The 72089-nt window shown below is 36.0% G+C and overlaps 2 pseudogenes; one reads left to right on the top strand and one right to left on the bottom strand.

Moving 5' to 3' along the window:
* Window positions 1-35950: 35950 nt before the first annotated feature.
* LOC122490503 lies at window positions 35951-45903 on the bottom strand (annotated as a pseudogene).
* A 10818-nt stretch (window positions 45904-56721) lies between these two features.
* On the top strand, window positions 56722-56836 carry LOC122490632 (annotated as a pseudogene).
* Window positions 56837-72089: the final 15253 nt, after the last annotated feature.

Raw genomic sequence — 72089 nt, 5'->3', positions numbered from 1 at the left:
GAGTGTTATTTTGAAAAACTTCCAGAAGGACCAAGAAGAAAGAAAAGCAGTTTAACCAATTTTTGGTTGTTGAGACATCCAATCAAGACTCATCAATGAGTAATAATTACAATGAGGTAAATATCAATCTGCTAGGTGTTGTTTTAGTTTCCTGTGACTGCTGTGTCAATGACCAACAACTTGGTGACTTGAAATAAAATAATTTTATTCTCTCACATTTCTGGAGGCCAGAGCTCCTAAGTCAGTATCCCTGGCCACAATTCAAGATGTTGGGTAGGCCTTCATTCTCGAGGACCTGGGAGGAGAATCCATTCCTTGCCTCTGCCAGGTTTAGTGGATTCCCGCATTTCCTGGCTTATGGTCCCATTACTCTAATCTCTACCCTTGTAGTGCAATATCTTTTCTTGCCCATCATATGTCAAATTGCTCTCTGGCTCTCTCATATAAGAACACATGTGATCGCATTTAGGGCCTCTTTGGGATAATCTCCCCATGTCAAAATTATCAACTTAATCATATCTACAAAGTCATTTTTTGTCCCATAAGGTAACACTCATAAACTCCAAGGATTAGGGTGTGGATATCTTTCAGGGCCATTATGCCTACCGTAGGTAGGCATTTGGGTACTTAGTATTTCTATTTGTCCATCATCTCTTTATGCTTTCTTCTTGTTATGGTCACCTTCATTTCATAAAGTTCTTCTTCTCTCCTGCTCCATATAAATTTGATGGAGGGAGTCCAATCATAGTTCTCCATTTCTCCTTAGACACAGGATTACACACAAGAGACTTAGGCTTGTATTACATTGATATGGTAGGTTATTTCATGAGTCCAGACTGCATTTCATGACCCATGTCTGACTATTTGGACCTCACTGCCTGCTGTTTTATATATGGAGACAGAGAGAAAAGCCCTCTTTTTCTGAAATCTGGAGCTAAACTGATTAAACCTTAAAGTTGGCAGTAGCACAGGGAGAAAGCATATTTAGAAGAGAAAAAAATGAGACAAGCACTCGGAGAATCTGAACAAGGAATGCTTTTGATTTCCATTCCTGCATTGGCCCAGCTCCATTCCTGACTTTCTTGGTTCTGTGAGCTGATCAAAACCCCTGTATTGGCCTCAGCTAGCCTGCACTGGGTATCTGCCTAACGTCTCTCATGGACAGCATTGACAATCCTGCAGTAGAAGGAATTCCCCACGAATAAATAATTGGATGGGAACATCTGTGTTCCCTCCAAACTCTACAATCTCTTCTTTCCAAGTACAATCAATCAATCAAGCTAGAAAAATAAAAATAGATCATTAAGTATTGGCAATGATAGCCTAACGCTGTACTTTAAGCGCATATAAATTTTCTGAAACAGTTTAGATATAACACAATTATGTTACCCAATCATGAAGAAATAGATACAATGTCAAATAGAGAGGAATCCAAGCTTATTTTGCTGCCGAAAATATTACAATGATCAATACAAGTTATCAAAATAAACACTCATGAACCAACTTCCAAACAAACAACCAAGTAAATATTCAAACAAAATCCAGCAGTCGTCCTTAATATTCCTAAAAATAGCTTAAAGCTTCCTGTTAGAATTGTTTCAAAGGAGCCATTACATCCTATGTTCCTGATTAATGTTTTTTTCTACTTTTAATTTCCTAAAGTAAAAAAAAAAATCTAGAATCCTATCAGAATTTATGAAATTCTATGTACTTGAGCACAATGTTGCCCAATTCAGCAAACCCACTGAAAAACACACTACTTATCTTAGAAATATATTTTTATTTGACTTAAATATTGATAAAATGGTTTGTTTGTAGCCATTTTTAAAACAAAATAAAAATAAAAATGCACAGACCTTTGATCTGCAATATAACAAGATAACTTCCCCTTACAAAATTATTTCTATGGGATCATTATATCTGATATCCCTCACTTGAGCATACGCTGATTTTCCAAGAATGCAAACCTCAGAATATTTGAAGCATGATTATAAAATATTACTTTTAAAACACAGTTTTAGAAAGTATGTGTAAGCGCATTCTGATTGCAATGATTAGAACCACCATCCCTGTGAATAAATTAGACAAATAATCAATAGATCTTAATAACCTAAATGTTGTCCTTAATCATCTAATGGATCACCTCTGAGATAATTAGTCCCAGGGTTTAAATAGGATGTTAAGAATCATGATATTTAACTAGATATGTACTTGTAAGATTTGTAAAGGGGAAAAAGTTCTCCTGATGTGAAAAGTTACATGATGTAGAATAAAACTGTTCTTGATCATAAAAAAAAAAAAAATACACGGGACAAACGTTATGTTTCAAAAAAGGTGAGCAAGTTGATCACTTACACAGTTTCTTCCCTTTAGTAATAAATATTGCAATCTGGTTAAGACATCTAAGTTTTAGCTATAGCTAAGCTTTGGGTATAACCAACCATACGCCTAATTCCTGAGTTAGGCTTAAATTAATCAATGTATTTTATTCCCATGACTAGCATCAGGGTATATGTGATCTGAACATTCCGGTTGTAGTAAATCTTAAGACTTTTCCTGGCATTATTAGGACAAAAGCATTCATCTCTTTCTTTGCATGCTGAAGAATGCCAGTGGGAAAGCTGGCACTACCTTAAGAAATGCTGCCTGAGGTTGGAGCCAACACGTACAATTAGGATAACACACACACACACACACACACACACACGTGGAAACAGGAAACTGAAATCAAATGGCCCTGAAATTTATCCTAACTTTAGACAAAAATAAATTTTTTGATTGTTGGAGCCAGTTTTAATCAGTTTGCACGACATGTAGCTAAAGTCATTTTATCAGATACAATCACCAACAGTAAATTAAGCATGTTATGTTGTTAGCTTTATCTTCAGTGTATAAAGAATATAACCTAAATGGATGATGAATCATGGGTATCTAAAAAAAGGTTAAGTCACATGAACTATAAAGAAGGGGAGTGAAATACAGAGAGAATTTATTTTGTAAAATATTAGCCTTATGAATGTGTTCACAATAATATAGGCTTATTTCTCAATAAAATCTCTATGCTAAATCTCCAGAAAATGCCCTACATTCAAATAAAAAGAAGAGCTTTGTTTAACTAATCATGAAGATGTTCTAATTTAAGGACTGCTCAATAAGATCTAAGGACATTCACAAGTTTTGCTGTAATGGAACTCCTTAGGCTATTCTCAAGGAAAGAATTGTCAGGTCTTAGAATAAAAGAAGAAATTTATGGATTCACTTAAAACAGTAGTCTCTTAGAGTTTCAGGAACAGCAATCTATTAAAATAGTATAGAGACTGAAATTGTGCTGAAAACATTAATATTGGTATGAGACAGAAGGTCGAAGTAGAATTATCACAGGTATGTAGAAGAATCATGCATTTTCAAACCTCAGAGGAATATTTGTTAACATCACCTTTGGTATAAATATTCTCTTGATCACTAAGAAACTGTACATATATCTTATTTCCCAACTGTGAACAGGTAGCATGGTGTAGAAGGACATGTCCTTTTTTATCTTCTGCATTCTTTCTTTGGTCCAGGAGAAAGAAATTTCTCTCAATAACCTCTGCTGTTCCAGGGGCATGTGGATAAAATATTTCCACTTTCCCTCCAGCTCTTATAAGCTTTAACCCTTCCTCATGGTAGCAGTAGTGACTTATCTCATTCTCCAATCCAAAAAAGAAGTTGATATTTGGGGCCATTTCTGAAGCTATATTTACTTCTAAATTTGTTCAGAATTATTTTTTTAAGTTTATTATTTTGAGAGAGAGAGAGAGAGAGAGAGAGAGAGAATACCTAGCACCCCAATCCCACAGACCATTGAGATCACAACCTGAGCCGAAATCAAGGGTTGGATGTTCAACTGACTGAGCTCCCCAAGCCCCACAAGTTGTTCAGAATTTTCTTTGAGAGAGAGAAAGAGAGAGAGAAAAAGAAAGAGGGCATGCACACGTGGGGAAAGGACAGAGGGTGAGAGAGAATCCTAAGCAGGCACTGTACTATCAGCACAGAGCTGGACACAGGGCTCAAACCTATGAACCCAACCATGAGATCATGACCTGAGCTGAAACCAAGAGTTGGACACTTAAATGACTGAGCCACCCAGGTGCTTCTTTGTTCAGAATTCTTAAAGACCAACTCACATCTTCAAGTCACAACAGAGAACTTATATATACTATGAATCACATAAACTTAGCATTTAAACGCTTATTTTCTGCATATTGAAGGACTGTTTGTAGAGAATAATAGTTGGCTGGAGAAAAAAGAGATATATCAAGAAAGAGTATTGATATTGATATAAGGAATGAAGGATAAAGGTGAAATAACATCTAAAGAGAGGAGTAAAAAGGTATCATATTTACAATGTAGTGATACTACATGATGCTGTTTCCCATGTTTGACAGGCCATTAACAGTGTTAAATTGCTATGAATATACCTTGGTATCAGACTGTTACTTAGATTATTGCAGCTGCTCCTACTCAGGTTCACACATTTAAATCTATTTTAATATTGGGGCACCTGGGTGGCTCAGTTGGTTAAACATCTGACTCTTGATTTAGGCTCAGGTCATGATCTCTCGGTTAGTGGGATGGAGCCCCATATCAGGTTCCGTGCTGACAGCACAGAGCCTTCTTGGGATTCTCTCTCTGCCCCTTCCTGCTCTCTCTCTCTCTTTTTCAAAATAAATAAATAAACTTAAAAAAATAGACCTATTGCAATATCTCATTTAATTCTTACTATAACCCTACAGGAAGATATCACTAACTACTTTTGAAAAATAAAAATGCGGAAGATAGCTTTTTAAAATGTGCGAGTTCTAAGGAGCTAGTGGGAGAACAAGGTAAGAATTATTTTTCGATGATAAGCTATAACAATAAATTACATATTGTATTATTACATGAACTTCCAATCTATGGGAAAAAAATATCAGGGTTTTGAGTGATTCCTAGGAAAAATAGTCAAATGTATCCTTGGTACTTCAAATTAAAATGTGTGTCTTTAATGAAAAAAATTACTTAATAGAATTTTTGTCAGACTTTAATTACAATATTTGAAAAACAATGAACATCGAGTTTAGTAAAACCATTTACTATGCTACTGCCAAGAAGCAGCAAACAATTCATCGTTTGTCTTTGTGTTTGTTTCAGTGTTTGGATGGTACTTATGAAAATAGATAATATTGAGTCACAAAAATGACACTCACATCTTCCTGAGTCATTAAAAATTCAGTTAGATTAACAAAGAAATGAAACATCTTTTTTCAAATTCACCAGACTTGTTCAGAATAATTTTCCAGTCCTAATTCCACAAAACACAACAACTTCCTCCATAAAATCAGAGTGGAGAGGATATGTTCCCCTTTCCCTTCTCCAAAGATTTCTTGTAAACTTATAGCAATTCTAGCCTCTGGTCTTTAGTAGCCTAATCTTTAATTCATCACACTCTATTTATAATATTCCTCCATTGTGCTTGTATCTCCCTTTTCTTCTCCATTTATCCTAAACTGACCTATTTGTCAAGGTCATTACACACCCTGCCTGGAAAATGTCCTTAATAACACTTACTCCAAACTATTCTTTCACATAGTTTATACCAGAAACATTACCACGTAACAGCATTGCTCACAAATTTATGTGTATCTTATTATCATAAATACTTTAAGTTCTATGAGGGTACTGACTTTGTATTAATCTCCCCCCAAAACTTAGTATTCTTAAGCTATAAAGGTATATATTTGTTAAGTTGAATTAAATACCTTTATGAGACAGGTGGGTCCAACCAGAGAGGATCCATTGGAAACCTCTTTAAAATGTATGGAATTTCTTTCATCATATTTCTGTAGGAAGACAGATGTAAATGTAAATCTGTTCTCCCCTCTTTTGCTACATTCAAGGAGCTTCTTGTGGCAGATCCATGGATCAAATAATAGAGCAGATTCTATCACTGCTGCGATTACAAATTGGCTATTTTATGGACGCGTGGGTGGCTCAGTTGGTTAAGTGTCTGACTTCAGCTCAGGTCATGATCTCACAGTTTGGGAGTTCAAGCCCCGCATTGGACTCTGTGCTGACAGTGCTGCGCCTGGAGTCTGCTTCAGATTCTGTCTCCCTCTCTTTCTCTGTCCCTCCCCTGCTTGTTATCTCTCTCTCTCTCTCTCTCTCTCTCAAAAGTAAATAAATAAACATAAAACAACCAAATTGGCTAGTTTATCTAAACATTTTGTTATACCTTGATGAAAGTCTGAGGCATTTCATATAATATTAATAAAATAATGTATTAAGGGAAGCCTCTTTTTCCAAAAAGCTGATTATAAAACATAGAAGATAAGATTTTTTTAACTGTTATAATTTATTATAAAATATCAGCTGAATTCACACACATGCAGACCTAATCGTTTTACTTTTCTAAATTAGAATCATTGCTGAAAACTGGCTCAGTTTGCTGAGGGACTTGACAATGCTTGAGTTGACAGAATGTCTTGAAGTTGTGATCACTATTTCCCAGCCCACAACCTCTTCTGAAAGAATCTTTCTGACCAACAGTTATGGTTTTCCCATTTAGAATATGAGACATATACCCTCACTCCCACCTAAGAGCATCTGAATGGATGGGGAAGACTCCTACTCCAAAGAACAATCCATCAACCGGACTGATTCAATCAGAAACTCTCTCCTGATAAATCTGAGACAAAGATGTTGAGGACATAAGATGATAAAAAACCAAGAGAGAAAAGAAACTAAAAGCAATCTCCTATTAACAAGTTATGACTGCCTAAATTTCCTCTCTTTCTGAGGCTTTGATCAGCACTCTTTTTCATTAATAGCTGTATAATAAATCTCCTTTTCTTGATCAAACTTAAGTAGGCTTCTGTTCCCTGCAATTAAATAAGGCTCAATATTGGTATTTATTCTTTGAGTGGAATTGCAAGCAATGAGATCCTTAAATAAAAACGTGGAGTACATAGAATTGCTATTGGACCAAGTTGTAGTGCCCTAAATTGAAAAAATAACATACTGTGGAACATAGATCTTCATCTGCAGTGACTCAACACAGGTTGACTAAGGGCGTAATATGGGGAAACAGATACTTTCTGCCATAGAATATTCTAAATAGATTGATAATACAGAGATAAATGGATTAGATGATTATTTCTGAATACATTAAGTCAGATTTTTGAGGAAAAGATTAACATACATACTGAAGTGCCAGTATTAATACACAAAGAGAAACTTACCCCCATTCTACTGTAAGAATCCTTTTCTGTCTCTAGTCAGCATGATAAGGCATCTAAAAAACAACTTCAGAAATATTTTTAGAACATTCTACATATTTTTATAATATGCTTAATTATGAGAGCCTTAAACATACAGAAATCTTAAAACAATTGTACTATAACACCCATATACCTAACTCCTAGAATTAGCAATGATAAATTTTTTGCTGTAAAACTATATGTGTATAAAAAACAAAATTTATTTCCTGAAATAGTGATAAAAGGTTTCAATTTCAGATGACTTCTGCCTTAAATTATTCATTCTGCATCTTCTAAATATAATAATTTATATTTAGAAGCCTAGATAAATATGCCATTTTCATACCTAGAAAATCAGTAATAATTTCTTAAAATCATCTAATAACTAGTTCTTATCCAAAATTGTTTATACTTAACAATTGAAAATAAAATGGATGGATCTTTTTTAAAAAAGAGATACAAGTAAATCCACAATCCTGGTAGTAATTGTAGCATACTGTTTTCAGGAAGAAAAAAGAAAGCCAAAATCAGTATGAGTTTAGAATATTTGAGCAGAATGATGAACAAATTTGACCGAATGATACACGTAAGAAACTGCAGCCAACAATGATTATTGCACATACTTTTCAAATACTCATGAAAACAGAAAAAAAAAAATGAATCATATGCTGGGGGAAAAAATAACTCAAAAGGTTGTTGTTGATAATAATAGAATTATAGAGAAATAATAAAAATGTATTGATAATCTCCATACATTTTGAAATAAAGAGACTCCCATAAGTAGCTTATTTTTCAAATAATAGATCACATTGCAAAGTAGAAAATATTTGAAATCATATATGTTAGGGAAAGTTAAAAGTCAATTACTTAGAAATGATTGAAAGTCAATTATTTAAGAATTTCTGTAAAATGTTGAAACAGGTAATTAATTACTGCTCCAAAAAGCTGAATGAAGGGAATAATAAGATAAAAACAGAAATTAATGAAATAAAAAAGAGAAAGAAAAAAATCAGCAAAGCCAAATTTTGATTTTTTTTGAAAAGATTAATAATTGAGAAACCTATACAGATTAACCAAGAAACAGAACAAAGAGGAACAATTAATATCAAAAATGAAAAAAAAGTGAAAATACTACAGTGGTAAAGGCAATGAAAAAAAAATAGGAGAGTAACAGATTGATTGTAAAAATGGCTTCTATTTCCATTTTTCCCTCTATCTTTTCTTTTTTAAATCTGACTTTTCAGCTCCTCCTATAGACAGGTTGAATATATTTCAGCCTTCTTTTTTAAATTTTTATTTATTTTTAAATTTATTTTTATGGAGAGAGTGCAAGAGAGCACAGGAGGAGCAGAGATAGAGGAAAAGAGGAGAATTATAACAGACTCCATACTGTTAGCCCGGAGCCTGATGTGGGGCTTGAACTCATGAACTGTAAGATCATGACCTGAGCCACAATCAAGATCAGATGCTTAACCAACTGAGCCACCCAGTTGGTTACATTCTTTGAACCGGGTCTTATTATTTTCTTAGCTAATAAAATGTGGTAGAAAATCATAGCATGTGAGTTCTTTTTTTTTTTTTTAATGTTTTATTATTTATTTTTGAGAGAGAAACAGAGTGTGAGTGGGGGAGGGGCAGAGAGAGGGAGACACAGAAGCTGAAGCAGGGTCTAGACTCTGATTGTCAGCACAAACCTGTTGTGGGGCTTGAACTCACAAGCTGTGAGATCATGACTTGGACCGAAGTTGGATGCTTAACCCACTGAGCCACCCAGGCATCCCAATAGCATGTGAGTTCTAAGCCTATATTTCAAGATGCCTTCTGTGATTCCACTCTTTCTTTTGGACCCTTATGTCCTCCTTATAAACAAGCCCAAGCTAGTTTGAACAGATGGGAGACCATGTGGAGCAAAGCTGAATAAGCACAAAAGACAAAGCTGAGGCTCCAGATATGTTGAGAGGGACCCAGCCAAAACCAGCACAACTGCCCAGCTTAACACAGCTGGCGATGAAGGATGTGATCCCTTCAAGTACAGCTTAGACTGTAAGAACTATGCCAAGTTGACAAGCAGAAAGAACAAAGCCAATATAGATGATAGATATATGATGATAGGTAGATAGATAGATGATAGAAAGAGAGATAGATAGATAGATAGATAGATGATAGATAGTGTAAATAGTGTAGGTAGATAACAGATGTGTAAGATTGGAGAGGTAGAAAAAAAATTCTTGTTATTTGTAGATAACATGTTATTACAAAGATAATACAAACAAATTCTATTTAAGCCACTAAAATTAATGAATTCATGTAGTTCATTGGACACCTAGTCAATGCACAAAAGGCAATGAATTTTTTTTAGGCCAATTATCCTTAAGGTAATTTGTTTCATAGAGCTACTGTGGAGCCAAAAAAGAAAAGGATATTTAAGCTGCTTTTATGCCAATAAATATGAAAATGTAAATGAAATTCCTAGAAAAATTTAGCTTTCTCAAAATTGAAAGAAGAAATAAAAATCCAATTAGGGTTTATAATTGATTTTAATTAATAAAATATTTAAGATAAAACTCCAAGTGAAAATATTTAAACAAACAAATAAATAAAAATATAATCAAAATAGTTACTTCTATAAATCAAGAGTAGGAATATTCAAAACTCTTTTTATGAGCCCAGATTAACTTGATACCAAAACCTTAAAATGCAAGTATCTTTAATGAATAGATGTAAAGACTGTAAAGAAAATATTATCTAAAGGAATCCATTAATTAATTAAAAAGACAATATGTCATAAAACTATGTTTATTCTAGGACTTCAAGAATGTATTAAATTTTAAAATAAAATAAATTTTAAAATAAATGCAATGTAATTTTCTAATTTAACACAAAAGAATGAAAGAATTATAGTAATTATCTCAAAGCCCATTCATAATTTTAAATAATGGAAAACTAGAAATAAAACAGAACTTTCTTATTCTGGTATGGGCATCTATTTTTTAAAAAAACACAAACAATTTTAGTAATAAAATGAAAGATTTTGATTTATGGAGCGAAACAAGAATGGCTCCTATGACCTATTAACACAAGATTTTCCTGTAAGGCCTACCCAGTGCAATAAACCAAATAGTAATAAAATGATGATAATGATGATAATAGTAATAAAATGATGATAAAATGATAATGATGATGTCAAAATAAAAATCTCTGAATGTGCAGAGAGCATGATTTTCCCATAGAAAGTTCAAAAGAAAATACACTCACACTATTAGAATTAATGAATTGAGCTACATCACTGGACTGGACATGAGATTACTATAAAAATTAATTGTAGTTATATACTAGCAAAAACAAGAATTAATTTTTCAAATAATACAGTTTACAATCACATCAATCTAATGTAGGTTATGTGGGAACTATATGTGGAAAACAACAAAACACTGACAAGTATTAGGAAAGATCGAAATAACTGGGGCTATCTTATGTCTAATGGACTAGAAGGCAATTCTCAAACTTTATACAGAGATAATATGATCTCACTAAAAATCCTAGTGGTTTTTTTTTTTTTTTTCAGTTTTGGAGGGGTTAGAAAATGACAAGCTAATTCTAAAAGTTATCTGGAAATGCAACGGGTAGGAATAGTCAGGATAGCCTTGAATAAGTAGAAATTGGCAATTGTAAACTACTAGACTACTTAAACATCTTATAATGCCTCACTAAATAGTGTACAACAAGGACAAAGATTGAAAACTAGACGAGAGAAACAGCATAGAGGGTTTAGGAACAAACCCACGAACATATAGAGGAAGGTCTATGACAAAGAGAACACTGTAGAGCAAGGGAAAGAGCACAGTCTTTTCAATAGTGATGCTACCTAAACCATATACATACACAAAAAAATAACAAACTTAGACACTTCTATGAGACCATATGCAAAATTTCATTCTAGATGAATTGCAGTACTAAATGTGAAAAGTATTAATATAAAGCTTTTAGAAGAAATCAAGAAAAAAATATATTTATAATTGTAGCTAATTGTGATAAGGTCCCATCCTATTCCTCGGCCTACCTCTGAATATACCTATACCTGTTATTGACTGGTTCTATACATGTTGATAACTTTCTGCCTTAAACACAGCACATCTTTTCTTCTTTGAGCCAGTTTTCTCTGGCAATATTATGCCAGGTAATAATTCTATTTCTGCTCTTCTTGATTAAAAACAATTCATAAATAAACATCATACTTTCTTTTTTAAATATTTATTTATTTTTGAGAGAGAGACAGAGAGAAAGAGACAGAGAGTGAATGGGGGAGGGGCAGAGAGAGAGAGGGAGACACAGAATCTGAAGCAGGCCCCAGGCTCTGAGCTGTCAACACAGAGCCTGACGCAGGGCTCGAACCCATAAGCTGTAAGATCATGACCTGAGCCAAAGTTGGACGCTTAACCGACTGAGCCACCCAGGCACCCCAAACCATCATACTTTCTATATTCTATTGACATTACTTCCCAATTTACCAATTGAATATGTTAATTTACCTTATGAAGATACATGTCGTAGTAGAAAAATTGCACTTTATAGGCAGTATAGTTTTTTATTGTGTCATACAGAAAGCATATATTGTTAGGTTGTCCCACCATTAATGATGCCGAATTTTATGACTTCATTGAGGTGTTATGATATTTAATTTTGTGTGTCAACGTAACTGCAACGCGGTTGGCTAGATTAAACATTATTTTTCCTGTGTCAGTGAGGATGTTTCTAGATGAGATTAGCATTTGAATCTGTAGACTTAGTAAAGTAGGGGCATCATCCAATCCCTTGAGGGCCTAAATAGAACAAAAAGTGGAGAAAGGAAGAACTCACCATTTTGACTGCCTGCCTGCCTGTTGAGCTGTGACATGTCTTTTGCTTTTCAACTGGGATTTACACCATCAGCTCCCCTTCAGATTCAGTGTGGAATTATACCACCAGCTTTCTTGGGTGTCCAGTCTGCAGATGGCAGATTATGAAACTTCTCAGCTACCATAATCATGCAATCTAATTCCTCATAATAAATCCCCCCTCCCTCTACCTATTTATTCTCACACACATATATTTTCATACAATATTTGTAAAATGGTTTCAAAGCTACATTATCATATCACTATTGACAGAAAACTACTAAGTATAGTTGAAGATTATTTTGCAAATTGTTAAGTGTACTGTATTACGAATGCTAGAATTAGAGAGTGCTGTGAATCTACCTTATACAAGACAGGCAGAAAAAAAACGTGCAGAAAGAACAAATAACAGAGCAGAGCCAGAGAAAAGTGAAATTGTGAGACCATGTGTCCCTAGATAACACAGGGCATGTCCTGGGTTCATTATTAATGTCTTTCTAAGTTCTTGTTTCCAGACAGTCATGAGGCCTATTGCTTGACCCTTCCTTGGGGATTATGAAATACCTATTTTAATATTCCTGTACCACCGTACTTCTTCGTTTTCACCCACTGCATGATGTTTTGGTTTTTGCTTGAGCGTAATCAATTTCTTGCTAAATTAATAAACGGATTTTAACGTGAGAACACTAAGAATGAGAGCTGCTCTGAAATTAGCACAAGCACACATGTAGCACGGTTGGAGCTAATTCCTAACTGTGAAGCCCACCCCCTTTAGAATTACACGATACTGATAAAATTATTTACAAATTCAGATATTTCCAATTTGCCCACCTGATCTGAAGAACTTGTTTCCAAGACTTGCTCATCTTGACTCTGGTTTGAGCCAAAGTTGGTACCTGGATTTTCTTCCCACAAAACATTACCTGACCAGTTACAAATGCGTCTTATGAGCAGAGGTAAATATGTTATAAATTTTAGAACTGCGAGAAACCATAGCTCAAATATATTTGGCCATTTATGGTTGTTTAAGTCAAATAATTTAAGAAATAAATATGCAAGAAGTACTACAGGCATGACCATCAAAATAGGTCTCTTCCTGATAATACCAACCTAGCATCAGGAGTTACAAGAGAATGACAAGAAGATTTCATGCACCTTAAAGTTTTCAGAAAAGTAGAACTCTCTCAGCATCCAATTTTTCATATCAGAGAGGGTGAGAAGGAGGAAGAAACAAAGCTTCTCTGTATTTGCTTGACTCTATCCTGATCTCATATGGGAATTTTAGTGAATTTTGTCTCTGGATTATAAAAACAGAAATTTGGTTGGGTAGATAAATGAGAATCTACATAAGAATGCATATAATTATAACAAACCTTAATTAGTTTCTGATTTAAATCTAATTCTAATACATAGTTTGTCTAAAACTTTCATAGTAATCATGAACTTAATTAATATTTTAGGAGTCGCATATCCTATATGAAATAAATCTATTTCAATATCTCCTAATATCTCAAATGCCAACTTCTAATAGTTAATTTTACTTCAGTGGCCTCCTGGGTCAATTTACTCATTTTAACGCAATTTTATAAAGTTATTGGAACCTTGCAGTGTTTGGAGAAAGATTTTCCTTATATCTTAAAATTTGCATTTGTCTTAGCTGAAAAGCAAATTTAGAAGTACATGCCCACGAATGATACGTTTAACTAAGATTTAACTTTGATAGAAGTAAGTAGCTACTGGCCCAAAATCAATCAATCAAACAACAACAAAAAAGTATGCTTTTCTTTCTAAGGTATTCCAAAATTAGACATAAAGCCGTGGGCAACAAGATTAGCTGTTACTTGCACAAAATATGTGTGTCTCATTTCCTAAGTCTGTTTACCTTTTTATGAACCAATTTCTAACTCCATTCAATAGATTTTTCCTGCCTCTCAAATTGCCTACCTTACTTTGTCCTCTAGGAAATTGTGAAAATGTTTAATCTCAAGGCAGATAGATTTAGAATTAGGATATATTCCAAATGTAATATTTTACTATTAAAATATTAGCAGTAAATATAAAAATACTGACTTTAAAAAATTGGAAACACAAACTTCTTAATGTATGGTAACTATAAAAAGTGTATAAAATACAATCATCACTAATATGAGATTGATGACTTTTGAAAAGGAATGACTACTTCATTGGTAATAAGAAACAAATTGTGCGGAGTCGTTTCAGGATTAAACACCTGCAGCATATTCTGATACCCAAGAACAGAACTAGGATGAAGCTAAAATGGAGCCTTGTGTGATCATTTTCAGCATTATAATTTCCTACAAAATTTGAGTGATTTGCAGAACTGTGATAGATTTCCCATGAATAGGATAGTGGCAAAAGCTTTGTAGATTCAAAAATAGTTTTGCTGAGGCAATGAGAAGTAATACGCTATCAGAATAGAGGCTGTTCATATTTTACCAAGCTGTTTGTATTTTAGAAGCTGATAAAAGAATTTGTCTCTAAACATTGCAAAGTCTTGCTTCCCTTATTTTATTTTTTGCATTTTGCTTACATTATCCTTCATATCTCCCCACCGATGGAAAATGATCATAGTATTCACAATTTAATAATTAAGGATTCTGCATTATACAACAACAATTGTATAAGTGTAATTGTATAAGTATAATTATAAAAATTTATAAATTTGTATTTCTGGGATGATTTGAAAAGAATTATCCTAAAATATAAAAGAATCAGGAAGATAAACTCAGAGAGCCCCATACAAGTCTCAAGTTCTGGCAGTTGGAGACCTGAACTGACTGAACAATGAACGTCATTTTGCTTAAGGACTAAGGAGAGTGTCCAAGCTTGTTTCATGGGTTTAATCTAACAGGGTCATTGACTGGAACTCTACATTGATTGATTGCACACAGTATTGCTTGTATTCATGAACCCTGATATATCAATATCACATTAAGACACTATCTTTCTGGGATACCAGACTCAGAGTGGTTTATGTCACTTGATCAGTAACAATATGCTGATACACAAATGTTTACTCGACAAAATTGTTGAACTGTAATAAAAATGTCAAAGCGGGGTGCTTGGGTGGCACACTTGGTTAGGTTTCAGACTCTTCACTTTGTCTCAGGGTTCATGGGTTTGACTCCTGAGTCAAGCTCCACACTGACATTGCGGAGCCTACTGAGATTCTCTCTCACTCTCTCTCTCTGCTTCTCCCCTGCTTGCACATGCATGCTTTCTCTTTCTGTCTCAAGATAAATAAGCATGAAAAAAAGTCAAAGCAAAATGTGAAAAATACAAAGTATTCTTAACATACCAATAGATGTATATAACATTTATCTTTCATGAGTGAGTACATTTCCTGTGATATCAAGTCCATCCATCCAGTATATCACCTGTTGTTCATAATAATATAGCATACTTACACAATAAATTGAACATGACAAATAAACATGAGAATGGAAACTAAACTTTAAAATCTGTTTCTTCCTTAATTTTAAAAAATTATTTATAGCTGCTGGGCTTTTGACTATTTAACACAGGTTATGATTTTAAAGTATGTTCTGTACCTATGTCAGATATTGATAAATATTGTTTAACGTGAGTTTTGATGAAATAGGCTTAGCTCCACTGTTTTTCCTATTTGTGCCAAGAGTGTTTTTGTTACTTTATTCCTCCATTACTCCCTTCTTTTGTGTTAATTAAGAATTTCACATTGGGGCGCCTGGGTGTCTCGGTCGGTTAAGCATCCGACTTCAGCTCAGGTCATGATCTCACGGTCCGTGGGTTCGAGCCCCGCGTCGGGCTCTGTGCTGACAGCTCAGAGCCTGGAGCCTGCTTCAGATTCTGTGTCTCCCTCTCTCTGTGACCCTCCCCCGTTCATGCTCTGTCTCTCTCTGTCTCAAAAATAAATAAACGTTAAAAAAAATTAAAAAAAAAAAAGAATTTCACATTAATCCACTAACCTCTTCTATTAGTCTTTTTTTTTTTTTTACTGATTACACTAAAATTACACAACATATTCTTATTATCTACTATATGTAGTTATTTTTGCCATATCCCAAACAACACAAAAACCCCTGGAAGAGCTTACTTTATGTTTTTCTTGTCTTTATTAAATTCCAGTTAGTTAACATACAGTGTAATATTAGTTTCAGGCAGACAGTATAGTGATTCAACACTTCCATACGATACCTGGTGTTGAATTTCATCTATAATGTCCATCTTTATTCTATTATTCTCATGTATTTTATTTCTTCATAAATTATATACCTCATCAAACATGAAAATTCATGTTGTTTTAAACAGTCAGTTTTTGCTCACATTTTCACATACATTCATTCTATGTTGCTAATTCATTCTTGCACTTTCATGCTTCCATATGAGATAATTTTTTTTAGGTTCAAGAACTTTCGTTAGTATTTCTTGTAGTGCAAGTCTTTTGGTGACAGATAGTTTTTTTTTTAAACTTGTATATCATTTTTATTTTTAAAATATATTTTAAATAAATATAGAATTCTAAGTGAGAAAGCGTTTTTTTTCTTTTACCATTTTCAAGATGTCTATTCACTGTCTTTTGGCTTCTATAGTGTTATTGAAAAGTCAGACATTTCTCTTGTTCCACTGAAGGTAATGTGTCTTTCTTTCCTCTTGATGTTTTTATGAGTCTATATTTTAGTTTTTAGCAGTTTTTGACCATAATGTAAGTTAATTATTTTTCTTTATTTTTTTTTCTGGTCAGAGTTCAGTGTCATTTTTGAAATTACGGATTAATGTCTTTATTTTGTTTTATTTTTTTTTTAATATGCAATTTATTGTCAAATTGGTTTCCATACAACACCCAGTGCTCATCCCAACAGGTGCCCTCCTCAATACCCCTCACCTACCCTCTCCTCCCTCCCACCCTCCCATCAACCCTCAGTTTATTCTCAGTTTTTAAGAGTTTCTTATGGTTTGGCTTCCTCCCTCTCTCTCTCTCTCTCTTTTTTTAATTCTTAGCTGTGATTTCCTCAATTATCACTTATATCCCATTCTCTATCATCTCTCCTCCTGATACTCCAATTAAGCATGTATAAGATCATCTGACCATTTCCCACATATCTCTCACTTTGCTTTTCGATTCTTTGTTTTCTTTTTGTGCTTAAATTCGATGCTTTTTATCCACTTGTATTTGAAGTCACAAATCAGATTTTTGCAGTTTCTCAACAACTGTTACAGCCATGCAATGGGTTTTTAAAATTGAAATAAAATTGACATACATTGAAATGTACAGATATGAAGTATACAGATTAATGAATTTTGTATATGCGTGTACTCATAAGAATATTTTCATTACCTAGAATGTTCCCTTGTGTCAATCGCCTCCCTTCCCTTTACTCCTCAGAGGTAATCCTTTTTACAATTTCTATTTCCATAAATAGATTTGTCCCTCTCCCTTTATTTACCTAAAATAAGTTGAATCACAAAATGTCTCTGTTTCCTGGCTAATTTCAATAAACATAATGTTTTTTGAGGGTTATCCATGCTGTTATGTGTATCAATATCACAATCTTGTTTTTTTTAATTTCTGAGATGTAGTCCATTTAATGAATATACTACAATTTATTTATCCATTCTTCTGTTTTTTGAGTTTTGCCCTGATTGTTTCTAGTAGTGGTCTGTCATGAATACACTGGCCATGAATTGAAAAAATGTACCTTTTTTCCCCTGGTATATTATCTAGTAATGGGATTACCATGTCAATTTATAAAATACTATCAAACATTTTACAAATTACTTATACTTTTCAAGCTCCTCCCAGCGATATATGAGCATTTTAGTGGCTCTATATCATTTCCAACTTTTGATGTTGCAAGTCTGTTTTGTTGACTCAATCTGGAAAGTATGTTTTAGTTATACTTTAACTCTAACTTATATATTTAACTTTCATTTCCCTGATGATGAGTGATGTTGATAAATAATCTGATTGACCATTCAGTTATTCTTTTTTGCTTTTATTTCTTGTGTGCATGCCTGTTTAAGTCTTCTGTCTGTTAAAAAAGAAAAAAAATCGTTTGTGTTTTACAAACTGATTGGTAAAAGTTATTTATGTACTTTGGATAAAAGTCTTTGTCAGACATATGTATTGCAAATGTTTTCTACCAGTATCTGCCTTGAATTTAAAATTTTAGTGGTCTCTTAAGTGAGCAAAATTTCACATTTTGATGAGGTCAAATTTATCATGTTCCTTTTATTGCCAGTACCTTTTGTATATGACTAAAATCTTTGTATTCTCCAGAGTATGAAGATGTTTTTATATGTTTGCTAATAGAAGTTTAGTATTCTATCACATTTAGATTTCTGATCCACTTCAAGTTGATTTAAAAAAATTTTAACATTTATTTATTTTTGAGAGAGACAGAGACAGAGTGTGAGCGGGGGAGGGGCAGAGAGAGAGGGAGACACAGAATCTGAAGCAGGCTCCAGGCTCTGAGCTGTCAGCACAGAGCCCGATGCGGGGCTCGATCCCACGAACGGCGAGATTATGATCTGAGCTGAAGTCCGACGCCCAACAGACAGAGTCACCCAGGTGCCCCACAAGTTGATTTTTTATTAATGGAATGAAATGAGTCAAAGTTCATGTGTTTGCCATATAGATATCCACTTGCTATAGCTCCATTTATTTAAAGTACTTTCTTTTCCCCATTAATTGCAGTGACATTGCTGATGCAAATCAAGAGCTATCAAAGGAGTTCTTATTGCAGATACTGTATTTTCCAATTATAAAGTGTCTTTTAATTCTTTTTAGTCGTCTGATTCTCTTTTTAATTACTCCATCTGTTAGTCCCTGTGTTCACCTTTTTCTAAATTTTTAAACATGTAGCAACATCTAATCACATTTGAAGTTTTGTCTGTTAACACTGACATCTAGTTCCTGCTTGGGTCTGTGACTACAAACTACTTTATCTCTTGATTATCTGTCACTTGTTTCTTTCTTATTCACATGCCTAGTGAGTTTATATTAGATGTTGGCCATTGCTGGGGTTCTAGATTATATTGTATTCTTGCAAAGAAGGTTGTTTTATTTTCCAGTAGGCAGTTAAATCACTTCAAGCCTAGGTTTTTAACCTTCTTCCAGAGCAGGTCTATTTCAATCTTGTCCTTACTTCTTAGGGGTAGGACAGCCCTGGCTATAAGAGCTTGGTCCTTTGAAGTCTCAACTCAGTGCCTGGGCTGTTCATCAAGTTCATTCCACTCTGGCTGGGCTTGAATTCTAATATCTCCACAGCAGTTTGCGACTTCTGAGATCTCTGTTCAGTTCTGCTATGCCTCCTGGAGTCTCGCCTTGCGTATACACAACTTATGAGTTAGCCAAGGATATGTTGGATGTTCTGATGCAGACTTTTGAGATTTGGTCTTTGTGGTTTCCTTCTTCTCTATCCACCACACCCCAGCTAACCCCCTTAGGGGCAAGCCTGAATAGCAAACTCTGTTGCCCCATCCAGAGTTGCTGTCAGCTTAGGCTCTGTTTCCTTATGTAACTTGGAAAATGCTTTTTGAGAGAAAGTCAAGGTAAATGTGTGGTTCTTCATCTCAAGAACTGTGGCACTCTGTTTTTTGCTGTCTAATGTCTCAAAAACTTGTTTTACATATATTTCCAGTATTTATCATTTTTTATGACAAAAAATGAAGCTCTTATAATAGTATTAATACCAGCTACTTCATCATGGCCAAGACCAGCAGTCATAAGTATTTTTTTAATATAGGTGAAACATAGTTTATTTTAAAGTTTCATAGCTTTGTCAGTAATTTTTTTAATAATTATGACATACTAACGGAAATTTTTGAGTTATAATTTTTTGTTTCTTTCTAAAACTCTTGGAAACTATAGAAGAGAGCAAAAGTTTCCCAAATAAATTAGAATTTCCACACACAACTAAGACTCAGTGCATCTAAACTCTTGGCCCCTTTAATTGTGGACCCACTATGATTTTTGGCCAGATCTGGCTTTAGTTTGAAGTAATAAAAACAGCATATTCACTAGAAATTAAACCGAGGCAACTGAAATTTTTTCAGCAGCTCTAGAATGGCTATGAGATGCAATGACACTTGGTTACTGACAAGTGACACTGGATTCAAATGTAAAACTTAGTGGTTAAAGGCTACATATCCCCACATGTTTTCCCTCAGCCACAAAATTGAGCTTTTCTAGGAATTGAAATGTAGAGATCTCAAGCTTATTAAAAAAGGCCAAAGTGTAACAGTCTAATGAAATGTGACCAATTTGGAGGAAAAATTCACCCTTTGCTGCAAAAAAGGTGAAGGATTTAAACATTTCTTTAAAATTTACTAATATAAGAAATGTTAGTGAGGATCCTATAATAAATATTCAGTGGATTAAACTACTGCTTACAGTTGAGTGCCAGTAAAGGATTATTTTGGATGTGGCAGGAAGTTGTTGTTGTAAACTGTGTGCTGGACAGAGAAGTCACAAAAGTATAATTATTTTTCCAGTTTAAGAGACCATAGGTTTTTCTTGCTTGCATGAGCAATTCAAGGATGCAGTAATTTGGCTGTGGTTTGGGTGCTTCATTTCCTGCCAAACTTCATGTTGTTCAGAACAGGCAAAAATACATCTATTTTGACTGTAATGACGCCAAGCATTTTTAACAGCCTATACATGACACATAAAGAAAAAGTGAAAGGGAAATGCTTACTTAATTCAGCTGAAGACTTAATTAGGAGCTCAATTTTATCAGACATTTAATATTGCATTTTACTCTCATTTACTTTTTTTTCTAATAGAAAATAATGGCATGCCAATTGTATATGATTATGGATAGCTATTTATGGAACTAGGTCTTGCCTCTACACTTAATTACATTTTGTTTGGAAGTTAATATTATATTATAACTATAGCTTTTATTTGAGTCTATTCTTATAGTTTTCCTCCCTCATTAGGAGTTAGATTGCTGGTTTATAGATTCACTTGTTTGTGTTTTTCTCTACTGCTTTTTTCTATTTCTGGGCCTATTCTCTAGTGCTGCATTATTCTTTTTGATGACTTTAAAGGCATTTAAGGGTACAGGGAAAGAAAGAATTCATTTTTGCCATATGCTGAAGGCGTTGACAAACAATGTACTTATAAGCTAAGTAAAAACATGCTGATACATTTTGTGCTTCCTAATGAATACGTTTGATTTTTATTTAATTTGTTTCTCTGTTCTTTATACTCTGCCCTGCTATAGGATCACTGTGATTGCCGTAACCTATTTATCTCGAATCACAAATGTGCATTGAAACCGATCCTGGATATCTACCATCTGCACTGTTCAATATGTTTCGTCACTTCATGTTTCTTCTTATTCTGCAAAAGAAGTTAGAATCACTTTTTTGTTTACAAACATCAGAGAACTAATACATTTTATGTAGCCAATAATAAGGCTCAAGAAAGATGTGACTAGATTCATATTTCCTTTCACACTCTTACTTGTTAGCAGCATGGCTACTTTAGAGTCTGACCCTACTCCTGGCCTAATTGTTTTCATTATTTAGTAATCACTTACTAAATATTTTACAAAATTAACTTAAATTATATTGAATAAGTCCATTTCAATTAAGAAATCACAGAGCTGCATGTTTATTATTATGCCTTAATACCTAGGAATAAAGTCGATATGATATTTCATAAATTGAAACCAGGCCTTCCTAACATGTTCTGATATGTCAACCAATAAATGGATTCTTATTTTTATTCATGGGATTCTGTGACCAATAACTAGCTGGTAAAGAATGTGTCGAAATCAATCAAGTTGTAGATACATGCTCAGTAGATGGATAGGGAGAGTCACTAGGTCTGCTCATGAAAATGAACTTTCTATCTAAGAAAACAGAAGCTATTTTTCCATTAGAATTCCAAATACCTCAGTGTTTGGTGAAGTCTCCAGGTAATATATGCAGTGAAGATCTTTACCAGGAACTGAGAAACAATAGGCTTCTATCAATCAACATATATTTGAATAGGAACAGCTTTTAGGAAAGCCTTGGGTATTTTTTTTTCACTGACATTGATGTTAATTAAATATCATAATTTAATGAACCCCCGAAAAGACTGACATTTATACAATTAGTCTTCACATGGTACGCAAACCTGATCCTCTGAAGCTGAATTTCAGATTCTGATATTGCCATCGCACATGTAAAACTGTGACGCCAGCTTCCAAGTCTCCCACTACATTCTTAAGCATGGCGACATGAAACAAATGAAACAAGACAAGGCTTCAGCCACAGTATTGCTTTACTCAATTGAGGAGAATATGTAGAATGAATAGGGACACCATCAATGCTAGTATGGCTTGCTAAAAACCCAGGACAGCCTTAGTGGGATAACAAATATGAGTTTGTAATGTGTCTTCCACTTATAGTTGCAAATATTTCTATACACACTCTCATGTATTCCAGATTCTTTGCTTTTAAATGCCCCAATTTCCCTACTAATTATCCTGCTGGAGAACTCATTCCTTCTAAATTTTTCATCTGTCTTATTCTGAGGGATAAAATGTTTAGCTTTCCTACAACAGTCACTGGCAAGGGAATAGAGTTACAATGGTTGTCTTAGTCCAATGTGTCTTTACTTCCTATGATAATACATGAATGGGTTTCATCAATTTGATGAAGTACAAGTAACATTTAACTGTGCAGTGGAATAGACTACATTAGACTAGATGAGAAAATAATAGAACGAATTACACAGTAATCCCAGATGTTTTAATTTATACATTTATATGTGTGTATCTGCATTGGATTACAATGCATCGTGTTTATGCATTTATTAAATGCATTAAAATGTTCAAAAGCACTTGCTTATGTTTTTGAGATATATATATGATATAATATGTAACATGGTATACATATGATATATATATCATATAACATGATATATATATCATATGTATACCATGTTACATATTATATCATATATATATCATATTATCTATCTATCTATCATATATATATATGATATATATATGTATCATGACCTGAGCCAAAACCAAGAATTGGACACTCAACTGACTGAGCCACCCAGGCACTCCAGCACTTGCTTATTCTAATCAGGGCTTATTCCAGGAAACAAAGTATTGTCCCAAACTGTGTGACTGCTACATAAGGGAAAGAAGTGAAATAGATCATGAGATGACAATCACAATATCCCAATATCAACTATGATGAAATTGTAAAATGACCCCATTTTGTAATTCCTCTCCTTAAATTGTGGGTGAGATGTATAAATATAATGAGATAACTCCTGTAATTAGGTTATTCTACATGGAAAAGATAAAGGGAACTTGAAGATATAATTAAGGTCTCTATTCAGTTGAGTTTGTGTTGATCAAAAAAGTTTATCTTGGGTGGTTCTGACCTAATCAGGTGAAGCATTTAAAAGAGGATCTAGGGGCAAAAATTAGGAAGCAGCAGTAGATGTGCTCATGTTGACCTTAAAGAAATCAAATTTCCATGCTGTGGACAAGGCCATATGGCAAAGAGCAATGCATGGCCTCTAGAAACCAAGCACCACTACCTATCCTATATCTATAAGAAAATGAATTGCACCAACAACCAGAGCTTGAAAGTGGACTTTGAGCTTCAGATAAGATTACAGCCCCAGGTGATACCTTGATTTCAACTGTGTGAAACCTGGAACGAGGACCCAGCTAAGCCAGAGCCAAACTTCTGACCTAAAGAAACTGTGAGATAATAAGTGATGTTTTAAATCACTGAATATGTAGAAATGTGATACACAGCAGTAGAAAACAAATACAGTTGTCTATCTTGATGCCAGGTGCATGGAATCCCTTTTCTTTGTCACAGACCCCTCACTGATTGCTGCTGGCAGAGACAACATTTGCCTTACACGATCTAGCTAACTTTCTGCTGCCCAACCATCATGGGTACGGTTCTCTCCTCACTTGCACAACATGGCAAATGAGTGTCTTTCCTCTTTTGGCTTCTCATTTTATGTGCCAATTCATTTAAAAAGTGCAAGAAAAAATACACCTGGGTAAAACAGGCCTTTCGGAATCTAATCCTCACACCATTGTAAAGTAGATATTAACCTGCTTTGCAGAAGAGAAAACCAGAGGCTAGAGGTTTACATTCTTTTCTTTTTTTTTTAAGAAACACATAGCTTCTAAATTTTTTTTTAACGTTTTTTATTTACTTTTGAGACAGGGAGAGACAGAGCATGAACGGGGGAGGGTCAGAGAGAGGGAGACACGGAATCCAAAGCAGGCTCCGGGCTCCGAGCTGTCAGCACAGAGCCCGACGCGGGGCTCGAACTCACGGACCGCGAGATCATGACCTGAGCCAAAGTCCGCCGCTTAACCGACTGAGCCACCCAGGCGCCCCAAGAAACACATAGCTTCTATACAGCCACTTCTTCACCTCAGAGTACAGAGGTCTGTCTCCTATTGTCATTTTCTCACTAAATTTCTCAAAGCAAGAAGAGATCCAATGTGTTTTGCTATCAAGAAGATTTTAAAGTAAAATTAGTTTTGTGTGTTTTACTATTGCTACTTAACCTGCGTGAGTCTCTATCTCCATATTTTCTCATTTAGGGTGTGTCTGAGAGAGAGGGGGGGGAGAGAAATTATAATCTGAATTGTGAGAATTATAAAGTGACTACTGAATACATATTTATTTTTAAACTACTTAGTCACTGTCCTAATTCTATTAGTTCACTTTATTATGTAACAAAACAGTTTATAATTTAATTTCAAAATTAAAATGGACCAATACTCTCACCAATTCAGTAAAATCTTTGCAATGTAATTTTCACTAATTGAGAATTTATGATGATTTGAATAGAATTAGACTTGAAATTAAAGAGGAAAAAAGAATACGTTATGAATACTAATCGAGCAAGGAAGATATCTAGAAGAAATTTAATGTATTTAAAATATATTTTGATGAGATAATGCATTATTTATAAGCTAATTTTATATAGATTAAAAGATCTCTACCTAGCAATTTTTCATTGAATATTGCCATGAATAGTTGTGTACCTATCCTTGTATTAAGAATAACTTTTTTTAACATTCCTTTTAAAGTTTATTTATTTTTGAAAGAGAGCACAGCGCGAGAGGGGCAGAGAGAAAAAAAAAGAGGGAGACACAGAATGGAAAGCAGGCTCTACACTCCAAACTGTCAGTACAGAGCCCAATGTGGGGATCGAACCTATGAACTGTGATATCAGATATCAGATACATATCTGATATCATGATATCAGAGCCAAAGTCGTACTCTTAATTGACTTAGCCACCCAGGCACCCTGTATTAAGAATAACTTTTGATAAATCTAATTGAAATTTCCTCTCTGTAATTGATTTGCCATATTAATGAGTTTTTTTATCCAAAGTTAGGGCAAATCAAAAGCATTTGAACATATTAAAACATCACAATGTCTAAGAAGTTTTTGTGAAAATAAGATCTACCTCTAAAAAATTCTTTTGCCAAATTAAAAAAAAATCAGCAAAGTTGAACTTCTAGAAACAGAGTAGATCAGTGCTTGCAATAGGCTGGGGAGTGAGGAGGGAATAGGGAGGTGTTGGTCAAAGGGTGCAAACTTTCATTTATAAGATGAGTAAGTTCTGGAATTGTAATATGCAGCACGGTGATTATGGTTAACAATACTGTATTGTATACTTGAAAGTTGCCACAAGAGTAGAGTTTCAATGTTCTCATCACACAAAAAATGAAAACTATGTGAGGTCAGGATGTGTTAACTAACCTTATTGTGGTAATCATTTCACAATATATATGTATACCAAGTCACCACACTGGATACCTCAAACCTACACAATGTTAGAAGTCAATTATATATCAATAAAGCTGGGGGAAAAATCAGTTCTTGTGGCTTCAAACTGCCTATGAAAAGCCTCTTCTGATAGACAATCTAAATTTAAAACTAGAAACAATCCCTGATTATGGATCTCAGTAGATGTTAATTGTGCACTTACAGCACACATCTGCACTGGAGGGAACGTAACACTTCCACGACTACAACGGAACAGGAAGCTGCCAGCTTTTGCAAATCTGAATCAGTGACATGTTTTTGGAGCTGTATATGTATCTTCATGCTTTGTATATTGCGTTTTTATTTTTTAGGGGTCATGGTGATGATGACCATGTGACCAATAGTCCCTATCATATCCAGCAGAGTATTTTCTTGCCCAAATTTACCACAGGACCTGTTGTATGGCAAAGGATTTTTCTTCATAGAACCTGCTTTTAAGCACTAAATGCCAAGAACTTTTTCAATAACCTGTTACATCTTCTATTGATATCTGCCATTCATTATGAAAACATCTATGTCAGTGGGCTTGTTTGTTTTCAGATTTTTTTACCTTCTTTTAAATCTGTTTTTGATTAATTCTTCGAAAATTGTCCTTAATAGGATAAACAGAGGATATGTTGAACCAAAGAAAGGGAACAGTTTTAAGATATTTAAGAGTTGACCTGGAGGAAAAACTTTGGATTTCTCCACTTCTAATTTTAGGACTAAGCGTGAAAGTCCACATTAAGACACCATTAAATGCGGGGGGGGGGGGGGGGGGGAGAGTAAACATTGGCCTGAATAACAACAACTATTGTATTATAAATGAGTGCCAACCATAAGAGCTTTCAAAATAACTCCCAACTTAGTGATTTTTGAAAAGTTGTAGCTTCTTTTAAAAAGTATTAAAAAGGGGTGCTGGGTGGCTCAGTCGGCTGGGCGTCTGACTTCGGCTCAGGTCATGATATCACAGTCCGTGGGTTCGAGCCCCACGTCGGGCTCTGTGCTGACAGCTCAGAGCCTGGAGTCTGCTTTAGATTCTGTGTCTCCCTCTCTCTCTGACCCTCCCCCATTCATGCTCTGTCTCTCTATGTCTCAAAAATAAATAAAACATTAAATAAATGTGCAAAATAAATCATGTACTGTGTGTCTTCCATGGTCTGTGCTGCCTGCTCACTGAAACTGTCCCGATACTGTTTATTGCCTCATGCTCTGCTTCTAGAAAACTGACCCCAAGACAGAAAAAGCCTAATGTATGTCAAATTATGTTATCTTTCTCCTTAAAAACTCTCCAAAATTTCACCCTCTTCATTGCTGCCCACTAAATACTTATTTAACAGGCGGCTACCTACCTATCTGACATCATTCCCCGTCAACCAGCTAAGGAGGGAAGTCCTTCCTCAGGGCATTTGCTCTTTCTATTTCTTCAGTATGCAATGCTCTTCCCTGGATCTTTGTAGAGCCACTTGGTCATGTTCAGATTTCAGTTCTAATATCAGCCCCTCCTAGAGACCTTTCTAAACACTCTACCTAAACTTGCCCTGCACCTTCCCTTCCTCAGTCATTCTGTCAAATTAATATTTTATATTTTTCAGAACATTAATTACTATTGGAAATTATCTTATTTACTTATTTATTTTTTATTATCTCTCACTCACTGGAATGTCAGGAGTAAATTTTGTCTTTGTTGATCGCTGCTGCTATGTGCTATGTGCTAACCCATAGAACTGTGTCACACAGTAACTGCTCAATAAACATTTGTCTTGAATTAATATCAAATGCAACATTTATACAACTAATTTTAAAATAAAATTTTATTCTATGATAATTCATTAGTTTATTCATCCATTCATTCAACAAATTCTTTAGAGCACTAATTTTATAGAACACTGACTTAAATGTTATAAAGTTTAGAAACTTGTGGAGACATTGCTAGTTTTTTCCCATATCTGGTTCTTTTCCTCCTTAGGAACAAAAGAAAACTGTATTTTTTAGCCTCCTGTGTGACTGACTAGATGGATCCATGTGATTGAGTTCTAAAAGGAATGAAATATGAGTGAAATTCAATGGCTTTCTTCCATTCCAAGACATTAAAGAGCCAACATGCCTCTTTTACTCTGTTTTTGTTTCTCAGCTCTCCAGATGCAAGGAAAGTAACATATGCCTCTGAGGTGACTAACGAACAATGGAGCCAAAAGATATCAGGAGCCTAAACACCCGAATCACCACTTAGAGAAATATACCTATATTGGATTTGGTGTTAGGAAAAAGTAAATTCTTATTGCATTAAGTTTTTTGAGGTTTTATTTTTACAGCTGTAGGCACGTATTACCTTGACTAAAAATGGAATATCAGTAGCAGGTATGCTTGTCTTCCAAAAGTTTATACTTTAGTAGAAGAGAAAGTAAGGAACTATAAGTGTATTAGTTACCTATTGCTGCAAAGCAAATGACCCCGAACTTAGCAGTGCACACAAAAAAACACTATCTCGCTGTTCCTGAGGATCAGTGGCTGTTCCACAAGGCTTCGCTGAGTGATTCTGCCTACGAGTCTCTCACAAAGTTTCGGTCAGGCTGTTGCCTGGAGCTGGAGGCATCTCAAGGCTCAGTGGGAAGGATTACTTTCCAAGGTCACTGCTTTTGGCAGGTCTCAGTTCCTCCTCCCCATGTGAGCCTCTCCAAGGGTTTTCTGAGTCTTCTCACAATACTGGTTTCCCCCAGAGAAAGTGATTCAGGAGACAACAAGACATAACATCCTGGAAGGAAACCGCAGATCTTTATAATCTATTGCTGCAAGTGACACTCCATTACTTCTTCCGAATGCTATTCACGAGAATTAAGTCCAACCTTCACTTAAGGAATTGCTGAATTAAACTGCACCTTTTGTAACAAGGAGTATCAAGGAATTTGTGGACATGTCTTTTTTTGTTTGTTTTTTGCTAGGTTATGTGTGAAAAAAAATTCCAGCACGGTGGTATAGGCAAAGTATTTACATGAGAACAAGTGATAAGCAAAGGTTTTGGTGAAAAGGTGGTCACAGGTACCTTTTGATGAATGAAGATTGGAGTCAAATAATTTTAGGCAGAAGACACAGGATGAAAGGTAGAAGAAAACGGAGAATCTAATCAAATAAGGAAAAACAGTTTGGCCAGGGAAAAATTACAGGTGAAGAGGAGTATTTGGATTGATAACAGGCTGCTGCAGGGAGAGAGCCACCCATTCCTGTTTGCCTGTGATGCACAGATTGCCAGAAAATAACAAAAGGAAACAGCAACAACACCAACAACACCTCTACAAATACCCGTAGCTTAATCAGCATAACCCTGCTCTTCACAGTGAGTGAAGCAGCAGCTGTGTGTGAGGTGATTCAGGATTTCATCCAGCTGCCTGCTTCCCAGCATCCTTACAATATAGATAGTGTTTGATGTAGATGTATCTTTCTTACCAGCACAGAAAGATCTCTACTTTCCCTTTGGAGTTGCACCCTGACTAATCCTGCATCCAGTTAGATTTCAATGAATAATGCTTTTTATTGACCAATACACATCAAAAATATGATAAATACTTTTATGGTCCTTTCTATTGAACAAGTGCTTTGTCAAAGTGCAAATACATTTGGATAAGCTTCCTTACCGGAGTCTATGCTAATACATAAAATCAGGCTAATAGGTTACTCAGATAAACAACAGCTCATTCAGGGTCTGGGGGGTGTTGGGCAGAGGAGGTAGTGGAAGCAAACTAATTAATTGACAGTTTCAAACTGACCAATCAATTAAGTCAAAGCCCAAACCAGTTTATCCACCAGACTGAAGTTTTATTTAAACTTCATTAATTGCAAACTTAGAGCACAAAAGAAGACAATCGACTACCAAAGTTTGTAATTCTCAAAATGAATTTAAATTATTCCTTTTATCTTAGAAAGATATAAAGACACTAAAGATATAAAGTTTCTTCAAAGTTTGTACAATGTATAACCCTAATGATAAAGTTAAGACCCTGAGACCTTTTATAGAACAAAAATCTCTAGTATTTAGTACACTGTTATAATGGATCCTCTTCATAGGAAAAAATGTTATAAGATGCAATTGATTCACTGTTTCTAAACAAAAGCCAGAGAACCAAGCCTTGTAATGGTTAAACTGGGAACATTTAGGTCACCATATCAGATTGCTTACCTCTTTATGTAATACACAGTCAAAAAATATGTTCTGACAGTTTCAAGAACAATATAATTATTTTTTTAAATTGATGATGACATACTGTTTTATGATTTTATAAATGTAATAAAATATAGAATTTATCTAGAGGGAGATTCTACTTTGATTTTCAATAAGCTTAACCAAAAAGGGTAAACACAATTAGTCACAATAATTTTTGCAACCTCCATCATTATCTATCAAACTACACTGGGGATCATTTCTATTTTTATAGTTGGAATAAAACACAGCAGGTCTTCTGTCCCTGTGCTAGCTAAACTTGTACATCTCCTAGGCACAATTTATTGTTCAAGCTATAAAGGGCTTTCGTGTCTTCTGCATAATTTTTAAAGATGGATGACAAATGTTTAACAAGTAGAGGAAGACTGGGGGGAAGGAGAAAATGTGTGCTTATATTTAATAAAAATTAGGCAAAGTGTTCATTTGGAAAATACCTGCTTTGTAGTGCTAATCGAATGTATTGCTACACACTCATTACCAATATCTAATGCTGGCTGGGCACAGTCCCTAAAGGTTATCTATCTACCCATAAAAATAGATAGTCACATTGTAGGGAAATGATATTTTCTCACACTTGAAAAACAGATAACTGTTGAGTTTATTTGTGTTCTTGTCCTCACTCTCACATTTGAGCCAAGAGTCCTCATCATTAACTTCTGGAAAGTAATAATTAACCCAATGCTCTAACACAGTCACAAGGGTCTCTTTATATGTTGTGTCTCTCTTCCCAATCTCACAGTGTGTTGTTGTTTTTTCTCTTGTTTTGTTTTTTTTCTTTAACAAATTACCCATCAGTTTTGACAGCACTGCTTATGAAACCATTCAACTCTGTTTAAGTGATTAGAGAAATTGAGTGCAAAAAATAGTTTAAAATCTCATAGATTCTATTTTAAAGAAAGGAAATGAAACTTCCTGGGAAGAACAATATCCAGTAACGAGTATAGAAATGTTAGTAAGACAGTCAGTGGTAGAAAACTTCACACAGAGTTCCCCAAACATCTTTCTTACATACTAACACTACTTTTTTTTCCCAAGTGGCCTCTCCTCTAAACAGTTTGTCATTCTCATAATTGCTTTAAAAACTTAGCTCATATGTCAATCTCTAAAACAGAGAAGTGATCTTAACGTTATCTTACCTGTAATTTTCCATTATTGTTTTGACACAGCATATTCCTTATCTAATTTAGAAATACACAACAACCCTTTGGAAAAACCTTTTGGTAGACCCAGCTTACTACCAAAGAAAGTCAAGTGCTAGACATTTCCTAATCCATGCCAAGTCATTGGAACTCAGTCCCAGGTCTCTGTACTTTCAGTTCAGTATTCTCATACCGAGACTCAATGGAGTCTGAATGCTCCAGTCGGGAAAACTCATTTTTCTGTTCATCTCAAAATATTCCTTTGTGAATTGTGGTATACACTGAATTGTGTGCCCTCAACATTTTTTAATTTTCTGTGTAATGGTATTTGGAGATAAGATTTTGGGGAGGGAATTTCGCTTAAATGAAAGTCATGACGGAAGGGTCCTCATGATGAAATTAGTGGCTTTACAAGAAGAGACAGAGAGACTGCATTCTGCCATGTAAGGACACAGAGAGAAGGTTGTCATCAATCCAGGAAGAGGGCTCTCACCAGGATTGGATCAGCTGGTATGCTGATCCTGGGCTTCCTAGTCTCCAGAACTCTAGGAAATAAATATCTGTTGTTTAAGTCCTACAGTCTGCAGTGTTTCATTATAACGGCCCAAGCTGACTAATACAAATATTTAGATAGTTAACATCTTCACAAATGCATCACTTTAAAAATGTGTCCCATTTTTACCAAACAAGTTCCTAATACTTGAATTTTCAAGCAATTATATAAGATTAATTTATGCCACTTGTGTTAGTCTGTTGCTCCTTTAGTTTGATTCCTTCTTTTAGATAAAGCATTTTCTTTTTTTGGCCATTCTAGTAGTTTCTCAGGAGGGCTTCAATAGGGATGATTTAATTGTTTATTACAAGTTTGTACATAACACTGAGTCAATAAGAACTGGCTTAAATGAAATATACAGACTACAGAAAAATAATAAAAAATTAGTTGATTTTCTAATTTAATTATGAAGGTTATTCTAACTACAGAAAATTCAGTAGAAATTAATATCCAGAAGATACACTATACTTCACAGATGATCAAACAAATGATGTTTCTAGTTAAAAGGCAAAAGAATATTCAAAAGCTTGGATAAATCTAAAGAAGGAAGTAAATATGTAAGGGTATATTCTAATTTCTTACCATTAGTGTTATATTTGATAATTGCCTTATAATCTATTTCAATTCACATCTCATTATAAAAACATGCTCAAATATATATATATATATATATATGTAGGGGAGGGCACCTGTCACAGGTGGGTTCTCTGAACAAACACTGAGGTGGAGTTTGGGATTCAAGATGTTTAATAGGGATTGACACCTCTGGTAAATGAGAAAAGTAAGATTATGAGTCAGAGGCTTATCAAGTCTGGGTCAATGTTGCCCATCAGAGTTGACCTGCCTTGGGCCCAAATGGGCTGGTATTTTTACCTTTACCTCCCTTAGCAACTAGATGGGAGCTACTCTGAGAAAGTCAAAGAAAGTAGCTGTCTGGAGCTGAGACAGATAGATCCTGAAAGAGCTGACTGCTGGTGATGTCTGCTGACTACTCTCCCTATAGCTAAGTGGGATCAGATTGGCACATGTCAGTTTTTCCACAATACCTAGACTACCATTGTAATATGGGTAAAAGTAAGCTCTGAACATCCTAAATGACATTCTATGTCAGAATAGCTTGAAAAAAAAAAACAGTATAATGACTCTTGAAATAAGTGGGTTGTCCATGGCTACTTTCTGCCATGTCCATACCCAATCACCCAGGCTTCTAAGGTCACCACTTGGCTACTTTTGAAGAAGCTGATTCACTGTGGAAGAGCACACTGGTCATCTACTCATCTTCTGGTCACAACCCTTGCTCCATTAGACCCACAAAATGACTAATTCCTTTTTACCATATATTTTACCTGGGGTGAATACTATAAGGAGGAAATCTTAATACCAAAGTGCTTATTCTCTCCTTTGGAAACAGTATTGTCTTCTTTGGAAACAGCAGCCATGCTATAGGTTTGCTTGATTACCAGTAGACCTATAAAATGAAACGCTTAGAATATTTCAATCCTAAAATATTCAAAGAAGCACTAAAACTTAATAAAGCTGTTGGCAAAAACAAAGTATTGTTTTCTGTTTCTTTGTAACAGAACCAAATCTTTTATCCCCAACTCTCCTTTGAAAGGATATCAATCAGCATAACAGTGCTCCCCTCTCTAACTCTTTACTCATTCTGTTCTTCAGAGGTGTGGTGATGTAAGGAATTTGTAAATTTGGGTAGGAACAGCTGGGCTTACATGACTCCACTCTGCCCTTCCTCCTTTTCGGAAGCTGCTCAAAGATGGCATAGGTTCTGCTATACTCTCCCAGGACAGTCCTTCCAAATGGGGCTGCCTCTGAATGGGAGTAAGAACTAGCCTAACTCTGCAAATATAATCCACATCCTAAACCTGACCATATCCCTCACTACTTATTGTATAATTCCTTACTCTTTCAGTGTCTGAATTTGAAAGACAGTACTCTGAGGGTCTTCCTCAGAAACTCCCAATAATTATAATAGAATAAACAAATCCTTCTCTGTTTCATAGCAATGAGCTTGAATTACTTTTCACATAAGTAAAAAAGAAAAAAAACTAAGAAGTAGATCTGAAGGGAAAAATGTATTTTTTGATTCTACAGTGGTAGTTCCTTCAAAATTCTGCTTTGACGTCAAGATAGTCAAAATTCTCATAAATAGTATGATGACCTGACAGTAATATAACATAATAAATAATGTAAACAACTCAAGTGTTCGTCTATCATGCCACATATGACTCCCCTGGTTTCTTTTTGTTTGTTGATTTGTTCAAGAAAATCCTTAAAAGAAAAACTGGATTGACCAAATGGGCTACTTGCCCTGACATTGTATAATAACAGCCAGAAATGTTGAGTAAATAAATCAATACAATGGAGCTGTATATTAGAAAAAGCAAGCAGGGTTTGTCCTAAATGTTTGCCCCATAGCCAGGTTTACTTTGAGCCAGCATATGAAAGATTTTGTGATTAGGCCCCAAAGCACAAAAATACCAATTAATTATGATGATTAGATATGTCTTCATTAGTAGTCTATAAATAAATCATGCACAACATTATGCAGTCAGCTATCCTGGAAAAATATTCTTCTAGAGGGCTGTGAAAACAGCTTAATTAATTATAAATGCTCTGCAACTTATCACATATTATATTTTGAAATGTTAAAGCATACATATATACACATGTTATATGTGTGTAGAGGTATTTGTCAAACTGTTTCAGTGTTTTTTTTATGCTACTTAGCACTAAAATGCTTTCCAGAATCAAGATGGAAGTTTGTTAAAAAATCTGTATTTATTGTTAAAAATAAAAATGTTACTTTGAACCGTTATGTTTCCAATTCCTTTCATGTTTTCAGATGACAGAGTGTTTCTCTTTGATATTTAACTTCTGTGCTTCCAGAAATGTTTTGTGAATGTGCTTCTCTTCCCTTCCCACCCCACTCCCCCTCTGCCGACCCTCAGTATATTTTCTTCATTTATTCAAAACAATTTCTTCCTAAACATGTTGCTGTTATTAAAAGCATTTTAATTACATATGCAATTAACCCATTTGTGCAAGGCATCCCTCATTTACTCCTCTAGATTCTCTGTTCCTCCTTCTCCACCCAGCTAGACCAGGAAACTGACCTATGTGAACTGCATCAAGCAATTCCCTTGCCCTCTGGTTTCCAGTTGAGCTCTGCTAATGGGGATCCCTGGCAAGAGATCAGAGTTGGGTGGGGGAATTTATTCCCCTGGCTCCTTCTCTGCAGGTTGACTGTGTACCTCCACCAAAGGTCACAGCTCCTGACAGGTGATTCTTGCTGACAGGTCTCCCTATGGGTTTTAGTCCTTTCAGATCTAAGGGTGGTAACAAGTCTGTCCACATAACTCACCCTGGGGTACTGCATCTTCTCTCTTGTTTTCCCTATACCCGACCCTAGCTTTTGTAAATAGTCTTTTTATTAAATTCATCTCAAATGACCTGATTTGAATATGTAATCTGTTTTCTGCAGGACCTTGATTGATCCACGATTCTTCTTGTAAATTATTCAAACAATACAAAAATAGAGTGAACCATGAGCATCCTCATTACATATTTTGATTGTGACTACTGAAAATACAATTCAAATTGGCTTCAGCACCTGGATTTTTCTAGTTCTCTGAGTCAATATATCACACGCAGAAACACAAACAGTAAGATGCACTTTTCTGAGCGAGTTAGGATTTGAATAGGCCAGAACAGAAGTTCGGGATACAATAGAACATGTTTTTGCCTTCACTACCCTGGGAAGGAGTTTAAACAGGAGTTTAACTGCAGCGGGGGTGCAGTCAGAAGAGGAAAAAAATCCAATCAGTTATTTTAACAGAAGCAGTTTTATACAAAAGTTGATAATTAGGTATTGAAGAATGAAGAGGGAAAACTAAGTAATTATAGGAGTGTCTACATCCTAGGGCTGGAGTGGCAAACATGCAAGCTTGGAGGAGGGGTCCCACAGAGCTGAAACTAAGAATTTGGAGAAGGGGCTGCTGCTTGACCCATGCTGGTGTCTCTTATCTTGGAGGAAAAGACTCATGGGACTAGGACCAGTCATCTAACGGGGGATATTGAGCAACAGCAACACATCGAGGCTGGTTCTGTAAGCGCTGAAACCCTGAAAACTCAGTTCAACATTTTGCTGAAACAAACAGCTGCTGCCAGGGAAAAGAGGTGAGAAGCGGCCAGGGTGATGCTAAAAGGGACAGGAAGCCAACAGGAAGCCAACAGCAAGCAAAGATGCGAGTCCCTCTTCTTCCTCCATCCTTACAGCTCCCTCTGCTGCTTTCTACTGGCCAAGACTAACAGAGAGGCTGCTGGCAAAGCAAACACAATTTGAAAATTTCCAGCCCTACTTAACATCACAGAACAGGGTCTAGAAGAAAGAGTTTGAGCTCAAAGGCAATAACTTGATAGCTTGCATAGGTCATGGCCAAAAAATTAGCCATACTCCTTTACTGGAACCATAGTTTCAGAGTTCTTACTTTATACGAGGCCCTGTGTAAGGCTAGAGTGTCTTAAACATAAGAAAGTTTTATTCCTGTTTCTAACTGGATCAGGTAATATAATAAAGAAAGCAGTTATAATATAAGAAGTACCATGATAGAGGTAATAATACAAAGTTTTTGAAGAGGAGCTTTTTAAAGTTTATTTATTTTATTTTTGAGAGAGAAGGTGCAAGCAGGGGAGGGGCAGAGAGAGGAGAGAGAGAATCCCAAGCAGGCTGCACACTGTCAGTGTGGAGCCCAATACAGGGCTCGAACTCACAAACCGTGAGATCATGACCTGAGCCGAAATCAAGAGTCAGGAAGTCAACCGAATAAGCCATCCAAGCGCACCTGAAGTGACATTTAAATAAGCTATATGGGGTCAGAGAGAGTGTTCTATTGGAGGTGATGTTGAGATTGGACTTGAATTGAAGCTACATAATCATATTTTAGAAAACAAGAATGTCAATCTTCAAAGACCACACGTAAGTTCCACCAAAAGAAGTCCCTGGTTAGAACATAGGTTTCCTTGCTTTGCTGCTCTGGATACTTCTGTAATTAGACATGCTGTCACTGGGCCCTGCGATGTGACAACTATGGTCAATTAATTTTTAACAAATTCTTACTTGTATCACTCCTTCAAAATTAAAAGTGGGGCATCCGGTTGGTACAACCTAACTCAGTTTCCCTGCTCTAGGTGACTAAAGAAAGAAAAAGGGTATTTGACCCTATTTGTCTGATATTGAAACCTGACTCCCTCCAAGATCCACATAATGAGGACTTTATTTCCCCAAAAGGCAACCATTTGTATGATGGTCCCCAAATATATCCACCAGTAATTGTCCTTTTGGCAATCAAGCATTCATGTAAAGTCTTCTTCCTATTATAACAGATAAAACCTCTTGTCTAACACCATGCAACTTCCTCTCATAGAAAAATCCATTTTCACCAGTGTCTCAAAAGGGCAAACTATAATTCTCTTTAGTCACTGCATCTCCCTACAAGACCAGAATCCTTGAATAATGTCCACTCTGACCCTAGTTCACTTGACACCAGTCTTGATTCTCAACAAAATATGTCCATAAGTATAACCTTCACTATTACTTATTCCTGTTGCAGCAATGCCTGAATTGAAAGGAAATGAAAGGAGAAATAAATTACAATTATATATATCTATATATATTTCATAATCAGATTTACAGAGACTATGTATGTGTGAAGATATATACATTAAAGCCATAATCATTTTTATAATGGTTGCAAAGTTTTATATATATGACTTCTATTTTTCTCTATACATTCTATATTTACTCTGTCATCTACTATTGTAGAATTCTTTAGCCAGAATGTCATCAACCCTTCATTGCAATGGATTCTGAGCTCTTGCTAGCCCTATATGTAGAGTCTCAGTCTTTCACAACTAGAGATTTTACCAAAATTCCCCAGCATCAACACCATTTTCTCTTGATTTTCAGGATCTATTTAGTACCCCCAACATTTACTCACTCATTGTAATCAGACACTAAATTGTCTAGATGGCATTGTTTATTTCCATGTAACCATTGCTGAATTCTCTGGTAGAACATTTCTTCCTTGATTATTACTGACTTCTAAGCCAGTATTTGCCGTAATTTCAAGAATGGGGGAAAATGTGGTTAATTAAGTCTAATTGGGAGAGGTGTTAATTCCAATTCCAATCCTAAGTTTTGGACTCATACATACTGACTATGCAAGAAATGGTATATACATTAGTCAATATTTCAAATCATAAATAACATTCTATGATTTGGTATCACAACTGATTCTTCAAAAGGTATGTGATAAGATTAAAGTAACATGAGGGCATTGTCCCATTGTCTTTCTTCTTTTATGGAAGGTTAAGTTCTTTACTTGGAAGAAAATATGAGAGGTTATGATGTTGAATAAGGCGCCCAGTTGTCTCAGACATTCATTAACAATGCTCACTTGAGGCGTGATGTATGGAGAAGTTAAATCTAAACCCAAATCCAAAATAAGTATCTAATCCACAATATAGGGACTCTTCATGGCAAAATTATTAAAAAAGAAATTCAATGGACACCAAAACATATGATGCAATATTAAAGGTTCACTTTTACCATTTTTGGAAAATTATGCTCATACACTTGTAAAGGGAATCCTGTGTTGCTGCACTTGTGAATGGCACTCGTCTTTATCACCACAGTCACTTTGTTCATTAAGTAACGTCTGAAGTTGCTATGAAGGAGAGGTAACTGACACTGAGAAATTATGGTCTCTTGTCCACCCAATTATTATGAGAGGAAATGTCCTTTGAGTTAACATGCAGCGTGGATATTCTTTATGTTCTTAGCTCATTTTAAGAAATTCTCTGCTTTTCCCCTCTCCCCCAAATCCTTGTTATTAATCTCCAAGTTAGCTGCTTTGGGAATCCCTTATTATCTAGGAAAACCAACAGCCACCTCCCATAAACTCCTGTAGATTGTTTTTTAAGGTAATGTAAAACAATTGTGAAGACCTACATGATATACCAGCACCAGAGAAAACTGGACTTCCTGTGGCATTATTTTGATCCTGAGCTCCACAAGTGGTCTTGTAGGTCATAAAGAAAGAAAATCTTCCCAATAGGCACAATGGATTAATATATGCTTAAGGCTTGTATATAAGCATCTTCCAAAGATTTGCGTATTCCCCTTTCCCTGGGGAATAAACCCTGGTCCTGGTAAGTGGTTACAGTTGTCTTTAGGGAGAACTATGAGGAAGTTTTTTAGTATGTTCTTCAGTGTCAATGGACTACGGGTGGAAGTTAGTGTTCAGAACACCGACATATTCTTTTCCTGCCAATTTTGTAGTTTTCACACAAGAGAAGGAAAAGCTCTGAATTCAACTGATAGTCGAATTTTGCTATCTCCAAGACCACATTTTGTTTTTTACCCAGCTCAGTCCCTGCAGCAACAAAAGATAAGAGATTCTTTTTATCTTGATCCTAGAAACTCCCTGGATTTTAGTCAGTGCTATGAGCCTAGAATTCAAGGATTTTAACTTGTCATTCTCTTTCTTTAAGCTGCCCATTGATGTATAAAGCAGCTGCCCCTTTACTAAGTCCATAAATTCTTCATGTACATCCTATTGTTGTATGGTAGACGCAACTCAACTCCCAAAAGTCATGCCTGCAACGAGCACTTGATGCCAGGTGACCACAGGCAATGATTTGATTAGCTTTTTCACGGCTGCTGAATTCCCATATTGGCATTTAAGTAAGATTTTGACTAGTTTCTGACCCAGCTCTGCCAGATAAAGGACTGATAGTCTCCACATTCTCTTGCAGGTATCCAATGCACCCCATTCCCTGGTAACACTTTCTCAGTTAGGGATTTTGGTTGTGGGCAGCAAAAATAGCTCTAGCTAATAAAAAGAGAAAATAAATTTGTTGAAAGAATGTTGGATAGCTCACAGAATTAGCTGGCAGGATGGAAGAGCTGCTAGGAAAATGGCAGAAAACAACAGAAGATTTGTAGGAGGAATCACAGCCAAGATTATGCTGAAGAAATGCACTTGTGTGGATGCCCCATAGGTACCACTGGTGCCATTGTACAGATTTGCTGCTAGATACAACAGTGCTACACACCCCAGAAAATGATAGATCGTAAATCTGAAGGACATTAATCCAATACAGATCATTGGTAACTATCAGAAAAAATACAAAACGAACAGATGAGAAACAAAAGATCATATCTTTCAGTGATACATAGGAATGCAATAAAGCCATTCATTATTTGAGATTAAGTGGGAAGGGTATTAAGAGACATTTGATTAGTATGCCATCTTCATCCAATATCTTTCATTATAGTTAATTATCAGTTGTATGAGTCACTTATCTTTCCTGTGATTGATTCTTTATCTCTATAATGAAGGCAATAATATTTACATGAGGATGTCAGGAGGAAAAACTAAGTAATATACACAAGACATTTAGAGTAATATCCAGCATATAGTATTTACCTTACAGGTGTTTGTTAACTAGCAGTAGTAATACTGAGGTAGAATCAACATTAGAGCCATTTCAAATTTGAAGAAAATAAATACAAATATGTAAATACAGAGAGAAGAGAGTATTGGGGGAATTGTTACTAAAATTGATTTTAAAATTGCCATTGGAACAACTTGGTCAATTAGGTGTCTCCCACTTTTCATCTTATATTAAACAATTAAACCATAATAATTTAGTGTTTTCTGCAGAGTGTATACTCAGATTAACATTTCTTTATAAAAAAATAGTTGATATTCTGGGAATAAAGGAAAATGTTTGTTTAAGCATATCTAGTAGAAACAGAGCCAACAGTATATTTAATGACAAAATATTAGCAACAGTCCATTAAAGTGAGAAATAAGATGCCAGTATCATCACTACTTGAGTTCCTAGTTAATGTAATTATACAAAGTAACACATACATGAGATACTTGAATGGTAGAAAAAATTTGCTCTTGCAAAAAACATGACAGTCTATCTCAAAATAATAGTAGAATTAATAAACCAAACAAATTTTAAAAATTAGGTCTAATTAAAAAGTTCTAAAATGTTATTGAGTATATCAGCAAAAAAAAAAACCCACAAGAACAATAACAACAACAAAAAACAAAACTTGATGGCTTTCTTATTCTTTCACATAATCTATAACTACTAGAAAATACAATGGAAATATATGATAAAAAATATCATGCAAAATAAAAGGCAAATTTGATTCACAGTAGTAGCAAAACCTATGAGGTTACTATGGATTAATCTGACAAGGATGTATAAAACCTAAGTGGAGGAAAAAAATAAAACTTTCTTAAAGATGTCAAATAGGTGAAAATTGGTTTTCCTGGATGATCAGCTTTTACCTTCATTCTTAATTCTCCTTAATTGTTAATTCTCCTCCAAATTAGTTAATAGGTTCAAAAGAATGCCAGCCAAATTCATGTTTAAAAATTGTACTTGACCTACTGATTCTATACTGGTTTTTATTTAATTTTTGTTCATTTGTTTTCTTTTATTTTTGTTTTTTGTTTTTTTTTTCCTTAAACAGGGTTTCTCAAATAAGGTATTTCTGACATTTTGATTAAAATGTTTTTTTTTGTTGTTGTTGTTCAGTGGCACTCTTTCATTTATTGGAATTTATCAACATCTCTGGCCTTCACTTAGTAAATTCAAGTGGCATACCTTCAGCCATTGTGACACCTTAAAACACTCCCATACCTTCCAAATATTTCTTAGCGACATGAAACAACATGGTATTGAGAATTAGTGGTGTAGAAAATATCAAAGCACACTATAAAGCCAAACGAGCAAAACATTGTAGTGTATACATGGAAATAGACAAATATGTCCGTAAAACAGAATAAGAAGCATGAAATATGTTTTTGTATATATACAAATTTGTGCGTTGTAAGTATGATTTTAAAATCATTGAGGAGAAAAAATAGCCTGCATATTGAATAGTGTCAGAAACAAAATCCACTTCTAAATAACACATGGGTCAAAAAAAAAATCTCAAGATACATTTTAAAATATCTTGAACTAAATGAAAATACAACTTATCAAAAGTTGTGAGATGCAGTGAAAGCAGTAAGTAGAAGGAAATATATACCACTAAATACATATCTTAGAAAAGAAGAAAGATCTAAGTCAATAACCTATGTTTCCAGCTTAAAAAACTAGATAAAGATTGCACAGTAAAAGGATAATAATAAAGCAAATTAGATACTATGAATAACTCAATGCCTACACATTTTATAACCTAGATGAAATAGATCAATTCCTTGAAATACTTAATCTGCCAAATTCACCCAAGAAGAAATATACATTCTGAATAGGCCTACATCTATTAATTAATGAAATTGAATCAATAATCAGCAATCTCTGAAAATAGAAAGCACCAGGCCAGTGAATTCTACCAAACATTTAAGAAATAATCTATACCAATTCTTTGAAAACTCAGAAGATAGAAGCAGAAGGAATACAACCTAATTTATTCTAAAAGACCAGTATTACCCTAATACCAAGACCAGAAAAAGACATTATAGGAAAAGAAAACTAAAACCAATAACTTTCCTGAACATGGATACAAAAATAGTAAACAAAATATTAGCAAATCTAATCTAACAATGTATAAAAAGCATTATACAGCATGACCAAGTGAGATTTACCTCAGGTATGCAAGGCTGGTTCAACACTCAAAAACGAATTGATGTAATTCATCACATCAATAAGCTAAAAAAGAAAAATCACATGATTATATAAAAGGATTTTGGCAAAGTCCAGCAACCATTCATGATAAGAACTCTCATAAAGAAAGAGCAAAATAAACTAAAGTAATCCAGATTGACAATGAAAAATAGATGACATAGAGAATAAGATTATCTATGTAGAAAACCCAAAAGAATTGACGAAAAGAGAAGAGAAGAGAAGAGAAGAGAAGAGAAGAGAAGAGAAGGGAGGGGAAGGGGAGGGAAGGGAAGGGAAGGGAAGGGAAGGGAAGGGAAGGGAAGGGAAGGGAAGGGAAGGGAAGGAAGGGAAGGCAAGGGAAGGCAGGCAAGGGAAGGCAAGGCAAGGCAAGGCAAGGGAAGGGAAGGGAAGGGAAGGGAAGGCAAGGGACGGGAAGGGAAGGCAAGGAGAAAGAAAAGAAAAGAGTAGAAAAGAAAAGAAAAGAAGAGAAAAGAAAAAAAAAGAAGAGAAAGGAAAAGAAAAGAAAAGAAAAAAGAAAAGAAAAGAAAAGGTCTCCTGGAGTTAATATGTGATCATAACAAGGTTGCAAGACACAAGGTAACATATGAAACTCTTTTACACAAAGAATGGGCCTTTCTCAATGCACTGCTTTTGCACTAGCCCCTAGAGTGGTTGGACTTCCTATGGTGAGAACAAATCTCTGAGTTCTGTAAATTTGGAGGCAACTGACCAGTGCCCCTGTGTGCATAACTGTATCTCAGGAAGGGAATCAGCAGCACAGAAGTTTTCCCAGTCATGAATTTTTACACAGATATAAATTTGGAGATTTAAAGAAATTCTGGAAGGACTGTTACCATTAAGGGACCAGAGAAGTTTATAGTAGAGTCATGGATGGATCATTCTTAGTCCATTCTTGGAGTTCTTTCCTGGGAACTTTGACAGTTTACCTCAAAGACCATCTGGTTTTGTTCATGATCCTTGGGAGCATTCTAAACTGATCCCCACTTCAACAAAACCTCATTACCTCATTTCATACAGAACCTTCTGACTGAGCTGGGTCCAAGGCTAGCTTCTTCTGTGACTATTTCTAACCCTCAAGGGAGCACTAGAACTGCTTTGCACAGACAGATTTCATGGCCATGCTGAAACTCCGAAGAACAGCCACGCGCTTCATTTCATAGATATTTGTAAAGTTTCTTCACACTGTATGAAGACAAGAGTGAGGTTTGTGCTGTTGACCTTGCAACTGGGGCCCACATTAGTACTAGCAGTAAACCTAGGAGCATGACTTGGGTCTCTTGCTCCCCAGGCCTGTCCATTTTGTAGTTTTTGAATCTTTTCCTTTTCAAAGCTAATCCATATCCACCCTGTATTCACAAAATAGGGAGAATGAAGGGGTTATTTTATTTTAAAAAAAATTGTTTTTCAACATTTATTTATTTTTGGGACAGAGAGAGACAGAGCATGAACGGGGGAGGGGCAGAGAGAGAGGGAGACACAGAATCGGAAACAGGCTCCAGGCTCTGCGCCATCAGCCCGGAGCCTGACGTGGGGCTCGAACTCACGGACCACGAGATCATGACCTGACTGAAGTCGGACGCTTAACCAACTGCGCCACCCAGGCGCCCCTGAAGGGGTTATTTTAAAATTGCAGTTTGAACTTTAAAAGATTTTTCCATAATGGATCATCTGCTTCCTCTCTGGATCTAATTTCAAAATGTAAACAAAAATGGCTATTGCAATTCTGGAGTATTAATAATTTGGTAAATACTGTGCTTAATTTTTTCCCTATCTTTTTAGCAGAACAATTTGAATAGATAATAGGTGCATTGCTCTCTTCAAGAAAATGTAATGAGAGGTCAGGTAGAACTTCTCTACTAAAATGTAAAAACATGAAGAAAAAAACAAGTATGTTTTAAGGTTTTCATTTTGAGTTTTTTGTTTTCATTTGTTTTTTTCCCCTGTTTTTTTTTTCAATGAATAAATACTATCAACATGCAATTTATTATTTTTTCTTCCTGAACTAAATTTGCTCAGACAAACTTTAGCTTGGGAAACTTCCATTATCTGTACTCAGGGACTCAATCTATTCCCAAAGGAGTATCTATGGGAGGTAAGGTTAATATCTGATTTCAGGTTGCTTGCTGCTTTTAACTCAATGCAGAATCAAGCCATAGTAAAGATTAAAACAATGCTTTACGTTCCCTATAAGTTCATGGATTTCATCCAATATAAACTAATAGTTTTTGTTTTCTTTTTTAAAAGTAACAATGGGGAAGAAGTAAACTTGGCACTTTTTCTACTTACAGAAAGTAATCCCCTTATAAAATTCTCCAATTCACAATTTAAGGTGGTCAGCTGCAGCAAACCTTTTATTTCTTCAAAATGCTGCTTCTGGCAACAGAATTTCATGTTCTCTTCTTTAGGGACAGGAACTCTTTTACCTTTCAACTGTAATTTCATTTGCCCTGATGAGGACACAAAATTCAGTGCAACTGTCGAATAGTGTTCTTCTAGCTAGTCCCTACATCTCCATTTCATGATGACCTTTTTATTTGTTAACAATTTTATATATTCACCAGTGATGTATCCTTTATTCATAGAATTTCCCTCCCTTTACAGCTTCTAATACAACTGAAGATTTAGAAAATTTTGCACAAAGTCTTTCACAGTGAAGATGCTGCACAGCTGTTTCACAGTTGTGCCAAACAGTTTCAACATGAGTAATGCCACAGTTAGAATCCTTATTCGCAACGCCACTGGAAATGAGGCCTGTAAAGTACTCTCACTCACTTTCCTTTTAGCAGTCAATTCCTGGGTTGCCAAAGTTTTCAATGGTAAAATTATTCCCATTGTAAATTCTCTCTTAAATTGCTTCAGGTAATCTCCAAGAACCTCCCTGACTTGGTGGTGCCTAAAGTTTTCTTAATATCCTTCCATATATCTCCATCATTTTTCTTTTTACTCATGTTTACCTCAGCGTCATCTACTTCATTTTCTTCAGAGAGATTCAGAATTTCAATCAATCCTTTGTGCCTCACACCAGATTCTTTAATTGAACCTTTCCACCCCAGTTTCATGTTCCACTCATTGAGGAAAATCGGCTTTCCTTTGTGGCTGCTGCTGGAAACCTTGCCTTCCACTTCCTTCAGCTCAATGATCTTGAATTCTCCACAACAATGTCCATCAGGACTTCACAGAGCTTCCCCTTGGGCCAGCTGATGGTGACCCATTCTGTCCAGTGGCAGATATTCATGTTGGTCCAACCTCCTGCTCCTGCACAATCCAGGATGAGTCCTCTTGTACCTATTTGGCCATGTCTGCATGGACACCATACCTCTTTCAGGCTCAACATATGATTTATCCTTGAGAATATTCCATGTACCCTTGAGAAGAATGTGTGTTTTGTTGCTTTTGGATGGAATATTCTGTGTATGCCTGTTAGGTCCATCTAGTCTAATGCATAGTTTAAGTTTAATGTTTCCATATAGATTTTCTGTTGGGATGATCAATCAGTTATTGAAAGTGGGATATCAAAGTTCCCTACTATTTTTGTTATGCTGTTTCTTTCTCCCCAGATCTGTTGCTTTTGCTTTATATATTTAGACAGTCTGATGTTGGGTGCATAAAATATTTAGAAATGTTATATCCTTTTGTTAGAATGACTTCTTTACCAATATATAATGATCTTCTTTGTTTCTTATTACAAACTTTGTCTTAAAGTCTATTTTGTCTAAGTATAGTTACCCATGCCCTCTCTGGGTTTCCATTTGCATGGTATATCTATTTCCATCCCATCACTTTCAGTCTGTGTATTCTTAATGCTGAAATAGATTTCCTATAGGCAACATATAGTTGGTGCTATTTTGTTTACCCATTCAGTCTTTCTTCGTCTTTTGATTGGAGAATTTAGTCCATTTACATTTAAAGCAATTATTGATAGGTATGGATTTACTGTCACCATTTTGTTATTTTGTGCCTGTTTTGTAATTCCTTTTTTCTTCCCTTTTCTCTTGCTTTCTTCTTCGTGATATGATGATATTCTATATGATGATATTCTATTCTAGATTCCCTTCTCTTTATCTTTTGTGTTCCTACTATAGATTTTTGCTTTGTGGTTACCATGAGGTTTACATAAAACATCCTTTACTTATTTTTTTAAATTGAAGTATAATTGACATATACTATATTAGTTTCAGGTGTACAACACAGTGATTTGACACTTATATACATTATGAAATGTTAACTGTAGGTACGGTTACCATCTGCCACCATACAAAGTTATAACAATATTATTGATTATATTCCCTACGCTGTGCTTTTCATTTCCATGACTTATTTATTTTATAACCAGAAGTTTTTACCTCTTAATTCCCTTCACCTATTTCAACCATTCCTCTACCCATCTCCCTTCTGGCAACCACTAGTTTATTCTCTATATTTAAACATTTTATATTTATAACAGTCTAGTTTAAGTTAACTTTGAATACATACTAAAGCTCTACATTTTAACTCTCTCACTGCCCCTCCACACATAGTTAATGGTTTTGATGTTATAATTTGCATCTTCTTTACCTTGTGTATCCATTAACAAATTATTGTGGCTATATATTTTTAATACTCTTGTCTCTTAGTTCTCATACAAAGTGGTGATTCATTTATTCTATCAAAATTTTAAGCAGAATCCATTTTATTTTCCCGGGAAAATAATTGAGCACAATTAAATAATGTAATTGTTCAGCTTTCACCTGAACATTTGTATAGATCATTTAAATATTTTATTGAGTAAATCATTTTGCAAGATTAGAGAACTATTATTTCTGATCAATATACATTGAACTACTAAGTATGACTGTTCTGTACTCAATGATATGTCTAAACATGGACTCTGTAACTTGCAGAGTTTTAAGGTATGTCTTTAATTCTTAAAATTCTTTTTCTTTTTTTTAATTTTTTTTATAATGTTAATTCATTTTTGAGAGACAGAAGAGACAGAGCATGAGCAGGGGAGGAGCAGAGAGAGGGAGACATAGAATCCAAAGCAGGCTCCTGGCTCTGAGCTATCTGCACACAGCCCAAAGTGGGGCTTGAACTCACAAACCATGAGATCATGACCTGAGCCAAAATCGGACGCTCAACCAACTGAGTCACCCAGGTGTCCCTATTTTTCATAACAAACTATTGTTGAGAGATTTAGCTATAAAGTTGAGATGTTGAAATTATCATTGGGATTATAATGGACTGAGTATGATTCTGAAAAAGGTGATATTTCATGCTGAACCACCCACAATAATGCAGGGCCCTTTGGAAAAAAGCAGCTTGTATTTGCAGGGCAGTTTCCCAGGTTGGATTTCCACTCTGTGACTCAGGATTCTTGATAAAGATAACTTTCCAATGTGGGAGAGGAGAACAGAAAACATTTTTTAAATAACATGTTCTAACAAATTGAGTTAACTGAATTACATGCCTCATCTTTCTTTTTCAAATCAATTTTAGATTTATTTCTTTGCAGAATCCTAGACTGTGCTTAGGTGTTTCTCAAGATCATGCAGAGATCTTGATGAAGAACTTGGACTCCAAGGCCATTTAGAACCTGGCCTAAGTCCTGGTAATATCATTTAACTGGTTTATGAGTTCAGGAAAGTTACATAACTTCCTAAGCCTCATGTATGTAATTGAGATAATAGATAGTATCTGCCTCATGGGATTGTGGTGAGAATTAAATAAGAATTTGCATATAAATGTTTATCTCATGCCTGACACATAGAAAAGACTGGATAAATGTTAAAATTATTATTTACTTGATAATACAACTTTCTTCAGTGGTTTCCCTAGAGATGTTGCAAGTAAAATCAAACTGAACCCATACTTCTAGAATTCAAAGTCAATTCCACATACTCATGTCTACACAAAGCTACTGATAGAACTGTATTCCAAAGTTGCAATTCAAAATCCACTTTGTTGTGTACATGACAATGTACACAAATCTATACAAATGTGTTTCCACAGTCCTACTTTCCAGATGTGTTTAGCTTCTGTAATACATATACACATAAACTTAGATTTTGTTGCAAGATAGACTACACAGGCAGCATGATTCAAGAGTCAATCAAAGTAGGTGGCTTCTGAGAAAGCTAAGTACAAATGGACTGTATTTCATTGTGGAGTTATGCTAGAGATTTTAGGAAGACTAAGTCTTGATGTATTAAACCTCTGCATTGCTCTTTTTAGTTCTCAGTTTCAAGGCAGATCCAGACGGGAATATCAAATAAGAAGTGTCCATTCTATGTGTGAGACCCTTCACTGTACAAAGATATTTGTTCTTGAGAGAATAAACTGGCCTTATTCTATATCTCTTGTACATTACATGTGTTCGTTTCTAAAAAGGACTAACAAAACCTGGCTGCAAAACATAATTATAAATGGTAATCATTACATTTTCATCATATTTATGCAATAAATAAGTCTGTCAAAACTAGAGTCTGGGATTTGTAGTATGCTTCCCTCCTGTACTAATATAATTTATTTTACTCCTCTGCTAATGAGCCTGGCTTTAGATAGGCATGAACATCAGTCTCAAATAAAAATTAAAAGTCAGTATATTACATTTCTCCTTCTGTTCCTTCTGCATATTACATTGCTCCATAAGCTCATTGATGCTGGAATTCTATCTCTCCTTCGGCACAATTTTCCTCTGTGGTATGATGCTATGAATATTTATGGTACAATAAAAATAATATAATAATAGGCATTTCCTAAACTTGGGCTGCATATATCTTCAGACAGGAGCTGGGAGGGCTATATCTGTTACCTCCCACTGGAGAAGATCTTTATGTCCTGTGAAATAGCTGGCTGTCCCAAAGACCTTCACTTCCATGTGAGTTAAATGGCTTCTGTACTGAAAAATTCTGAGAGGAATTTTTTCTTCTTCCATATACAGTTTTGACTATCATCATCTCTGAAACATTGCCAGATTTTTCTTACATTGAATAGGCTTCAATTGATATCCTTATTCATCCTTCCTATGTCAACTACTACAATTCATTCTTTTATAGCCACCTTAAATCTTTAGTCTCTAAAATTCCAGGGTCCAGAATACTCTGAGCAGACTATTATCTTGCTCAGTGAAGCGGGACTGCTTTACCCTCACTCCTCCTCCATCACCTTAACTGACTGGATTTCTTTTCATTTATAAATTTAACTCAAATTGTTTTCTTTTTTCAAATATTTGCCAAACTTTCTCATTCCAGCCTATTTCCTCAGCCTGATATCTGCTTAGCTGCACATAATGCTCCTAATTTTGTGACTTTCAACATTGCCACATATCAGTTTCCCATTTATTCTCTGCCACCATTCCTCTTATCTAGTTTATGAATATGGCAGGAATTCATTCCATTTCCCATTAATGATTACTGAAGAAGTCAGAGTTTCTTATCCTATCAGCTATTAAAGAAATTCTAAGGTTCACATCAAATGAACATCCTAATATTTTTTATTATAAAATTCCTGAGAATTGTTTTAAAGCTGTAAGATACCTCAGAAACATTTCTTCAACATTTGCTGTGTGTGTGTGTTTGTGTGTGTGTGTGTGTGTGTGTGTGAGAGAGAGAGAGAGAGAGACTGTAGAAAAGACAGAGATGGATACAGAGACAGAGACAAAGATAGGGAAAGCATGCACTTTAATACATTTTTACAGGTAATGTTGGAAGATAATTCTTCATGGGTCTCTCACATTTCTGCAAGTCTTAGGCCTTTGTTCTGGACTATTATTTCAAGGATGTTAGCATAGCAAATAGCCTCAGGAAATAGAGGTAGTTCTTTCCTCTGGAGCAAGAACAGTTGGTAGGTTGGTTGGGTAGTTGGTTGGTTGGTTGGTTGGTTGGGTTTTGGTGTTGGTGTTTTTGTTTTGTTTGGTTTTGTTTTATTGGTTGGTTGGTGGTTGGTTGGTTCATTGGATTTGTTGATTTTTGTTGTTGTCATTAATACTACTGTCCAGTACAACAAAAATATCTTTCCCTTTGGGTAAAAATCAGGCATACTTTCTACCTGGTAGAAAGGATTTGGTTTTTCTAACTCAGGTTCTCTCCTTGTATTGTAAGCCAGTACATATATAGGTATTACATGAACCTCTTTGTGCTCCCCTATGGGAACTGGAGCTTGAGGAACCAACATAAATACTGATATAACAGTCATAGGAAATAATAAAGTTCTTTGTTTCTTATCCAAGAGATTGACTGCCTGATTGATCATCTTCTCTGAGCATCCGTGAAAGAGAGGTAGAATAACTTGTTAGGTGAAATCTCAAATCCCTCCATTTTTCTGAGAGATGGGATGCTGATGGAAACATGGCTTTCTCCAAGCAGAAAGATTAGGGTCTCACGGGCTTATTAATAGGGGTAGAGGAAAGTTCATGTATCATTAAGTGGGTTAAGTAGGATCTTCTACTTTATAATCTTTTAATTAAGAGGAATTGAAGAGATGGTTTCAGACCAAGCACTAGGAAGTAAGTATAAAGACAACTACTAAAATGATGCCCAGGGTGTTGCTAATTCTCTTGTAAGAGGTGAAACTGGGCTCCCACCCAGTGATCATCCTCAGGTCTTTGGCTTTGCAACAACTGGTACTAAAATTTTTCCTGGGGTTTGATGACAGAAAGTTCTACCACTTTTCATTCAAATGAGATGTGCCAAGGAAAAATAGAGGGAAATTTATGACCTCTGTGGGCAGAAATCAGGCAAAGGATTAGAGTTTTTGTTAGCTGATTTGGGAGATGAGACATGAGGAATATAATGCTTAACTTGGGGCACATACTGCCTGTTAACAAAGAATGGCCATAGATGAGTTGTCTTATGACTTAGAGGCTTCTGTGACATAGCATGCCAACCCTAGATCTTTTCAGAGATGACAGTAATGGCCTCAGGGTTTTTTTGCAGTGGGTCCTGGCTACTTTGAGGGAGTTTTGTCCCTTTCAAGGATATTTCCTTGGGAAAGACAAACTCTTCTGAGAAACCATGGATGAGGCATTGACTAATATTGGGGTTCTTACTTCCCTGAATTAGCTTTAGAGTGCTGATGGAAATGGCCCACTAATGAATGAGAATGGACCCAAGGAAATCTAGATAAATTTGTTTAGCAAGTTATGCCACCGTGAAAAACTCCCTTAGGCTTTATGTTGAAACTCTGTAAGAACTTACTAGTTGTTATTTTGATAATGTAACTGAAAATGCCCTAGATTAGAGTGAAATCTGTGAAAAAGAAGAAGAAGAAGAAGAAGAAGAAGAAGGGGAAGAAGTGGTGGAGGAGGAGAAGGAGGAGAAAAAGGAACAGGAGGAGAAAGAGGGAGAGGAAGAGGAAGAGGAAGAGGAGGAGGGCAGCATTACTCTGTATATTAAATACAAATGAGCCAAAGGAAATGAATTGCGCAGCTTCAACCAGAAAGCAATGTGACAATGGCAGTTGAATGAAGGGGTCCCCAAATCTAAAATATCGGGTGTCAGTAAGGATGATCTTGCTGCTCATATAGGGCTTTGGGTGGACTGAAAATATTAGAGGTTCATTTGGTTGAGCTACATGCTGTCACCACTGTTCAAATTTGAAAGCAAGTGTGCCTTGCCTTCTAATTCCTCCAGGCTCTCTGATTCTTCTCTGTTCATTACCCTAACTTAAGCCACTTTGAGAAAGATGGTTTGAATGAGTTCTAGGTGTCCTTGAAACACAAGTAGAACTAAAGGCCATGTGCACCCATCTAGGTAAGCTGGAAAATTTGGGAAAAAAAGAAACTCAAACTTATATAATTCTTTTGGAGAAAGGTGCCCAACTCACAATCCTCTCTGGTTCCATAGGTGTAGGGGTATCCAGATTCAGGCAATAAGATTTAGGCTAGGTACACACTGGGGAAGAAGAGCTAATAAATTTTTGTGGATGAGACTCTTTGGGCCAATTCAACATACTATTAGGATTTCCACTGCTGAATGTACAGTAATGTATATTAATGTTTTATACACATTTATGTATATTAATCTGTGTGCTGTGAACACTTATAAAATCCAGAGTGGATTCTCCCAATCAGGGAGTGTTACATATAGAAAATTGCTAGTGGCACATATAAATCACTTCCCAATGTGTCTGCCTGTCCAACTCAGAGTGGTCCAACAAAAATATATATTTAATATAAGGAGGACAAATGGAAATCACAGCTTTGGTTAAATCTTAAAGTAGCAAGAGTAGGTTCCAATTAACACAACAAACCTATGGTCAGTGAAAAATGATAACAGGAGATAAAGCTTTACTTTAGATTATTGCTAACTGGATCCAGCTGTTGCTGCTATAGTCCTATAAAGGAATCCATTGCACAGAATGATAACACCTGGTGTTTTGTGTTGAACAATGCTAGTACCTTCTTTTCTGTCCCACTGGTACCCAGGGACCAAGACCAAAGTGCCTTCATATAGTAAGACCTTCAATATACATTTGCAGTACTCATCTACGAGTACGTAAGTTCCCCCTGCCATTTGCCACCAGGAGTTGGGCCAGGATAACACTAATGCCTCTACTTTCTAACGTCTGAAGTTTTCACTAAAAAGATGAGTTGGGGGTTGGCAAGTCAGAAGCCTTTATGTCAATGGCCTTGACTGCAGTGTTATTAAATTTCTACCAACAAGAGTGGCTGATAAATCCCAACATAATTCAGAGGGCTACCAGCCACGGAGTATCTTGGGCCTATGTGAGTTTATATAAAAACTCTCAAACCTCCAGCAGTTAAGGAAAAACTACTGTCACTTTGCTATTCACCAAAGAGAGATCCAATAATTTATTGAACTCTTTGGGTATTTGAAGCAAGTGGGCATTCTACTTGGACCATTATATTGGCTAGACCACAAATAAGCATCCTTTGAATGGGGTCCAGACCAAAATGTATGCTGGAAGCTATCCAATGAGCTCTAAACTACTATCCTCTTGAAGCTGCAAGTGCCTCTGACTGACAGTTTTGCTGTCTGGAGTCTCTGGCAAAAGGAGGCACCCTACATTCGGAGATGTTTTTTGATATTTTGGGTTTGTTGCCTCCATGACATAGTTACCCCTTATGAAAAGCAGCAATCAGCTGCTGTAAGACTCTACTTAAAACTGCACACTGATTCCTTGAAGGCTTTGTGACTTTCCAGCCTAATATTACCATTTGGGGTAGGGTTGACTTGGATTCAATGTGTAACAATGGCTAACAAGGAAGGGTCCAATAATCCTCACTTGTCAAATAGAAATGGTATATTCAAAAATAGTGCCTGCCTGGCCCCTATAGCATCTTTTCTTTATATGAAAAGAAAAAAAACATGGTAATCATCTCTCTGAGGAAATCTTTATCCTCCTCTCCACCAATTGAAGCAAAGCTGTTGGCTTTGGGTCCTTGGATCCAACAGGATCCTTGATTCACGGAGGTTCCCTAAATGCCTAGGCCTTGTTCACTGATATTTCATCTAAACTGACACTTGATGGTATCCACTGGACTGCTACAGCTGTACAACAGCAACACCAGCTATGCATAAGTGAGCATGGACATGATGGTTCAATTCAGCTAACCAATACACTCCTTGATGAAACTCATTTTATGTTTACTGCCTCTTGAGCTGCTGCCAGTAGTCTAGATTATTTATTCTGCCACCTGGTGAACTACAGACTGGCAGATTAGAGACATCTCTTTAGGACTACAAACTGTGGAAACAAACCATACTGCTTATTGAACCATCTGGACCAATCATGGAGATGCTTACAGTGATCGGTGAAGACCTGTTCTTTGATGAGACCAAGTGGAATTGGTATGCTGCATTGTCTAGAGTGTTCCTGTTCTTGTCTAGATTTACCTCCTACCAGATATGGCAACATATCCATCGCCATACATTGAGCACAAAGTCAAGGAGTATAAGTTTAATTTTTTTAATGTTTATTTTTATTTTTTGAGAGAAATAGAGACAGAGAGGGAAAGATGGAGGAACAAAGAGAGAGCGAGTCACAGAATCTGAAGCAGGCACCAGGCTCTGAGCTGTCAGCACAGAGCCTGATGTGGGGCTTGAACTCATGAACCATGAGATCATGACCTGAGCTGAAGTCTGAGGCTTAACCGACTGAACCACCCAGGCGTCCCAAGGACCATAAATTTATAATCTACAGTTTACCACAGCATGCCAGACATATGAATATTACCATAAGTGGATGTGTTTGTCCTGTGGTAGGAGAAGCCACAGCAAATTGGGTGTTGCACTCACCTGTTCAAAGCATATTGACTAAACCAAACTATGGAGCCCTCTCAGGGGGATCAGCAATGCCTCACAGCTCTTGACATTTTTTTTCAGATTACAGTTCCATATCTGATCAGCATAGTCTGACACATTACAACGGCTCTTTAAACTAGTCTATGTCACATGTTCAGCTTTATAGACCACTTACAGACTTATAATGGTGCATCTTTTATCTAAAGGTCACATGATGATGAGCTAATAATTAAGCGATTCAATGGACTTCCTATACTACATAAGAACCACAGGCATCTTGTATTGTAGAACATTGGAATACTCTCAAAAATTGACTTAAAAAGGTTTCTGGGTATATCTCCCTCAAGTCTTCCTCATTTACACACCTTAGTATATCACTTTACCACCAAATAAAGCTGTGCTCAGAAATGGGTCATCTCTTTTCAGTCACTGCTTCCAAAAAGGATAAAATGATTAGATAGATTGATAGATAAATAGAAATAGATTATAGAGATAGAGATAAAGAGATAGAGATATAGAGATAGAGATGATAGAGATAGAGATAGAGATAGAGATAGAGATAGAGATAGAGATAGAGATAGATACAGATTTTGGAACTCCACCCTGACCATTATTGAGCATGGTACTTTTTACTTTCCCCTAATATCAACTCTGGGATATCTTGGTTTGTACAAACTTTATTTAATTCTTATTCAACCACCTAGATTATCTTAGAAGAGTGGCATAGTTACATTATAAAGATAATGACCACTTGGTTGAGTACATTGCTTGTTAAGTTGCCAACAGTCGCCCATACTGGCCAAAGTAAGGGAAATAACAGAGCTTTATAATTTTAATTAAATTGTTCTTATAACTTTTGTACCTGTCCCTTCAAAATTAAAACTGTGACTGTCAGGAGGGGATGATTGAGAAAAGGTAAAGTTACAGCTACTGTAATGAGATACAAGTATTTCAGGCACTGGAGGAGAGTAACAAACTGTCACTTGGGCAAGATCATCTTAGACCCTTGGAAAGACGGATGGCAAAGGAACATTAATATTTCTTTTTTCCTATAGACCACTCCTAGAGCCTTCTTCAAGAAAAATCCTCTTGTGTATCTTTCCCAAGCTAATAAGCACTTAAATTTAATTGATTTCTGGGTCTGTAATTTCCTATAAGGAAGCTCTGGCCACCGTTTGATTGCCATTCATCTTAAAATTACCAAAAAGTCTATCAAAAGAGAAGGTGATAATCCTAGTCCCTATACTTCCCAGTAAAATTCTTGTAAACACCTTTAGTTATCTGTTTCATCCATATTTCCACTGCTGTAGCAGAGTGATTCTCTGGAATGGATGAAGGTTATCTGGCTGATGGTGTACATAAGACAGAGTGGAGTAACTGTCCTCAAACATTACCTACAAAAACAATGACTAGACTGAAGTATTCAGACTGAATTGAGAAACCTGAGACCTACCAGATGGCTAGGAGGCCACACTGGGCAATGTCACCTTGTGACCTTGGATGATATAGATTCCACTTTAGGAGCTCCAATAATTATAAATGGCTCCATCCTTTTAGGGACATCAAGAGTACTTTTGGGATTATAGGTCTTGTGTGGAAGCCAAGTATTACTTTATTTCTCTCCCATAAAATTATTATTGTCCTCTTAAGAGTAATCACAAGAGGTCTCCAAGTTAAAAAACACTCCCAGTGGGTAATGTAACCCTTAAATGACTGCATTGTATCTCCAAAATGAGCTACACTTAGTTGCTTGGGGAGCCTTCTAGAGGGGTAACTGATTTGTCACTTATACCAATGTCATAGTTTTCCCTACAATCTGAGTCATAGTAGGAAAAATTAGAATTAGAAAATTGTATTAGACAAGGTGATATAAGTGCTTGCTTCAGAAGCACATATACTAAAATTGGAATGATACAGCGAAGATTAGCATAGCCCCTGCACAAGGATGACACACAAGTTCATGAAGGAAAAAGTGACACAAAATTTCTCTTCAATATTAGTTGAGGTGATCAAAGATACCACCTCAGTCCTGGAATGTATTCAGGTTAACCTTAACTCAGTGGCCAGGCTTGTTATAGATGATATTGGCCATAAATTTTTCTTCTTGCAGGGCAAGGTAGAGTCTGTGTGATCACTGATATATCCTACTATACCTGGATTAGTGCCTTGATCCAGATGGGAAGGTCAAGGTGGAAACTTAAGGAGAAATACACCTGGATTTCTAAGGTAGATCGAGATGGTTTATAAGATTTGCTCACATGGTTGGGTCTGGAACACTTGATGTTAATATTGAATATTGCCTTATCCTGCTGCTCAGAGTCCTATTGATAGTAACCTTATTAAATATAGTATGAGACAAATTTAAGAGATTTGGTCCTAATCTCTATGAGTCATTGATCAATGCACCTGACAGAGTGGTGTACTAATAGGAAACTTTTCCAGTAGTCAAAAGAGTGTTGAATCAAGGGGTAAGTATAGTTGGAAGACAATTCTCCATGGGTCCTGCATGTTTACAGTTCAATACAACAAAGATATTGTTTCTCTTTAGGGCAAAGATCATTCAGGTTTACTGCCCATTATAAAAGATTCATTATTCCTATGGTTGGAATTCTACTCCTATAATACAACCACTATGTGTGAGCAGGCATTTCACCCTTTTAGCATTGCCCTGTGGGACACCAGCATAAAATGCTGATATTCTGACTACTACCATTGCTGTGAGTAATAAAATTCTTTGTGTCTTATTCAGGGGTGTCATGTCTTCTGCCATCACCCATGGAACTGTAGCAAGCCAACTTGGCACATAGGTAGGGTAAAGTTTCAGACCCTTCTAAGTTCTTGACAGCTGTATGACCAGTACCTACTAATTATGATTTCAGTTACATTAAGAAGAGTGAATTTTAGCCTATAGATCTTGTAGCGAAAAATTTCCAAGGATACTAGACTTTAAAATAGTTAAGTAAATAAATGAATGTGGTTATCTAGAAGGTTATTCTGTATGTCCTGAGGGGAACTCTGGTTTCCATTAAGAGGATTTATGTTAATAATTTGGAGAAACTTACACAAAATATGGAAAATGCCCAATGACACAAATTGTTCTTTGATGTTTGCAGATAGTTTGAAGTCTATGGATTTTTTATTTGAGAGCCCTTGCTCTAAAAGAACCTACTCCTCTGGAGTAGAGGATGAGTATGCTTCTTCTGGGCCAAGCTTCTGGCATCTCCTAGGAATAATCCAAATAGGTTACAATATCTTCTCACTGAATTCTAGGAAATACAACATACTGATAATCAGAACACTAGAATGCTTGGAGAAGATCTACTGCTATATAGATGGGTATGTATATATTGGTATATTATAGATACAGAGTCATATGACTCAGATAAATTCCAAGAAATAGAAAATCGTTACCCATTTGGAGTGACTTATATAACCATCCCTCTAGCATGACTTGTTTAGCGAAACATAGCAAAGAATGGTCGGACAAAACTTAAGGAAATGTCTTCCTATAATTCCTTATTCTTACAACAAAATGGATCGACACTTGTAATGTTAAAATTCCCTTCAGAAATTGTGAGGTAAAGATGTACTTGGGAAAAAGTATTTAAAATTTTCTTCTTTGTGGGTATTAGAAAAAGGTACTGAGAGTAGGGAAAGGTTATTAGCTTGCTATTAGTCAATCCCTGCTGAGCACAGTAGAACATAAAATAGGAATAAAGAAAGGAAGTCAGCTCTCCAATCCCAGCTGCAGGCTGATGAATCAGTTAGTGATTAATTGTTGCTACTAGTAATTGAAATAATCATATTTCAGAAAGAGGGGAAAAAAAGCATTTGATCTCTAAAATGCTTTTGCCTAAAAATGTAATTGCTGCAATATTATTGGATGTCTTAAAAAGAGACATAAAATTCTTAATGTAAAACTAAAATGACCATGATTCCCAAGATTGACCTAACATCTGGCATTAGGTTTTGAAAACCCTCCTCTGACTGTCAAAACACTAGCCCTCTTATTTTCTTATATACATTTCTTTTAAGTAAAGTTTGCTTTATAGAGAAGACAGCATAATGTAGAATGCAAAACAGTAACAAACTAATACACATTGTCTTAATTCCAGTAAAGCCAGTGAGTTCACATTTACTCCCCCCAAAATGGTGCTTATATTTTTAAAGTAATGTTAATGCCTTAATCAACAGACTTTATCATGTTCCAAATTCTAAATGTGTATGGCCCTATGCCAAGGATCTGGGGAGTCACTGCCTTCAAGTAGTTTACTCCTTAATTGTGAAGATATAGCATGTACTTAAAGTGTTACCAATCAGTATGGTGCAGATGAGTGCTATAGAAAGATTTCATGAAGTTATAAATTTGCATTTGGTGAGTACTTAACAAATTCAGGCCTTCTAGAAAGTTTTTTTTTTTCAAAACTAATCTCCACAATCATCCTGAGATGAAAGTATCATACCTATTTTATTTTATTTTACTTTACTTTATTTTATTAAGTTTATTTATTTACTTTGAGAGAGAGAGAAAGAGAGAGAGAGAGAAAGCAAGGGAAAGACAAAGAGAGGAAGAGAGAGAGAATCCCAAGCAGGCTCCCCACTGTCAGCAAGTCAGAAGTCAGAAGTCTTCCTGAGGAAATGACACTTGAGTAGATAAGGAAGTTAGCCAACCAAATGGATAACAGTGATGGGCCATGAATATCAGAGAAAACTTCATTCCCAAACACTTCATAATATGTTGTAAGCGACATATCCAAAATCAAATTCACCATCCCACCTATATTGGTATCATTATAGAAAGCCCTTCTCACTACCTCTTCTTTTGTCTGTATTACCATTTACCTTTAAAAATCAATTCATGGAGCGCCTAGGTGGGACAGTCGGTTAAACCTCTCATTTAGGCTCAGGTCATGATCTCATGGTCTGTGAGCTCAAGCCCTGCATTAGGCTCTGTGCTGACAGCTCAGAGCCTGGAGCCTGCTTCAGATTCTGTGTCTTCCTCTCTCTCTTCCCCTCCCCCACTCATTCTCTCTCTCTCTCTCTCTCTCTCTCTGTCTCTCTCTCTCTCCCTCTCTCTTCTCTCACCTCAAAAATAAATAAACATTATTTTTTTTAAATCAATTCAGAAGCCATCTTCTCCACAAAGACCTACCTAACCTCTTTCATCCGACCTACCATTCTCTTCTAGGTCATTACGGTCACATGCATTTTCCTTTTGTAAGAGCAACAAATAAATGATGTGGCTTTTTTTCCCTCTAGCCTAATCCTCACACCGTTAAATTTAAAGCTCGTTTTGACCTCTGTAACCTCATAATATTCATCTTTCAGCGAAATGGCAGTGCTTTCTTGCCTCTAGTTACACTGTGCCCACCATCCTTTCTTTTATCCTTCTATTTAATCTCCCACTGGATCCCAGCTTAAGCACATCACCAAAATTTAGATTAAATCAAGAAAAATTTTTTGACCAATGGCTGCCTAATCTGTCACTGAAAAGTAGCAACAACATAAAGCTTTTATCAACCAGAAAATGTACCGTGCTTCCTTTGGGAAGGCAAACAAGACAGCAGACACAGAAGCCTCGCTCAAAGGAGGAAAAAGAAACTGAGGATTTTAAGAGTAACACCTGTCAAATGGAGCAGTAATGTGTACTGTTTGACAAAATAGGCTGGTGACTGTCAAAATAAATAATAAACCTTCCAGCTCTGACTAATGACTGAACTACACTGGAAGACTTGAGGGAAGCATCCAACAAAATGCAAAATTGAGAGGAAAATTGGAACGGTCGGCACAGCCTCCTAGCAGGTCAATTTGAAATAATTTTGGAAAAACTCAAACCATTCACCAGGTTTCATGGCAGAGGGGGAAGTTCCAACAACTCTTCTGACCGAGCATTCCACTTTCGTTAGGAAATCACATCTCTTCTGATGGAGTGCCAAGAAGTTGCTCTCTGCTTTTTCAATGCAGAAACAATCCTGCCGTGACTGTGGCGTTCTCTGTGCAGACTTTCAGCTGACTGCCAATAATATCATCAGGAAGAGCAGCCAGAGCTGGACCCCTTTGTATGCAGAGTGGGGGCAAACAGCAGAAAAGGCAGGGATCCAAAGAAAGTCCATTTTAATACCTTTTCACTTGCATTGCTTCCCACTCAAAGCACCTATTTTCCTTTTCCCATAGCTCCTTAGAGGGGTCATCTTATTTTCCCTTTCCAGCAAGCAAGATTTTCTAACATGATTATGAAGAAAACTGCCCGAGTGCCTGCTCATAATGTTCTGACCCTTACCAGGGGCAGTTTCATTTCAACAAATTGTTTCTTTAGAGACCCCAAAAAGCCTTGATAAGTTCCTGCTCTAAAATTCAATAATAAATCACAAGTGGAAGAATATATCGTTAGTGGAGGAATTTTAAGCATCTCAAAAATATAGTTCTGCAAAAGCTGTCTTACTTCAGAAATTATCCACTTATGTGTCAAGTTCTAAGTGGCAGAGGTGAGGACTGGTTTGTCCCTCTGCATGACTCCTTTAATTGTGCTTTTGTTCTCAGGAGAAGCTATTCTTTGGGCTCCCTAAGTCAAGGTGTTAGAGAAAAGAGAAAAAACACTAAACAGAATATCTGTTTCTAAGGAGGGGCCCGTCTAGATATCATTTAGCCTACAGTAACATGGCTTGTTTTCTCACTTTATTTTATTTATTTATGTTCTTTCATTATTTATTTCTCCTTCATCTGTTTGATGCATTATATTGTCTTGACTCTGTTCCAGATATGTTTTTCACAAGGATTTGATTCTGTCATAAGTAAACAATTTTGAGACGCAAAATAAGCAAAATATCAAACCAAAAAACATACATTTAATATTTGTTCATTTCTAACCAAACATAACTGCAAAAACTTGTAATTACAAAAAAACATCCTAACCCTTTTGTTTGTTGGTTGGTTTTAAGCATGTCTTGGAGAGTTGTTCTAGTCTAAAACTGCATTTCTACATAAGTTTGATTGCAATATTGATTAAAGCAAAAAAATCAGGACATATTCAGATTGCATAATGGATATCTGAACTCAGGACCATTCCAGATGTATGGGTAGCAAGTAGCTGTCTACATGTGTCATAACTGACATAAAAAGTTGGTTCCTTCAAATATCCATGACTCATAAATGGACAGGAATTAGGATGCCCTTGCTTCCTACCCAGCGATTTCAACATTCTAGGATAATTTGATTCACCAGCACATTTGGTTGATCCACCCTACTCTGATAGAGGATGATCCAACCCAGTCACCATCATGTCCAATGTATCCTGTACTTCTTGTAGCAATTATTCTGCTTGGCAGGACACTCTTCTCTAAAGCCTTCTCTGCTCATTATTCTTGCTGCCTCTGCAGGGTCAGTAATGTGTCTGCCAGTAAAGTGTTGTCTCCTTCCATTTCCTATTCCCATAACCACAAGGAGTAGAAGCAGTTCCCCGGTTGAGGAAAGAGCATTTGTCCATTAATAACCACACTAGTCTAGCAGCCAAATCCCTTGTTGATGCTCTGGTCATTTTTAACGTGGACTACTATAACCACATTCTGTGCTGTCTCCAAGGCTTTATTCTTCATTCCAGTTTAAAATGATCTGCATTCTGCAGATCAAATCATTTTCTAGATGGATTTAACTTATCCCCATGGGAAGGAAGAGACTGGGCTTGGCAACGTTGCATATAGGGTGCATGGTGTGGAATGGGGAGACATGTGTCTAACAGAGGCATTTAAATACACAGTATGATGAAGGAGACCCAGCTTCATACTTTGTTGTTTTAGGTTGGGGGGGGGGTGGTATTTAAAGGTTTTTTTTTTGTTTTGTTTTGTTTTTTGCATTCCAGGAATCAGGAAATTGCAAATCTTATTACAAATTTATGGATTACATTTGACAAATTGTAGAAATTTGCTCTGCTTGTGTCTCACTTTATTATAAAGTATTGAAAATTATTTTGTGTAACTTTTGCAGGTTGAAAATGTCACCAAGGAGTACTGCCATGCCATTGTTTATGAACTTCTACTTTGAGGAAGCCAAATCAACGGAGAGAATTTTTAAGTTCCCTGAGCAATAGGTATATTGTCCAACATAATCTTCAGATAAGAGTAAAACTAAGGAATGTAAGATAATTATAGAGAAAGAATAACTGTTTGCGACCCTTGGAAACTCTGTTTAATATCCTAGTATCCTAGACATTTTCAGGGCTTAGGTTTAGGAATTACTGAAGTCCTATAGGAAAGAGTTAATTCATTACCAAAAGGTGAGCCATTTCCTGTCTGCTCAATTGTAGAATCAGACTAAGTACTATTTTATCAAAGGAACATTGGCTGTCACCCAGCGTTAATCATTTTCAGAACAATTATGATTTACTTTAGACATAAGGCTGATGGATCTCTATTTCCAGATTCTATTTTGGCAACTTTGAGCCTTACCTCATATGTAAGATTATTGCTGAAAACAGTGCTACTCCAAATTGTCCTCCTTCATTCATTTTGTCTATTTAAAAAAAAAAATACAATTAATTACATTTCAGCTAGCAAGCGTATGTGACTGCCAATGTTAACTCAAACATTGTTTGCATATAATCCTACACAGATGTGGAGCCAATAGGGAGCTGGATGACTGTGTGCTTTTACACATCTTTTAGTTAAATTAAAAATCCAAAAGCTAAATCTTGTGTTCTGGGACAGCATGTGAATTTGACATTTCCTGGAGGTTATTAGAACCATAAACCAATGACTAGACTATATTCATCCATTTAAGTGGTTTGTGACTGAGAAAGACTAAATATTTACAAAGTCTTTCATCCTTGGACCCAATATAATGATTTCATCATTTTAATAGCTCTTTGCTCAAATGTGGTGGCATCCCACTTAAATTTTAGAGACATGCATTTCAAATAGTTTTGGTCTCATTAACCATTGGAGTAAGGCCCAAGAGTGACAAAATACACAGCAAGAGTTCAAGGCGTTGAAATCATGATTTTACTTTTGATTTATGTCTTCCCTCCTGATTCTTGCACTATTTACCAAACTTTCCTCAAAATGTTCAGATAAGAGGAGATATTTGTACACACACATTTGGTCAGAAGAAAATCACTAACCGATCTCAGGCATCGGCTTATAAATGCAGGGCTGTGCACACAAATGGGATCGGGCTCCCGAATGTGAATGAGCCAGGACAAAACCATCACAGCCACTATAGAAGCAATTGAAGCAATGTGCCCCACTGACAGCTGCCTGAGTGACTTTGTCGTGTATAGGAAAACACAGGATTAGCCCACAAAACCCATCATCTAGTCATTTGCCTTTCCTTTTAAGAGTTCTAAAAATGCCTGAATGTTCTTTCTCTCAATATTTCCCTATCTATGTTCCTAAATCTTGCTGTTTTCTGGAAAGAAAAATGAGTTGGTTTTATTGGCTAATAATTATTTCCCCTCTTTCCTCTCATATATGCTGAAAACTTAATCTGGTTTATTTTCAACACAGAAATGTAGGAACAACATTAACTAGTTCCTTTTGCATTTGCCTCTATTAATCACAGGTTTTCCCTTATACTAATACTCATTCTTTTGCATGAAAGAAAAATTAAACATACCAACTGACATAGACATTATCAAAATAAATTTATGGTTACCTCCCCTAAAGTGCACAAAGGATATGATCTATTAGAACTTTTGTACTAAGACTTTTGGAATGCTCTGTTCATAGTAGTTGACCTCAACAATTATTTCATAAATCATTAACCTAAAGCACCTATCAAGAATGTTTTATAATACCTTGGTTGGATCATCTGTCAAGCAGTAGTTTTATGTCATGATGAGGTTAGAGTCAAAATGAAAGAAGTAAGGGATAAGAGGGGTTTTTTTGTTGTTTATAATATGCTGATCTTTAATGAATGTTCAAAGAAAGTCATATACATGCAAAAGGGTAGTTTTTCTTTTTACCCCATAGCAGAGGGAAACACATACACGCTCACATGTGATTAAATGTAATGTTTATAAAACAAATGCCATAATATGCTGGAAAGATATTAAGCTGTAAGTAAAACAAAACAAAGCAAATATTTAAAACAAAGCAAAAGCTCTCAGTGATGTGTTGGCTTTAATACTCAATTTCCTTATCTGTTATATGGGAACAACATCTGCTGTGTAATACTTTACAAACTTATGGAAAGTATAAAATGAAACGATGTGCTTGAAATAACTATAAAAATAAAAATCAACACGTAAGAAAATGATATTAATTCACCGATAGTGTTGGCAAGTGAGGATGCATGAACAAGACCGTGTCTGCCTTCTAAGAGCTCTCCTGCATTGGAAGAATCAGACCCATAAAATGTAATGGGTAAAACAGTAGGGAGTGCTGAGCTGACTCGGAACATACCAGAAATCTATGTAAAAGAGACGACATTTAGACTTGATATTGGAGGTAAATAAAGGGCTCTTCAAGTGGAGAAGAACGACAACAATATTTCGAGCCGAGGGAACAATATATATACATACAGATAGGCGGGAAAACTCACAATGCGTTCATCAAGCTCATGGCTGAGATGGGGGAACAGGAAGGCAGTGAGGGAATAGTTCTTGAAGAAAAAACTGATACATCAGAGTCATTTACGTGTTAATTTCATGAGTCAAGCATTCATTGCCTAACTGATGGAAAGCTCTTGGATTTTTTTAAGTGAAAAATGTATAATATGATGCATATTTTTGAAAAAAATTAATCTCAAATTAATAGGCCACATGGACCTATTATGGAAAGAATTGGTAGACAGACTAGAGAGAAAAAAAATGGCTAGGCAGTTATTCAGAAAGAAAAGATAAACAGGGGTACATGGGTGGCTCAGTTGGTTGAATGACTGACTCTTAATTATGACTTAGGTCATGATCCCAGGCTCGTGGGATTGAGCCCTGTGTCAGGCTCTGCACTGAACATGGAGCCTGCTTGAGATTCTCTCTCTCTCTCTCTCTCTCTCTCTCTCTCTCTCTCCCTCTTTCTCTCCCCCTCTCTCTCTCCCTCTCCTTCTGCCTTTCCTTCCTGCTCTCATAGGCACTCTCTTTCTCTAAAATAAAAACATTTAAAAAAAGAAAAAAAAAGAAAACATTAGCAATCTATGTTAATTTGGTTTGTTTTGCAAAAGATGAAGGAAGAGATAAGTTGAGCAATAGAAATGTGGTAGAATTAGTAAGATCCGGGAACCACCTAGCGGTGGGTAGTAAAGGAGAGGTAGTGATATATTGGTGTATTAGGGATATCTGATATGTGAAATGGGTGTAATTCTCTAAGCACTTACTTAAAACTCTACCAGTATGAAAGGTGTCCACTGCTCTAGTGTAGTTCTCCATGATGTTTGCCAATAAGTGGCTTATTCCCTATTTGACCCCTCTTCCCCCCAGCACATAAGACATTTAAAAAATATGTAGAGCAGATGTAGCTGGCAATCCCTTCCCTTCAGTAATTTCTGAGATGAGATATGGAAGATTTAGGGAAAATCCCACTGTGCCTACCCCTTCTTATCCTGAACAGCACTCAGTTAAATCCTGGGATTTCGGCAGGGGTCTTTCCTACATGATTGGTGGAGTGGTTGTGAATCACCATGACATGCATCACCCGAGGGTGTCCTTTTTCACCCAGTTCACTGATATACTTTGCTCAAGGGTGCAAATGTTCTTGATAGAAACTTAACTCATCTCTTTCCCCGTGTTTGATGCATGGCCTTAAAATGCCTGCATCATTGCTGTCTGGACATCTTACACTCTAACCTCCAATGAGGCAGGAATTGAGCCTAATTAATTCCCATCTATAACACTCATCCCTGCCTCCTAAAAATATGGACATTTAATAAATGTTTTGGTGATAATGGAATAATTTATCTCTTCTAGGGTGCATCCCTTTCAACTGAAGCAAGAACAGCATACATTGTACTGGTTTAGGGAGGATAAATGTAATTCCATGACAATTAAAAATGATAGGAGGAGTAAAAACCCATCCATCTGCCTAATGACTAAACTTCAGTGGTGAAGAATTGATAATTCTAGTAGAATTTGTTAGTGGAAGAGTCTTTTATTTTAATACATTTTAGAAACTCAGGGGAGTATGACTACCCCTGCTAATACAGTTGTGTCAAGCCATTTATTTATTTATTTTTTAATGTTTATTTATTTTTGAGACAGAGAGAGACAGAGCATGAATGGGGGAGGGGCAGAGAGAGAGGGAGACACAGAATCAGAAGCAGGTTCCAGATTCTGAGCCATCAGCCCAGAGCCCGACGCGGGGCTCGAACTCACGGACAGCGAGATCGTGACCTGAGCTGAAGTCGGACGCTTAACTGACTGAGCCACCCAGGCGCCCCATGTCAAGCCATTTAAAGCAACCTCACTGAACTCAAGAAAAGGACAGGAACTGTGTTTTCACTTTATCACAAAAGAAATTGAGGCATGCAGGTGGCTCAGTCGGTTGAGCATCCAACTCTTGATTTCAGCTCAGGTCATGATCCCATGGTTGTGGAATCAAGCCCCGTGTCAGCGGGGAGCTTGCTTACAATTCTGTCTCTCTCTCTCTCTCTCCCTCTCCCCCACTTGCAGGCTCTCTCTCAAACAAATGAGAAAGAAATAAGTTCAAACCTTGTTCATATTGTTTCCAATATTGTACACAAACACAGACTTGAAGCCACACATATACATACATATGTCTCTATATGTGGAATGTGTGTGTATATAGTCATGGAGAGCGTATATATGACTTAATATAGGATATATATGAATATCTCTTCCTTGAAAAATAATTATTTTTCTTAATGGTTTACTATTTGAAAAGATTTTTATATTCTATTTGCCAAATTAAAAGCTACTTGTCAACTGAAATAGATATACAGATCAATTAAAATAAACTTTTATTGATACAGACTTAAGAACTACGTCATTTTTATTGTTGTAGTAATTTTTGTATGGGTGTTTGTTTTTTATACCTACACAAATTGAACCATGCAGTTCCTAGAAAACTCTTTCTGGAAACTTGGTTGATTGGTTAAGGTTTCGTTTGATAGTCACCTAATCAGCGCTACAAGCTTGGAATAAAAAGAAAAAAATCTAAAAGCAAAGCAAAAGGCAATTTCTCATTCTTACTAGAACACATTTCACAAATCTGTTCTATTTAGGTTAACATGTCTTGTAAAACAACAGGAAAATTAAAGTGCAGTGTAACTCTATGGCCTAGTCTACTGACTAATTTTTTTCTTGTTCAGTTCCCAGAGTGGAGGAAATTGTATTGGTTATTTCAACAACTTAGAAAAACCATTACCTGCATATTTTCAAATCAAGCCTATTAAAGCACATTATTTCAAGTCAAGTCTATTAAAGCTACTATTGTGATCGTACTGTATTTGTCATCAACATATAATACAAATTCAATTTTATTCTTTTGCTCCAGCAGTTGTTGTGGTAGCTAGCGAGCTCTAAAAAGCAACAATATAATCAATTCACTAGTTTTTAGTATACATCAGAAATAGAATATTTAAAATTTCATTTATAGAATTTTAAATCATGGAGTTGATTTCATAGATAGTACTCAAATACGTAAGGGACACATTCTTATTTTAGAAAATGTAGTTCTCATTTTATCATTTATATTTATGTCCCAGTAAACTTGCTTTTTCCTTTGATTTAATTTTATCCACTGAAAAATTGCCTCTGATGTGTTTTGCATTTCTCCCCCTTCTCCAGATCTGTCCTTACATGTTTCACAACCAGCAGATTTACTCTGGTGCTGTTAGCAATTTCTGCCACAAGAAAAAGTTATGGGTTTTTTTTTCCTGTGGCTCCCTTGCAAAGGTTTAAGAGAAACTGAGCTATATTTCAGTTCAAACAGACATTTCTGTCTGGTTAAGTTACTTAGTTATTTCTTTTAAAATTTAATTTTGTGGCTCAAAATAAATAACCATTGTTAGTTTATATTGGCATTTTGAGGCAAAGTTTCCTATTCCTAATAGTATTTTACTTGAGTTAACATTTTTTATTTATATACTTGATTTTTAAAGGTTTTCTGAATTTATAATTAGATTTATTATGTTGTCGAATAAAATAACTTCAAAAGTGTGTGTATCTAGTTTTATATTGCTAATCAATAGAAAAATAGCATTAGAAACCTAAAGTTTAATTTTCCCCCCGGGGGTCCTCTTTGGATCCACAGGCTGACACTGTACCCCCTCTGACAGGTAATTTGAATTACTTGGACTTTACTTTTCCTATCTGTGAAAGTAGGCTCGAAAGACTTGCACTTTAATGCCTTAAAACTCATGTTTATTAGGAAAAAGATATTGACTCCCTACTATGTTTCAACATTGGAAATACAAATATTACCCAAATAAAATTAATAAGAAGAAGAAGAACTTACCAAGCACTTTCTGGGTGACAGACATTGTGATGAGAGGCACGTGTCAGTAAGGATACATAGGTTACGCTGCAGCAAAAACAATTCTCAAATCATGGGCCGATGTCCAGTGTGGGTCCCCTAAGCTAATGAAGGCCCCTTCTCAATAAATATTTCCATAATAATTCCAGGAGGGGAAAGAAGTTACAGCAAATTTTAATTGGCTTGTCTTAAAGTTTCTGCATGAGACTCCCTTCTGTCCACCTTTCATGAGCCAAAGCAATTCACAAGGTCATGCCTAACTCCAGAGACAATAGAATGTGTAATCATACCAATGCCTCAAGGAGAAGAAACAGAACATAAGGACTTGAGGGTCTTCTTCAATTCACAAATCAGCTTCCCTAACAAACACCAGGACCGTCTGCCAGCTCTATCAAGCTCTACTCCCTTATCTTCCTTTATTTTTTTGGATGACTTGTAAATGTATGAAATTGTATTGTTTGCTTGTTTTGAAGATCTTGACATGGCTAGATATGGATATATCTATAGCTAGAAGGTGCTGTCTATCAGGGCAAGGACATTGTCCACTTTCCTTTCTTTTCCTCTTCTTTCCTTTTTCTTTTTCTTTTCTCTTAACTCTATCACCAATACCTACCTTGGCACCTAACACATAACAAATACATCAATGATAAATACATGAATAAATAAATTGTCTCCACTTTACAAATAAGGAAACTGACTCTTAGCAGTTACATTAACTTAAGAAGACATAGGTATAAAGTAGCAGAGCTGGAATTCAGAGCCCAGGTGTTTAAGCACTCAGTTGTATAGCTACTATGCTTGATAATGACATAGGCTAGTAGGAAACACACATGTAATTGTGAGGTAGCATGACAAATAACAAATATGTATAAGAGAAACATATATGAATTACTATGGAATTATAGAGGGAGTAAAATCTATCATATGTAGCATTTTGAAGGTGACGAAAAATAGTAGAAAGGAAGATTTTATGGAGGAATACTATGCTGGATTTTGACTGAGATCTTGGAGATGTGTTTACTATTTTATGTAAAATTACTCCTTTGACTTTCTGCTATAACGCAGGCATGAGTTAGCCACTAAGGATATAAAAGTACCCAAGGCAGAAAAAGCCTTTGCCCTTCTAGTGCCTCTAATCTCACGAGATATGTGCCAGTCACACACAGACTGACAAAAATCATCCTTCAGTGAGGGACTAGCAGTCTTAGCTACAGCTTTTGGAAGAATAGGTGTGGGTAAGAAAGAGGAGTTTTCACCAGAGTGAAATGAGCAGATTGACAGGATCACAACCTGCAGAAAGGTCTTTGAGGACCATGTGCACCAGAGGCTGCCCTAGCACGTGACCGTGGAGCCAGATGACACGGCCTGAGTCTCTTCTTCCCTCTTTACTAAAGCATCCCCCACTGATAGTCTTCCACATTGCTTTTCTGGCAGAGTCAGAGGAAAAAAAAAAAAAAAAGCTTGTCATAAGACAGACTTATGGCAAGAATCCAGAAAGAAACTACTTAAACTATCAGTCTTCTGCACTTAAAAGGCTATGAAATTTGACTCCTCCTAAATAAATGGGGAAATATCATCTTATCAACAACATACATTGATTACCTACTGAGTTCAGGGCATGTTGGCTGAATTTTGGTTAAGGGACAGTGGATGATATGGGAATGGTAGATAATGATACATTTTAGACATTCTCAGCCCAAAATAAGCAGTAAAGGCACTAAGTCTGTTGACACTCAGAGGAAGGAGAGACATCTATGGGATACAGTGGATAGTGGGATGAGGCCAAAACAGCGGCACTTTCCAGGCAAGTGGGAGAAAGAGTTACCAAAGTGAGGAATTATATCATTGAGGATTATGCTTGGCTGCCTATAATAGAAAACCCCAAAGTAACAGTATCTTTAAAAGAGATAGGTTTTATTTATCTCTTACTAAAAAGCCCATAAATGCATAGTACAGTATGACCTGATATTTTCCCAGGATCCTCTTTTCATTCTGTCATTGATTCTGAGGGGACAAAAAAATGATTGCATACTCAAAGGAATAATGGCTGAGAGTTAAATAAAGGAACTATTTACAGAGGTGTGAAATAGGTTAGGAGCAACAAAAGAGAATGTTGAAGGTCCCAAGGACTAGCAAGGGGTTTGGGCGGGGGTGTGGGGGGCAACACTATTCTCAGACTGTTTCAAGGAGTTTTAGTTGTGGCCATTAGGGAAAGGAGGTGTTGATCTAGAGAGGAAACACAACTACTGTGAAACCTCAGCTCAGCAGAGAGGAGGCAAAGGAAATAAAGTAGTAATCAATTTCCCATTGCCCTCCATTTCATTACTTCTCACTGGCCAAACACAACTCGAAGCTGCAGGTGCAAGGGGGCCCAGGATATACTTCTCAGAGCACACAGCAGGGTAAAAAGAGTAAAGAACTGAACTGGAAGAAGAAACAGAAAAATCAGCACAATTCATCCCTCAGCATTGTACCCCTTAGAATCTGTTCTTGTCTGCTTTTCCATTTTGGGCAACTTGCATCATAAACTCACTTGGTGTCCCATGATTAGGCAATTGGGGTTTATTTACCAAAACCCAGGTGTACACCAGGAGCTACTTTTCAAATGGAGAATAATCACTGGCAGAATAGGGCATGGATCTAATGTAAAACCCAAGTGGTCTCCATTGTTATTCTCATGTTCAGATGTGTCAGAGATCTCATAAAATATCTCTGTATACCACAGTCCCCTTCATCATTGTGCCTGCTGGGTTATAAGGTCCATATGTCAGGATGATTGCACTATAGCCTAGGCCTACTGTGTAGCCTTCTCTTGCTTTGG

Source organism: Prionailurus bengalensis, chromosome B2 (genome assembly GCF_016509475.1).
Source record: "Prionailurus bengalensis isolate Pbe53 chromosome B2, Fcat_Pben_1.1_paternal_pri, whole genome shotgun sequence".
Classification (NCBI taxonomy): Eukaryota; Metazoa; Chordata; class Mammalia; order Carnivora; family Felidae; genus Prionailurus; species Prionailurus bengalensis.
The sequence above is the reverse complement of the archived record's forward strand: the minus strand, read 5'-3'. Positions and strand labels throughout refer to the sequence as shown.